Here is a 72,089-nt window from a genome sequence, read left to right as displayed (position 1 = left end):
TGAACATGGAAATATCTACACCGCCATCTGTAAGAACATGGAAATATCTATACCGCCATCTGTATGAACATGTAAATATCTTCACCGCCATCTGTATGAACATGGAAATATCTACACCGCTAAATGTATGAACATGGAAATGTTTACACCGCTATTGGTATGAACATGGAAATATCTACACCGCTATCTGTATGAACATGGAAATATCTACACCGCTATCTGTATGAACATGGAAATATCTACACCGCTATCTGTATGAACATGGAAATATCTACACAGCCATCTGTATCAACATGTAAATATCTACAACGCCATCTGTATGAACATGGAATTATCTACACCGCTAACTGTATTAACATTTAAATATCTACACCGCTATCTGTATGAACATGGAAATATCTACACCGCTATCTGTATGAACATGGAAATATCTACACCGCTATCTGTATGAACATGGAAATATCTACACCGCTATCTCTATGAACATGGAAATATCTACACCGCTATCTGTATGAACATGCAAATATCTACACAGCTATCTATATATCAATGGAAATATCCAGACTGGTATCTCTATAAACATGGAAATAACTACACTGCTATCTCCATAAACATGGAAATATCTACACCGCCATCTCTATGAACATGGAAATATCTACACCGCCATTTGTATGAACCTGGAAATATCTACACCGCCATCTCTATGAACATGGAATTATCTACACCGCCATTTGTATGAACATGGAAATACCTACACCGCCATCTGTATGAGCATGGAAATATCTTCACCGCCATTTGTATGAACACGGATATATGTACACTGGCATCTGGATGAACATGGAAATATCTACACCGTAATCTGCATGAACATGGAAATTTCTACACAGCTATCTGAATATACATGGAGATATCTACAGAAATTTCTCTATAAATATGGAAATAACTACAGCGCTATCTCTATAAACTTCGAAATATCTACACCGCCATGTGTATGAACATGGAAATATCTACACCACCATCTGTACGATCATGGACATATCTACACCGCCATCTGTATTAAGATGGAAATATCTACACTGCTATCTGTATAAACACGGAAATATCTGCCCAACTATCTGTATAAACATGGAAATATCCGCACCGCTATCTGAATAAACATGGAAATATCCGCACCGCTATCTGTATAAACATGGAAATATCTACAATGCTATCTGCATAAACATGGAAATATCCACACCGCTATCTGTGTAAACATGGAAATGTCTACACCGCTATCTGTGTAAACATGGAAATATCTACACCGCCATCTGTGTAAACATGAAAATATCTACACCGCCATCTCTATGAACATGGAAATATCTACACCGCTATTTGTACGAACATGGAAATATCTACACCGCCATCTCTATAAACGTGGAAATATCTACACCGCTATCTGTATGAACTTGGAAATATCTACACTGTTCTCTGTATAAAATTCAAATTATCTACATCATTATCTCTATAAACAAGGAAATATCTACACTGCTATCTGTATAAACATGGAAATAACTACACCGCTATCTGTATAAACATGGAAATATCTTCACCGCTATCTGTATAAACATGGAAATATCTACAACGCTGTCTCTATAAATTTGGAAATAACTACACCACTATCTCTGTAAACATTGAAATAGCTAGACCGCCATCTCTATAAACTTGGAAATATCTAAACCACCATCTGTATAAACATGGAAATATCTATATCGCTATCTGCAGAAACATGGAAATATCTACACCGCCATCTCTATGAACATGAAAATATCTACACCGCCATCTGTAAGAACATGGAAATATCTATACCGCCATCTGCATGAACATGGAAATATCTACACAGCTATCTGAATATACATGGAGATATCTACAGAGATTTCTCTATAAATATGGAAATAACTACAGCGCTATCTCTATAAACTTCGAAATATCTACACCGCCATCTGTATGAACATGTAAATATCTACACCGCCATCTGTATGAACATGGAAATATCTACATCGCTAACTGTATGAACATGGAAATATCTACACCGCTATCTGTATGAACATGGAAATATCTACACCGCTATCTGTATGAACATGGAAATATTTACACCGCTATCTGTATGAACATGGAAATATCTACACCGCTATCTGTATGAACATTTAAATATCTACACCGCTATCTGTATGAACATGTAAATATCTACACAGCTATCTGTATATCAATGGAAATATCCACACTGGTATCTCTATAAACATGGAAATAACTACACTGCTATCTGTATAATCATGGAAATATCTACACGGCCATCTCTATGAACATGGAAATATCTACACCGCCATCTGTATGAACATGTAAATACCTACACCGCCATCTGTATGAACATGGAAATATCTACACCGCCATCTCTATGAACATGGAAATATCTACACCGCTATCTGTATAAACTTGGAAATATCTACACCGCTATCTGTATGAACATGGAAATAACTACACCGCCATCTGTATGAACATGTAAATATCAACACCGCCATCTGTATGAACATGGAAATATCTAAACCGCTAACTGTATGAGCATGGAAATATCTACACCGCTATCTGTATGAACATGGAAATATCTACACCGCTATCTGTATGAACATGCAAATATCTACACAGCTATCTGTATATCAATGGAAATATCCAGACTGGTATCTCTATAAACATGGAAATAACTACACTGCTATCTGTAGAAACATGGAAATATCTACACCGCCATCTCTATGAATATGGAAATATCTACACTGCCATTTGTATGAACCTGGAAATATCTACACCGCCATCTCTATGAACATGGAAATATCTACACCGCCATTTGTATGAACATGGAAATACCTACACCGCCATCTGTATGAGCATGGAAATATCTTCACTGCCATTTGTATGAACATGGATATATGTACACCGGCATCTGGATGAACATGGAAATATCTACACCGTAATCTGCATGAACATGGAAATATCTACACAGCTATCTGAATATACATGGAGATATCTACACAGATTTCTCTATAAATATGGAAATAACTACATCACTATCTCTATAAACTTCGAAATATCTACACCGCCATCTGTATGAACATGGAAATATCTACACCACTATCTGTACGATCATGGACATATCTACACCGCCATCTGTATTAAGATGGAAATATCTACACCGCTATCTGTATAAACATGGAAATATCTGCCCAACTATCTGTATAAACATGGAAATATCCGCACCGCTATCTGAATAAACATGGAAATATCCGCACCGCTATCTATATAAACATGGAAATATCTACACCATTATCTGTATGAACATGGAAATATCTACACCGCTATGTGCATGAACATGCAAATATCTACACAGCTATCTGTATATCAATGGAAATATCTACACTGCTATCTCTATAAACATGGAAATATCTACACTGCCATCTGTATAAACATGGAATTATCTACACCGCCATTTGTATGAACATGGAAGTATCCACACCGCTAACTCTATGAATATGGAAATATCTACACCGCTATCTGAATAAACATGGAAATATCTACACCGCTATCTGTATGAACATGCAAATATCTACACAGCTATCTGTATATCAATGGAAATATCTACACTGCTATCTCTATAAACATGGTAATAACTACACTGCTAACTGTATAAACATGGAAATATCTACACCGTCATCTCTATGAACATGGAAATATCTACACCGACATTTGTATGAACACGGAAATATCCAGACCGCCATCTGTGTAAACATGGAAATGTCTACACCGCTATCTGTGTAAACATGGAAATACCTACACCGCCATCTGTGTAAACATGAAAATATCTACACCGCCATCCCTATAAACGTGGAAATATCTACACTTCCATCTGTATGAACATGGAAATATCTACACCGCCATCTCTATAAACGTGGAAATATCTACACCGCTATCTGTATGAACTTGGAAATATCTACACTGCTCTCTGTATAAAATTGAAATTATCTGCACCACTATCTCTATAAACATGGAAATATCTTCACCGCCACCTGTATGAACATGGAAATACCTACACAGCCATCTGCACGAACATGGAAATATCTCCACTGCCATCTGTATGAACATGTAAATATCTGCACCGCCATCTGTATGAACATGGAAATATCTACACCGCTAACTATATGAACATGGAAATATCTACACCGCTATCTGTATGAACATGGAAATATCTACACCGCTATCTGTATAAACATGGAAATATCTTCACCGCTATGTGTATAAACTTGGAAATATCTACAACGCTGTCTCTATAAACTTGGAAATAACTACACCACTATCTCTGTAAACATGGAAATATCTATACCGCCATCTCTATAAACATGGAAATATCTACACCACCATCTGTATAAACATGGAAATATCTATACCGCTATCTGCATAAACATGGAAATATCTACACCGCCATCTCTATGAACATGGAAATATCTACACCGCCATCTGTACGAACATGGAAATATCTACACCGCCATCTGTATGAACATGTAAATATCTACACCGCCATCTGTATGAACATGGAAATATCTACACCGCACACTGTATGAACATGGAAATATCTACACCGCTATCTGTATGAACATGGAAATATCTACACCGTTATCTCTATGAACATGGAAATATCTACACCGCTAACTGTATGAACATGGAAATATCTACACCGCTATCTGTAGGAACATGGAAATATCTACACCGTTATCTGTATGAACATGGAAATACCTACACTGCTATCTGTATGAACATGGAAATATCTACACAGCTATCTGTACGAACATGGAAATATCTACACCGCTATCTGTATGAACATGCAAATACCTACACAGCTATCTGTATATCAATGGAAATATCCACACTGCTATCTCTATAAACATGGAAATAACTACACTGCTATCTGTATAAACATGGAAATATCTACACTGCCACCTATATGAACATGGAAATATCTACACTGCCATCCGTACGAACATGGAAATATCTACACCGCCATCTGTATGAACATGTAAATATCTACACCGCCATCTGTATGAACATGGAAATATCTACACCGCTAACTGTATGAACATGGAAATATCTACACCGCTATGGGTATGAACATGGAAATAACTACACCGCTAACTGTATGAACATGGAAATATCTATACCGCTATCTGTATGAACATGGAAATATCTACACCGCTATCTGAATATCAGTGGAAATATCTACACTGCTATCTCTATGAACATGGAAATAACTACACTGCTATCTGTATAAACATGGAAAGATCTACACCGCCATCTCTATGAACATGGAAATATCTACACCGCCATTTGTATGAACATGGAAACATCTACACCGCCATCTCTATGAACATGGAAATATCTACACCGCCATTTGTATGAACATGGAAATATCTACACCGCCATCTGTATGAACATGGAAATATCTACACCACCATCTGTATGAACTTGGAAATATCTACACCGCCATCTGTATTAAGATGCAAATATCTACACCGCCATCTGTAAACATGGAAATATCTACACCACTATCTGTATAAACATGGAAATATGTACACCGCTATCTGTATAAACATGGAAATATCTACACGGCTATCTGTATAAACATGGAAATATCTGCACCGCTATCGGTATAAACATGGAAATATCTACACCGCTATTTGCATAAACATGGAAATATCCGCACCGCTTGCAGTGTAAACATGGAAATATCTTCACCGCTCTCTGTATAAACATGGAAATAACTACACCGCTATCTCTATGAACATGTAAATACTTACAACGCTACCTGGGTAAAGATGGAAATATCTACACTGCCATATCTATAAAGGTGGATATATCTACACCGCAGTCTGTATGAACATGGAAATATTCACACTGCTATTAGTATAAAAATGGAAATATCTACACTGCTATGTCAATAAGTATGGAAATATCTACACCGCTATCTGTATGAACAACGAAATATCTAGACCGCCATTTCTAAAAACATGTAAATATCTACACTCCTCTGTGAATAAACATGGAAATAACTACACCGCTATCTGTATAAACATGGAAATATCTACACCGCTATCTCTATAAACTTGGAAATAACTACACCGCTATCTCTATAAACTTGGTAATATCTACACCGCCATATCTATAAAAATGGAAATATCTACACCGCCATCTGTAGGAACATGAAAATATCTGCACCGCCATCTCTATAAACATGGAAATACCTATACCGCCATCTCTATAAAGATGGAATTATCTAAACCGCCATCTGTATGAACATGGAGATATCTACACCGCTATGTATATAAAGAAGGAAGCATCTACACCGCCATCTGTATAATCGTAGAAATATCTACACCGCCATCTCTATAAACATGGAAATATCTACACCGACATCTGTATAAACGTGGAAATATCTACACCACTATCTGTATAAAGATGGAAATATCTACACCGCTATCTGAATAAACATCGAAATATCTACACCGCCATAGCTATAAACATGGAAATATCTACACCGCCATCTGTACGAACATGGGAATATCTGCACCGCCATCTGTATGAACAAGGAAATATCTACAACGCCATCTGTATTAAGATGGAAATATCTACACCGCTATCTGTATAAACATGGAAATATTTACACCGCTATCTCTATAAACTTGGAAATATCTACATCGCTACCTGTATAAACATGTAAATATCTTCACCGCTATCTGTATAAAGATGGAAATATCTGCACCGCTGTCAGTATAAACATGGAAATATCTACACCGCTATCTGTATAAAGATGGAAATATCCACACCGCTATCTGTGTAAACATGGAAATATTTTCACCGCTATCTGTATAAACATGGAAATAACTACACCGCTATCTATATAAACATGTAAATATCTACAATGCTATATGACTAAACATGGAAATGTCTACACCACCATCTGTATGAACATGGAAATATCTACACCGCCATCTCTAGGAACATGGAAATATCTACACCACTATCTGTATTAAGATGGAAATATCTACACCACTATCTCTATAAACATGTAAATATCTACAACGATATCTATGTAAACATGGAAAGGCCTACACCGCTTTCTGTGTAAACATGGAAATATCTACACCGCTTTCTGTATAAACATGGAAATATCTACACCGACTTCTCTCTAAACATAGAAATATCTACAGCGCCATCTGTATAAACATGGAAATATCCAAACCGCCCTCTCAATAAACATATTAATATCTACACCACAATCTGAATGAATGTAGAAATATCTACACCGCCATCTCTATAAAGGTAGAATTATCTACACTGCTATCTGTATGAACATGGAAATATCTACACAGCTATCTGCATATACATGGAAATATCTACACAGCTTTATCTATAAACATGGAAATAATTACACCGCTATCTCTATAAACTTGGAAATATCTACAGCGCCATCTGTATGAACAAGGAAATATCTACACCGCTATCTGTATAAACATGGAAATATCTACACCGCTATCTGTATAAACATGGAGAAATCCACACCGCTATCTGTGTAAACATGCAAATATCTACACCGCTGTCTGTATAAACATGGAAATATCTACACCGCCATCTCTATAAACATGGAAATATCTGCACCACCATCTGTATAAACATGGAAATATCTACACCTCCATCTCTATCAACATGGAAATGTCTACAATGCCCTCTGTATGAACACGGAAATATGTACACTGCCATCTCTATAAATGTGGAAATATCTACACCGCTATCTGTATGGACATGGAAATATCTACACTTCTATCGGTATAAAATTGGAAACATCTACACCGCTATCTCTATAAAATTGGAAATATCTACACCGCTATCTCTGTAAACATGGAAATATCTGCAACGCTATCTGTATAAACAAGAAAATATCTAGACCGCCATCTCTATAATCATGTAAATATCTACAGCGCTATCTGTATAAACATGGAAATATCTACACCGCTATCTGTATAAACATGGAAATATCTACACCGCTATCTCTATAAACTTGGAAATAACTACAACACTATCTGTGTAAACATGGAAATATCTAGACCGCCATCTCTAAAAACATAGAAATATGTACACCGTCATCTGTATAAACATGGAAATATCTATACTGCTATCTGTATAAACATGGAAATATCTACACCGCTATCTCTATAAACATGGAAATATCTACACCGCTATCTCTATAAGCTTGGAAATATCTACACCGCTATCTCTATAAACTTGGAAATCTCTACACCGCTATCTGTATAAACATGGAAATATCTACACCGCCGTCTCTATGAACATGGAAATATCTACACCGCCATTTGTATGAACATGGAAATATCTAAACCGCCATCTCTAAGAACATGGAATTATCTACACCTCCATGTGTATGAACATGGAAATATCTACACCGCCATCTGTATGAACATGGAAATATCTTCACCGCCATCTGTATGAACATGGATATATCTACACGGCATCTGGATGAACATGGAAATATCTACACAGCTATCTGCATATACACGGAAATATCAACACAGCTTTCTCTATAAACATGGAAATAACTACACCACTATCTCTATAAACTTCAAAATATTTACACCACCATCTGTATGAACATGGAATTATCTACACCGCCATCTGTAGGACCATGGAAATATCTACACCACCATCTGTTTTAAGATGGAAATATCTACACCGCTATGTGTATCAACATGGAAATATCCACACTGCTATCTGTGTAAACATGGAAATACCTTCAGCGCTATCTGTATAAACATGGAAATAACTACACCGCTATCTGTATAAACATGTAAATATCTACAACGATATCTGTGTAAACATGGAAAGGTGTACACCGCTGTCTGTGTAAACATGGAAATATCTACACCGCTTTCTGTATAAACATGGAAATATCTACACCGCCTAATCTATAAACATAGAAATGTCTACACCGCCATCTGTATCAACATGGAAATATCCACACGGCCATCTCTATAAACATATTAATATCTACACCGCGATCTGAATGAACGTAGAAATATCAACACCGCCATCTCTATAAAGGTGGAATTATCTACACTGCTATCTGTATGAACATGGAAATATCTACACAGCTATCTGCATATACATGGAAATATCTACAGAGCTTTATCCATAAACATGGAAATAAGTACACCGCTATCTCTATAAACTTGGAAATATCTACAGCGCCATCTGTACGAACATGGAAATATCTACACCGCCATCTGTATGAACATGGAAATATCTACACCGCCATCTGTATAAACATGGAGATATCCACACCGCTATCTGTGTAAACATGGAAATATCTACACCGCTATCTGTATAAACATGGAAATATCTACACCGCTATCTGTATAAACTTGGAAATATCTACACCGCTGTCTCTATAAACTTGGAAATAACTGCAACACTATCTCTGTAAACATGGAAATATCTAGATTGCCATCTCTATAAACATAGAAATATCTACACCGCCATCAGTATAAACATGGAAATATCTATACCGCTATCTGTATAAACATGGAAATATCTACACCGCTATCTCAATAAACATGGAAATATCTACACCGCTATCTCTATAAGCTAGGAAATATCTACTCCGCTATCTCTATAAATTTGGAAATCTCTACACCGCTATGTGTATCAACATGAAAATATCTACACCGCTAAATGTGTAAACATGGAAATATCTAAACCGCCCTCTGTATAAATATGAAAATATCTACACCGCCACCTCTATAAAAATGGAAATATCTACACCGACATCTGTATGAGCATGGAAATATCTACAATGCCAACCGTATGAAAATGGAAATATCTACCCCGCCATCTCTATGAACATGGAAATATCTACACCGCCATGTGTATGAACATGGAAATATCTACACCGCCATCTGAAGGAACATGGAAATATCGTTACCGCCATCTGTATGAACATGGAAATATCTTCACCGCCATCTGGATGAACATGGAAATATCTACACTGCCATCAGTATAAACATGGAAATATCTACACCGCTATCTGTATAATCATGGAAATGTCCACACCGCTATCTATGTAAACATGGAAATATCTTCACCACTATCTGTGTAAACATGGAAATAACTACACTACTATCTCTATAAACATGTAAATATCTACAACGCTATCAGTGTAAACACGGAAAAGTCTACACCACTATCTGTGGAAACATGGAAATATCTACTCCGCTTTCTGTATAAACATGGAAATATCTACACCGCCATCTCTATAAACATGGAAATATCTAAACCGCCATCTGTACGAACATGGAAATATCTACACCGCCATCTGTATGAACATGTAAATATCTACAACGCCATCTGTATGAACATGGAAATATCTACACCGCAAACTGTATGAACATGGAAATATCTACACCGCTATCTGTATGAACATGGAAATATCTACACCGTTATCTCTATGAACATGGAAATATCTACACCGCTAACTGTATGAACATGGAAATATCTACACCGCTATCTGTAGGAACATGGAAATATCTACACCGTTATCTGTATGAACATGGAAATACCTACACTGCTATCTGTATGAACATGGAAATATCTACCCAGCTATCTGTACGAACATGGAAATATCTACACCGCTATCTGTATGAACATGCAAATACCTACACAGCTATCTGTATATCAATGGAAATATCCACACTGCTATCTCTATAAACATGGAAATAACTACACTGCTATCTGTATAAACATGGAAATATCTACACTGCCACCTATATGAACATGGAAATATCTACACTGCCATCCGTACGAACATGGAAATATCTACACCGCCATCTGTATGAACATGTAAATATCTACACCGCTATCTGTATGAACATGGAAATATCTACACCGCTATCTGTATAAACATGGAAATATCTACACCGCTATGGGTATGAACATGGAAATAACTACACCGCTAACTGTATGAACATGGAAATATCTATACCGCTATCTGTATTAACATGGAAATATCTACACCGCTATCTGAATATCAATGGAAATATCTACACTGCTATCTCTATGAACATGGAAATAACTACACTGCTATCTGTATAAACATGGAAAGATCTACACCGCCATCTCTATGAACATGGAAATATCTACACCGCCATTTGTATGAACATGGAAACATCTACACCGCCATCTCTATGAACATGGAAATATCTACACCGCCATTTGTATGAACATGGAAATATCTACACCGCCATCTGTATGAACATGGAAATATCTACACCACCATCTGTATGAACTTGGAAATATCTACACCGCCATCTGTATTAAGATGCAAATATCTACACCGCCATCTGTAAACATGGAAATATCTACACCACTATCTGTATAAACATGGAAATATGTACACCGCTATCTGTATAAACATGGAAATATCTACACGGCTATCTGTATAAACATGGAAATATCTGCACCGCTATCGGTATAAACATGGAAATATCTGCACCGCTATTTGCATAAACATGGAAATATCCGCACCGCTAGCTGTGTAAACATGGAAATATCTTCACCGCTCTCTGTATAAACATGGAAATAACTACACCGCTATCTCTATGAACATGTAAATACTTACAACGCTACCTGCGTAAAGATGGAAATATCTACACCGCCATATCTATAAAGGTGGATATATCTACACCGCAGTCTGTATGAACTTGGAAATATTCACACTGCTATTAGTATAAAAATGGAAATATCTACACTGCTATGTCAATAAGTATGGAAATATCTACACCGCTATCTGTATGAACAACGAAATATCTAGACCGCCATTTCTAAAAACATGTAAATATCTACACTCCACTGTGAATAAACATGGAAATAACTACACCGCTATCTGTATAAACATGGAAATATCTACACCGCTATCTCTATAAACTTGGAAATAACTACACCACTATCTCTATAAACTTGGAAATATCTACACCGCCATATCTATAAAAATGGAAATATCTACACCGCCATCTGTAGGAACATGAAAATATCTGCACCGCCATCTCTATAAACATGGAAATACCTATACCGCCATCTCTATAAAGATGGAAATATCTAAACCGCCATCTGTATGAACATGGAGATATCTACACCGCTATGTATATAAAGAAGGAAGCATCTACACCGCCATCTGTATAAACGTAGAAATATCTACACCGCCATCTCTATAAACATGGAAATATCTACACCGACATCTGTATAAACGTGGAAATATCTACACCACTATCTGTATAAAGATGGAAATATCTACACCGCTATCTGAATAAACATCGAAATATCTACACCGCCATAGCTATATACATGGAAATATCTACACCGCCATCTGTACAAACATGGGAATATCTGCACCGCCATCTGTATGAACAAGGAAATATCTACAATGCCATCTGTATTAAGATGGAAATATCTACACCGCTATCTGTATAAACATGGAAATATTTACACCGCTATCTCTATAAACTTGGAAATATCTACATCACTACCTGTATAAACATGTAAATATCTTCACCGCTATCTGTATAAACATGGAAATATCTGCACCGCTGTCAGTATAAACATGGAAATATCTACACCGCTATCTGTATAAAGATGGAAATATCCACACCGCTATCTGTGTAAACATGGAAATATTTTCACCGCTATCTGTATAAACATGGAAATAACTACACCGCTATCTATATAAACATGTAAATATCTACAATGCTATATGACTAAACATGGAAATGTCTACACCACCATCTGTATGAACATGGAAATATCTACACCGCCATCTCTAGGAACATGGAAATATCTACACCACTATCTGTATTAAGATGGAAATATCTACACCACTATCTCTATAAACATGTAAATATCTACAACGATATCTATGTAAACATGGAAAGGCCTACACTGCTTTCTGTGTAAACATGGAAATATCTACACCGCTTTCTGTATAAACATGGAAATATCTACACCGACTTCTCTCTAAACATAGAAATATCTACAGCGCCATCTGTATAAACATGGAAATATCCAAACCGCCCTCTCAATAAACATATTAATATCTACACCACAATCTGAATGAATGTAGAAATATCTACACCGCCATCTCTATAAAGGTAGAAATATCTACACTGCTATCTGTATGAACATGGAAATATCTACACAGCTATCTGCATATACATGGAAATATCTACACAGCTTTATCTATAAACATGGAAATAATTACACCGCTATCTCTATAAACTTGGAAATATCTACAGCGCCATCTGTATGAACAAGGAAATATCTACACCGCTATCTGTATAAACATGGAAATATCTACACCGCTATCTGTATAAACATGGAGAAATCCACACCGCTATCTGTGTAAACATGCAAATATCTACACCGCTGTCTGTATAAACATGGAAATATCTACACCGCCATCTCAATAAACATGGAAATATCTGCACCACCATCTGTATAAACATGGAAATATCTACACCTCCATCTCTATCAACATGGAAATGTCTACAATGCCCTCTGTATGAACACGGAAATATGTACACTGCCATCTCTATAAATGTGGAAATATCTACACCGCTATCTGTATGGACATGGAAATATCTACACTTCTATCGGTATAAAATTGGAAACATCTACACTGCTATCTCTATAAAATTGGAAATATCTACACCGCTATCTCTGTAAACATGGAAATATCTGCAACGCTATCTGTATAAACAAGAAAATATCTAGACCGCCATCTCTATAATCATGTAAATATCTACAGCGCTATCTGTATAAACATGGAAATATCTACACCGCTATCTGTATAAACATGGAAATATCTACACCGCTATCTCTATAAACTTGGAAATAACTACAACACTATCTCTGTAAACATGGAAATATCTAGACCGCCATCTCTAAAAACATAGAAATATGTACACCGTCATCTGTATAAACATGGAAATATCTATACTGCTATCTGTATAAACATGGAAATATCTACACCGCTATCTCTATAAACATGGAAATATCTACACCGCTATCTCTATAAGCTTGGAAATATCTACACCGCTATCTCTATAAACTTGGAAATCTCTACACCGCTATCTGTATAAACATGGAAATATCTACACCGCCGTCTCTATGAACATGGAAATATCTACACCGCCATTTGTATGAACATGGAAATATCTAAACCGCCATCTCTAAGAACATGGAATTATCTACACCTCCATGTGTATGAACATGGAAATATCTACACTGCCATCTGTATGAACATGGAAATATCTTCACCGCCATCTGTATGAACATGGATATATCTACACGACATCTGGATGAACATGGAAATATCTACACAGCTATCTGCATATACACGGAAATATCTACACAGCTTTCTCTATAAACATGGAAATAACTACACCACTATCTCTATAAACTTCAAAATATTTACACCACCATCTGTATGAACATGGAATTATCTACACTGCCATCTGTAGGACCATGGAAATATCTACACCACCATCTGTATTAAGATGGAAATATCTACACCGCTATGTGTATCAACATGGAAATATCCACACTGCTATCTGTGTAAACATGGAAATACCTTCAGCGCTATCTGTATAAACATGGAAATAACTACACCGCTATCTGTATAAACATGTAAATATCTACAACGATATCTGTGTAAACATGGAAAGGTGTACACCGCTGTCTGTGTAAACATGGAAATATCTACACCGCTTTCTGTATAAACATGGAAATATCTACACCGCCTAATCTATAAACATAGAAATGTCTACACCGCCATCTGTATCAACATGGAAATATCCACACGGCCATCTCTATAAACATATTAATATCTACACCACGATCTGAATGAACGTAGAAATATCAACACCGCCATCTCTATAAAGGTGGAATTATCTACACTGCTATCTGCATGAACATGGAAATATCTACACAGCTATCTGCATATACATGGAAATATCTACAGAGCTTTATCCATAAACATGGAAATAAGTACACCGCTATCTCTATAAACTTGGAAATATCTACAGCGCCATCTGTACGAACATGGAAATATCTACACCGCCATCTGTATGAACATGGAAATATCTACACCGCCATCTGTATAAACATGGAGATATCCACACCGCTATCTGTGTAAACATGGAAATATCTACACCGCTATCTGTATAAACATGGAAATATCTACACCGCTATCTGTATAAACTTGGAAATATCTACACCGCTGTCTCTATAAACTTGGAAATAACTGCAACAGTATCTCTGTAAACATGGAAATATCTAGATTGCCATCTCTATAAACATAGAAATATCTACACCGCCATCAGTATAAACATGGAAATATCTATACCGCTATCTGTATAAACATGGAAATATCTACACCGCTATCTCAATAAACATGGAAATATCTACACCGCTATCTCTATAAGCTAGGAAATATCTACTCCGCTATCTCTATAAATTTGGAAATCTCTACACCGCTATGTGTATCAACATGAAAATATCTACACCGCTAAATGTGTAAACATGGAAATATCTAAACTGCCCTCTGTATAAACATGAAAATATCTAAACCGCCACCTCTATAAAAATGGAAATATCTACACCGACATCTGTATTAGCATGGAAATATCTACAATGCCAACCGTATGAAAATGGAAATATCTACCCCGCCATCTCTATGAACATGGAAATATCTACACCGCCATGTGTATGAACATGGAAATATCTACACCGCCATCTGAAGGAACATGGAAATATCGTTACCGCCATCTGTATGAACATGGAAATATCTACACCGCCATCTGTACGAACATGGAAATATCTACACCGCCATCTGTATGAACATGTAAATATCTACACCGCCATCTGTAGGAACATGGAAATATCTACACCGCTATCTGTATGAACATGGAAATATCTACACCGCTATCTGTATGAACATGGAAATATCTACACCGGCATTTGTATGAACATGGAAATATCTAAAATGCCATCTGTAGGAACATGGAAATATCTACACTGCCAACTGTAGGAACATGGAAATATCTACAACGCCATCTGTATTAAGGTGGAAATATCTACACCGCTATCTGTATAAACATGGAAATATCTACACCGCTATCTGTATAAACAAGGAAATATCTACACCGCTATCTGTATAAACATGGAAATATCCACACCACTATCTGAATAAACATGGAAATATCTCCACCACTATCTGTATAAACATGGAAATATCTACACCGCTATCTGTATAATCATGGAAATGTCCACACTGCTATTTGTGTAAACATGGAAATATCTTCACCGCTATCTGTATAAACTTGGTAATAACTACACCACTATCTCTTTAAACATGTAAATATCTACAATGCTATCTGTGTAAACATGGAAAGGTCTACACCGCTATCTGTGTAAACAAGGAAATATCTACACTGCTTTCTGTATAAACATGGAAATATCTACACCGCCATCTCTATAAACATGGAAATATCTACAACGCCATCTGTATGAACATGGAAATATCTACCCCGCCATCCATATGAACATGGAAATATCTTCACCGCCATCTCAATGAACATGGAAATATCAACACCGCCATCTGTATGAGCATGGAAATATCTACACCACCATCTGTATGAACATGGAAATATCTACAATGCTAGCTGTATGAACATGGAAATATCTACACCGCTAACTGTATGAACATGGAAATATATACACCGCTATCTTTATGAACATGGAAATATCTACATCGCCATCTGTATGAACATGGAAATATCTGCACCGATATCTGTATAAACATGGAAATATCTGCACCGCTATCTGTATGAACATGGAAATATCTACATCGCTATCTGTATGAACATGGAAATATCTACATAGCTATCTGTATATACATGGAAAACTCTACACCGCTATCTCTATAAACATGGAAATAACTACACTGCTATCACTATAAAACTGGAAATATATACACCGCCATCTCTATGAACATGGAAATAGCTGCACCACCATCTGTATGAACATGGAAATATCTACACCGCCATCTGTATTAAGATGCAAATATCCGCACCGCTATCTGTAGAAACATAGAAATATCTACACCGATATCTGTATAAACATTGAAATATATACACCGCTATCTATATAAACATGGAGATATCCACACCGCTATCTGTGTAAACACGGAAATATCTACACCGCTATCTGTATATCAATGGAAATATCTACACTGCTATCTCTATAAACATGGAAATAACTACACTGCTATCTGTATAAACACGGAAATATCTACACCGCCATCTCTATGAACATGGAAATAACTACACTGCTATCTGTATAAACATGGAAATATCTACACCGCCATCTCTATGAACATGGAAATATCTACTCCGCCATTTGTATGAACATGGAAATATCTACACCGCCATCTCTAAGAACATGGAAATATCTACAACGCCATTTGCATGAACATGGAAATATCTACACCGCCATCTGTATAAACATGGAAATATCTTCACCGCCATCTGTATGAACAGGGATATACCTACACCGGCATCTGGATGAACATGGAAATATCTACTCCGCTATCTGCATGAACATGGAAATACCTACACAGCCATCCGCATATACTTGGAAATATCTACACAGCTTTCTCCTTAAACATGGAAAAAACTAAACCGCTATCTCTATAAACTTCAAAATATGTACACTGCCATCTGTATGAACATGGAAATATCTTCACCGCCATCTGTAGGAACATGGAAATATCTACACCGTAATCTCGATAAACGTGGAAATATCTACACCGCTATCTGTATGAACATGGAAATAACTACACTGCAATCTGTATAAAATTGGAATAATCTACACCGCTATCTCTATGAACATGGTAATATCTAGACCTCTGTCTGTATAAACGAGGGAATATCTAGACCGCTATCATTTGTATGAACATGGAAATATCTATACCGCTATCTGCATAAACATGGAAATATCTACACCGCCATCTGTACGAACATGGAAATATCTGCACCGCCATCTGTATGAACATGGAAATATCTACACCGCTACCTGTATGAACTTGGAAATATCTACACCTCTGTCTCTTGGAACATGGAAATATCTACACCGCTATCTGTATGAACATGGAAATATCTACACCGCCATCTGTACGAACATGGAAATATCTACACCGCCATCTGTATGAACATGGAAATATCTAAACCGCTAACTGTATGAACATGGAAATATCTACACCGCTATCTGTATGAACATGGAAATATCTACACCGCTATCTGTATGAACATGGAAATATCTACACCGCTATCTGTATGAACATGGAAATATCTACACCGCCATCTGTATGAGCATGGAAATATCTATACCGCTATCTTTATGAACATGGAAATATCTACACAGCTATCTGTATATCAATGGAAATATCTACACTACTATCTCTATAAACATGGAAATAACTACACTGCTATCTCTATATATATGGAAATATCAACACCGCCATCTCTATGAACATAGAAATATCTACACCGCCATTTGTATGAACATGGAAATATCTACACCGCCATCTCTATGAACATGGAAATATCTACACCGCCATTTGTATGAACATGGAAATATCTTCACCGCCATCTGTATGAACATGGATATATGTACATCAGCATCTGGATGAACATGGAAATATCTACACCTCTATCTGCATGAACATGGAAATATCTACACAGCTATCTTAATATACATTGAAATATCTACAGAGATTTCTCTATAAATATGGAAATAACTACAGCGCTATCTCTATAAACTTCGAAATATCTACACCGCCATCTGTATGAACATGGAAATATCTACACCGCCATCTGTATGAACATGTAAATATCTACACCGCCATCTGTATGAACATGGAAATATCTACACCGCTAACTGTATGAACATGGAAATATCTACACCGCTATCTGTATGAACATGGAAATATCTACACCGCTATCTGTATGAACATGGAAATATCTACACCGCTATCTGTATGAACATGGAAATATCTGCACCGCTATCTGTATGAACATTTAAATATCTACACCGCTATCTGTATGAACATGTAAATATCTACACAGCTATCTGTATATCAATGGAAATATCTACACTGGTATCTCTATAAACATGGAAATAACTACACTGCTATCTGTATAATCATGGAAATATCTACACAGCCATCTCTATGAACATGGAAATATCTACACCGCCATCTGTATGAACATGTAAATATCTACACCGCCATCTGTATGAACATGGAAATATCTACACCGCTAACTGTATGAACATGGAAATATCTACACCGCTAACTGTATGAACATGGAAATATCTACACCGCTATCTGTATGAACATGAAATAACTACACCGCCATCTGTATGAACATGTAAATATCTACACCGCCATCTGTATGAACATGGAAATATCTAAACCGCTAACTGTATGAACATGGAAATATCTACACCGCTATCTGTATGAACATGGAAATATCTACACCGCTATCTGTATGAACATGGAAATATCTACACCGCTATCTGTATGAACATGGAAATATCTACACCGCCATCTGTATGAACATGGAAATATCTATACCGCTATCTTTATGAACATGGAAATATCTACACAGCTATCTGTATATCAATGGAAATATCTACACTACTATCTCTATAAACATGGAAATAACTACACTGCTATCTCTATATATATGGAAATATCAACACCACCATCTCTATGAACATAGAAATATCTACACCGCCATTTGTATGAACATGGAAATATCTACACCGCCATCTCTATGAACATGGAAATATCTACACCGCCATTTGTATGAACATGGAAATATCTACACCGCCATCTGTATGAACATGGAAATATCTTCACCGCCATCTATATGAACATGGATATATGTACACCGGCATCTGGATGAACATGGAAATATCTACACCGCTATCTGCATGAACATGGATCTATCTACACAGCTATCTGAATATACATTGAAATATCTAAACAGATTTCTCTATAAATATGGAAATAACTACAGCGCTATCTCTATAAACTTCCATATATCTACACCGCCATCTGTATGAACATGGAAATATCTACACCGCCATCTGTACAAACATGGACATATCTACACCGCCATCTGTATTAAGATGGAAATATCTACACCGCTATCTGTATAAACATGGAAATATCTGCCCAACTATCTGTATAAACATGGAAATATCCGCACCGCTATCTGAATAAACATGGAAATATGCGCACCGCTATCTGTATAAACATGGAAATATCTACACTGCTATCTGCATAAACATGGAAATATCCACACCGCTATCTGTGTAAACATGGAAATGTCTACACCGCTATCTGTGAAAACATGGAAATATCTACATCGCCATCTGTGTAAACATGAAAATATCTACACCGCCATCCCTATAAACATGGAAATATCTACACCGTCCTATGTATGAACATGGAAATATCTGCACCGCCATCTCTATAAACGTGGAAATATCTACACCTCTATCTGTATGAACTTGGAAATATCTACACTGCTCTCTGTATAAAATTGAAATTATCTACACCACTATATAAACATGGAAATATCTACACTGCTATCTGTATAAACATGGAAATATCTACACCGCTATCTGTATAAACATTTAAATATCTTCACCGCTATCTGTATAAACATGGAAATATCTACAACGCTGTCTCTATAAACTTGGAAATAACTACACCACTATCTCTGTAAACATGGAAATATCTAGACCGCCATCTCTATAAACATGGAAATATCTACACCACCATCTGTATAAACATGGAAATATCTATACCGCTATCTGCATAATCATGGAAATATCTACACCGCCATCTCTATGAACATGGAAATATCTACACTGCCATCTGTACGAACATGGAAATATCCATACCGCCATCTTTATGAACATGTAAATATCTACACCGCCATATGTATGACCATGGAAATATCTACACCGCTAACTGTATGAACATGGAAACATCTACACAACCATCTGTATAAACATGGAAATATCTACACCGTTATCTGTATGAACATGGAAATATCTACACCGCTATCTGTATGAACATGGAAATATGTACACCGCTATCTGTACAAACATGGAAATATCTACACCGCTATCTGTATGACCATGCAAATATCTACACAGCTATCTGTATATCAATGGAAATATCTACACTTCTATCTCTATAAAGATGGAAATAACTACACTGCTATCTCTATAAACATGGAAATATCTACACTGCCACCTGTATGAACATGGAAATACCTACACTGCCATCCGTACGAACATGGAAATATCTACACCACTATCTGTATGAACATGGAAATATCTACACCGCTATCTGTATGAACATATAAATATCTTCACAGCTATCTGTATATCAATGGAAATATCCACACTGGTATCTCTATAAACATGGAAATAACTACACTGCTATCTGTATAAACATGGAAATATCTACACGGCCATCTCTATGAACATGGAAATATCTACACCGCCATTTGTATGAACCTGGAATTATCTACACTGCCATCTCTATGAACATGGAAATATCTACACCGCCATTGGTTAGAACAAGGAAATACCTACACCACCATCTGTATGAACATGGAAATATCTTCACCGCCATCTTTAAGAACATGGATATATGTACACCGGCATCTGGATGAACATGGAAATATCTACACCGCTATCTGCATGAACATGGAAATATCTACACAGATATCTGCATATACATGGAAATATCTACACAGATTTCTCTATAAATATGGAAATAACTACAGCGCTATCTCTATAAACTTCGAAATATCTACACCGCCATCTGTATGAACATGGAAATATCTACACCTCCATCTGTTTAAAGATGGAAATATCTACACCGATATCTGTATAAACATGGAAATATCTGCACGACTATCTGTATAAACATGGAAATAACCGCACCGCTATCTGTATAAACATGGAAATTTCTACACCGCTATCTGCATAAACATGGAAATATCTACACCGCTGTCTGTGTAAACATAGAAATGTCTACACCGCTATCTGTGTAAAGATGGTAATATCTACACTGCCATCTGTGTAAGCATGAAAATATCTACACCGCCATCTCTATAAACATGGAAATATCTACACCGCCATCTGTATGAACATGGAAATAACTACACCGCCATCTCTATAAACGTGGAAATATCTACACTGCTATCTGTGTGAACTTGGAAATATCTACACTGCTATCTGTATAAAATTGGAATTATCTTCCACACTATGTCTATAAACATGGAAATATCTACCCCGCTATCTGTATAAACATGGAAATATCTACACCGCTATCTGTATAAACATGGAAATAACTTCACCGCTCTCTGTATAAACATGGAAATATCTACAATGCTGTCTCTATAAGCTTTGAAATAACTACACCACTATCTCTATAAACATGGAAATATCCAGACCGCCATCTGTATAAACATGGAAATATCTACACCACCATCTGTATAAACATGGAAATATCTATACCGCTATCTGAAAAAACATGGAAATATCTACACCGCCATCTCTATGAACATGGAAATATCTACACCACCATCGGTAAGAACTTGGAAGTATTTACACCGCCATCTGTATGAACATGTAAATATCTAAACCGCCATCTGTATGAACATGGAAATATCTACACCGCTAACTGTATGAACATGGAAATACCTACACCGCTTTCTGTATGAACATGGAAATATATACACCGCTATCTGTATGAACATGGGAATATCTACACCTCTCTCTGTATGAACATGGAAATATCTACACCGCTATCTGTACGAACATGGAAATATCTACACCGCTATCTGTATGAACATGCAAATATCTACACAGCTATCTGTATATCAATGGAAATATCTACACAGCTATCTCTATAAACATGGAAATAACCACACTGCTATCTGTATAAACATGGAAATATCTACACCGCCACCTGTATGAACATCGAAATATCTACACTGCCATCCGTAGGAACATGGAAATATCTACACCGCCATCTGAATGAACATGTAAATATCTACACCGCCATCTGTATAAACATGGAAATATCTACACCGCTATCGGTAAGAACATGGAAATATCTACATCGCTATCTGTATGAAAATGGAAATATCTACACCGCTATCTGTACGAACATGGAAATATCTACACCGCTATCTGTATGACCATGCAAATATCTACACAGCTGTCTGTGTACCAATGGAAATATCTGCACCGCTATCTGTATGAACATGGAAATATCTACACCGCTATCTGTATGAAGATGGAAATATCTACACCGCTATCTGAATGAACATGGAAATATGTACACCGCTATCTGTATGAACATGCAAATATCTACACAGCTATCTGTATATCAATGGAAAAATCTACACTGCTATCTCTATAAACATGGAAATAACTACACTGCTATCTGTATAAATATGGAAATATCTACACCGCCATCTCTATGAACACGGAAATATCTACACCGCCATTTGTATGAACATGGAAATATCTACACCGCCATCTCTATGAACATGGAAATATCTACACCGCCATTTGTATGAACATGGAAATAACTACACCGCCATCTGTATGAACATGGAAATATCTTCACCGCCATCTGTATGAACATGGATATATGTACACCAACATCTGGATGAACATGGAAATATCTACACCGCTATCTGCATGAACATGGAGATATCTACACAGCTATCTGAATATACATGGAAATATCTACAGAGATTTCTCTATAAATATGGAAATAACTACTGCGCTATCTCTATAAACTTCGAAATATCTACACCGCCATCTGTATGAACATGGAAATATCTACACCGCCATCTGTATGAACATGTAAATATCTACACCGCCATCTGTATGAACATGGAAATACCTACACCGCTAACTGTATGAACATGGAAATATCTACACCGCCATCCGTATGAAAATGGAAATATCTACACCGCTATCTGCATGAACATGGAAATATCTACACCGCTATCTGTGTAAACATGCATACATCTTCACCGCTATCTGTATAAACATGGAAATATCTACACCTCTATCTGTATGAACATGGAAATATCTACACCGCTATCTGTATGAACATGGAAATATCTACACAGCTATCTGTATAAAGACGGAAATATCTACACTGCTATCTCTATAAACATGGAAATAACTACACTGCTATCTGTAGAAACATGGAAATATCTACACGGCCATCTCTATGAACATGGAAATATCTACACCGCCATCTTTATGAACATGTAAATATCTACACCGCCATCTGTATGAACATGGAAATATCTACACCGCTAACTGTATGAACATGGAAATATCTACACCGCTAACTATATGAACATGGAAATATCTACACCGCTATCTGTATGAACATGAAATAACTACACCGCCATCTGTATGAACATGTAAATATCTACACCGCCATCTGTATGAACATGGAAATATCTAAACCGCTAACTGTATGAACATGGAAATATCTACACCGCTATCTGTATGAACATGGAAATATCTACACCGCCATCTGTATGAACATGGAAATATCTTCACCGCCATCTATATGAACATGGATATATGTACACCGGCATCTGGATGAACATGGAAATATCTACACCGCTATCTGCATGAACATGGATCTATCTACACAGCTATCTGAATATACATTGAAATATCTAAACAGATTTCTCTATAAATATGGAAATAACTACAGCGCTATCTCTATAAACTTCCATATATCTACACCGCCATCTGTATGAACATGGAAATATCTACACCGCCATCTGTACAAACATGGACATATCTACACCGCCATCTGTATTAAGATGGAAATATCTACACCGCTATCTGTATAAACATGGAAATATCTGCCCAACTATCTGTATAAACATGGAAATATCCGCACCGCTATCTGAATAAACATGGAAATATGCGCACCGCTATCTGTATAAACATGGAAATATCTACACTGCTATCTGCATAAACATGGAAATATCCACACCGCTATCTGTGTAAACATGGAAATGTCTACACCGCTATCTGTGAAAACATGGAAATATCTACATCGCCATCTGTGTAAACATGAAAATATCTACACCGCCATCCCTATAAACATGGAAATATCTACACCGTCCTATGTATGAACATGGAAATATCTGCACCGCCATCTCTATAAACGTGGAAATATCTACACCTCTATCTGTATGAACTTGGAAATATCTACACTGCTCTCTGTATAAAATTGAAATTATCTACACCACTATATAAACATGGAAATATCTACACTGCTATCTGTATAAACATGGAAATATCTACACCGCTATCTGTATAAACATTTAAATATCTTCACCGCTATCTGTATAAACATGGAAATATCTACAACGCTGTCTCTATAAACTTGGAAATAACTACACCACTATCTCTGTAAACATGGAAATATCTAGACCGCCATCTCTATAAACATGGAAATATCTACACCACCATCTGTATAAACATGGAAATATCTATACCGCTATCTGCATAATCATGGAAATATCTACACCGCCATCTCTATGAACATGGAAATATCTACACTGCCATCTGTACGAACATGGAAATATCCATACCGCCATCTTTATGAACATGTAAATATCTACACCGCCATATGTATGACCATGGAAATATCTACACCGCTAACTGTATGAACATGGAAACATCTACACAACCATCTGTATAAACATGGAAATATCTACACCGTTATCTGTATGAACATGGAAATATCTACACCGCTATCTGTATGAACATGGAAATATGTACACCGCTATCTGTACAAACATGGAAATATCTACACCGCTATCTGTATGACCATGCAAATATCTACACAGCTATCTGTATATCAATGGAAATATCTACACTTCTATCTCTATAAAGATGGAAATAACTACACTGCTATCTCTATAAACATGGAAATATCTACACTGCCACCTGTATGAACATGGAAATACCTACACTGCCATCCGTACGAACATGGAAATATCTACACCACTATCTGTATGAACATGGAAATATCTACACCGCTATCTGTATGAACATATAAATATCTTCACAGCTATCTGTATATCAATGGAAATATCCACACTGGTATCTCTATAAACATGGAAATAACTACACTGCTATCTGTATAAACATGGAAATATCTACACGGCCATCTCTATGAACATGGAAATATCTACACCGCCATTTGTATGAACCTGGAATTATCTACACTGCCATCTCTATGAACATGGAAATATCTACACCGCCATTGGTTAGAACAAGGAAATACCTACACCACCATCTGTATGAACATGGAAATATCTTCACCGCCATCTTTAAGAACATGGATATATGTACACCGGCATCTGGATGAACATGGAAATATCTACACCGCTATCTGCATGAACATGGAAATATCTACACAGATATCTGCATATACATGGAAATATCTACACAGATTTCTCTATAAATATGGAAATAACTACAGCGCTATCTCTATAAACTTCGAAATATCTACACCGCCATCTGTATGAACATGGAAATATCTACACCTCCATCTGTTTAAAGATGGAAATATCTACACCGATATCTGTATAAACATGGAAATATCTGCACGACTATCTGTATAAACATGGAAATAACCGCACCGCTATCTGTATAAACATGGAAATTTCTACACCGCTATCTGCATAAACATGGAAATATCTACACCGCTGTCTGTGTAAACATAGAAATGTCTACACCGCTATCTGTGTAAAGATGGTAATATCTACACTGCCATCTGTGTAAGCATGAAAATATCTACACCGCCATCTCTATAAACATGGAAATATCTACACCGCCATCTGTATGAACATGGAAATAACTACACCGCCATCTCTATAAACGTGGAAATATCTACACTGCTATCTGTGTGAACTTGGAAATATCTACACTGCTATCTGTATAAAATTGGAATTATCTTCCACACTATGTCTATAAACATGGAAATATCTACCCCGCTATCTGTATAAACATGGAAATATCTACACCGCTATCTGTATAAACATGGAAATAACTTCACCGCTCTCTGTATAAACATGGAAATATCTACAATGCTGTCTCTATAAGCTTTGAAATAACTACACCACTATCTCTATAAACATGGAAATATCCAGACCGCCATCTGTATAAACATGGAAATATCTACACCACCATCTGTATAAACATGGAAATATCTATACCGCTATCTGAAAAAACATGGAAATATCTACACCGCCATCTCTATGAACATGGAAATATCTACACCACCATCTGTAAGAACTTGGAAGTATTTACACCGCCATCTGTATGAACATGTAAATATCTAAACCGCCATCTGTATGAACATGGAAATATCTACACCGCTAACTGTATGAACATGGAAATACCTACACCGCTTTCTGTATGAACATGGAAATATATACACCGCTATCTGTATGAACATGGGAATATCTACACCTCTCTCTGTATGAACATGGAAATATCTACACCGCTATCTGTACGAACATGGAAATATCTACACCGCTATCTGTATGAACATGCAAATATCTACACAGCTATCTGTATATCAATGGAAATATCTACACAGCTATCTCTATAAACATGGAAATAACCACACTGCTATCTGTATAAACATGGAAATATCTACACCGCCACCTGTATGAACATCGAAATATCTACACTGCCATCCGTAGGAACATGGAAATATCTACACCGCCATCTGAATGAACATGTAAATATCTACACCGCCATCTGTATAAACATGGAAATATCTACACCGCTATCGGTAAGAACATGGAAATATCTACATCGCTATCTGTATGAAAATGGAAATATCTACACCGCTATCTGTACGAACATGGAAATATCTACACCGCTATCTGTATGACCATGCAAATATCTACACAGCTGTCTGTGTACCAATGGAAATATCTGCACCGCTATCTGTATGAACATGGAAATATCTACACCGCTATCTGTATGAAGATGGAAATATCTACACCGCTATCTGAATGAACATGGAAATATGTACACCGCTATCTGTATGAACATGCAAATATCTACACAGCTATCTGTATATCAATGGAAAAATCTACACTGCTATCTCTATAAACATGGAAATAACTACACTGCTATCTGTATAAATATGGAAATATCTACACCGCCATCTCTATGAACACGGAAATATCTACACCGCCATTTGTATGAACATGGAAATATCTACACCGCCATCTCTATGAACATGGAAATATCTACACCGCCATTTGTATGAACATGGAAATAACTACACCGCCATCTGTATGAACATGGAAATATCTTCACCGCCATCTGTATGAACATGGATATATGTACACCAACATCTGGATGAACATGGAAATATCTACACCGCTATCTGCATGAACATGGAGATATCTACACAGCTATCTGAATATACATGGAAATATCTACAGAGATTTCTCTATAAATATGGAAATAACTACTGCGCTATCTCTATAAACTTCGAAATATCTACACCGCCATCTGTATGAACATGGAAATATCTACACCGCCATCTGTATGAACATGTAAATATCTACACCGCCATCTGTATGAACATGGAAATACCTACACCGCTAACTGTATGAACATGGAAATATCTACACCGCCATCCGTATGAAAATGGAAATATCTACACCGCTATCTGCATGAACATGGAAATATCTACACCGCTATCTGTGTAAACATGCATACATCTTCACCGCTATCTGTATAAACATGGAAATATCTACACCTCTATCTGTATGAACATGGAAATATCTACACCGCTATCTGTATGAACATGGAAATATCTACACAGCTATCTGTATAAAGACGGAAATATCTACACTGCTATCTCTATAAACATGGAAATAACTACACTGCTATCTGTAGAAACATGGAAATATCTACACGGCCATCTCTATGAACATGGAAATATCTACACCGCCATCTTTATGAACATGTAAATATCTACACCGCCATCTGTATGAACATGGAAATATCTACACCGCTAACTGTATGAACATGGAAATATCTACACCGCTAACTATATGAACATGGAAATATCTACACCGCTATCTGTATGAACATGAAATAACTACACCGCCATCTGTATGAACATGTAAATATCTACACCGCCATCTGTATGAACATGGAAATATCTAAACCGCTAACTGTATGAACATGGAAATATCTACACCGCTATCTGTATGAACATGGAAATATCTACACCACTATCTGTATGAACATGGAAATATCTACACCGCTATCTGTATGAACATGGAAATATCTACACCGCCATCTGTATGAACATGGAAATATCTATACCACTATCTCTATGAACATGGAAATATCTACACAGCTATCTGTATATCAATGGAAATATCTACACTACTATCTCTATAAACATGGAAATAACTACACTGCTATCTCTATAAATATGGAAATATCAACACCGCCATCTCTATGAACATGGAAATATCTACACCGCCATTTGTATGAACATGGAAATATCTACACCGCCATCTCTATGAACATGGAAATATCTACACCGCCATTTGTATGAACATGGAAATATCTACACCGCCATCTGTATGAACATGGAAATATGTTCACCGCCATGTATATGAAAATGGATATATGTACACCGGCATCTGGATGAACATGGAAATATCTACACCGCTATCTGCATGAACATGGATCTATCTACACAGCTATCTGAATATACATGGAAATATCTACACAGATTTCTCTATAAATATGGAAATATCTACAGCGCTATCTCTATAAACTTCCATATATCTACACCGCCATCTGTATGAACATGGAAATATCTACACCGCCATCTGTACAAACATGGACATATCTACACCGCCATCTGTATTAAGATGGAAATATCTACACCGCTATCTGTATAAACATGGAAATATCTGCCCAACTATCTGTATAAACATGGAAATATCCGCACCGCTATCTGAATAAACATGGAAATATCCGCACCGCTATCTGTATAAACATGGAAATATCTACACTGCTATCTGCATAAACATGGAAATATCCACACCGCTATCTGTGTAAACATGGAAATGTCTACACCGCTATCTGTGAAAACATGGAAATATCTACATCGCCATCTGTGTAAACATGAAAATATCTACACCACTATCCCTATAAACATGGAAATATCTACACCGTCCTCTGTATGAACATGGAAATATCTGCACCGCCATCTCTATAAACGTGGAAATATCTACACCTCTATCTGTATGAACTTGGAAATATCTACACTGCTCTCTGTATAAAATTGAAATTATCTACACCACTATATAAACATGGAAATATCTACACTGCTATCTGTATAAACATGGAAATATCTACACCGCTATCTGTATAAACATGGAAATATCTTCACCGCTATCTGTATAAACATGGAAATATCTACAACGCTGTCTCTATAAACTTGGAAATAACTACACCACTATCTCTGTAAACATGGAAATATCTAGACCGCCATCTCTATAAACATGGAAATATCTACACCACCATCTGTATAAACATGGAAATATCTATACCGCTATCTGCACAAACATGGAAATATCTACACCGCCATCTCTATGAACATGGAAATATCTACACCGCCATCTGTACGAACATGGAAATATCTATACCGCCATCTGTATGAACATGTAAATATCTACACCGCCATCTGTATGAACATGGAAATATCTACACCGCTAACGGTATGAACATGGAAATATCTACACCGCTATCTGTATGAACATGGAAATATCTACACCGTTATCTGTATGAACATGGAAATATCTACACCGCTATCTCTAGGAACATTGAAGTATCTACACCGCTATCTGTACGAACATGGAAATATCTACACAGCTATCTCTATAAACATGGAAATAACTTCACTGCTATCTGTATAAACATGGAAATATCTACACCGCCACCTGTATGAACATGGAAATATCTACACTGCCATCCGTACAAACATGGAAATGTCTTCACCGCCATCTTTATGAACATATAAATATCTTCACCGCCATCTGTATGAACATGTTAATATCTACACCGCTAAATGTATGAACATGGAAATGTCTACACCGCTATTGGTATGAACATGCAAATATCTACACCGCTATCTGTATGAACATGGAAATATCTACACAGCTATCTGTATGAACATGGAAATATCTACACCGCTATCTGTATGAACATGGAAATATCTACACCGCCATCTGTATGAACATGTAAATATCTACACCGCCATCAGTATGAACATGGGAATATCTACACCGCTAACTGTATGAACATGGAAATATCTACACTGCTATCTGCATAAACATGGAAATAACCACACCGCTATCTGTGTAAACATGGAAATATCTACACCGCCATCTGTGTAAACATGAAAATATCTACACCGCCATCTCTATGAACATGGAAATATCTACACCGCCATTTGTATGAACATGGAAATATCTACACTGCCATCTCTATAAACGTGGAAATATCTACACCGCTATCTGTATGAACTTCGAAATATCTACACTGCTCTCTGTATAAAATTCAAATTATCTACATCATTATCTCTATAAACAAGGAAATATCTACACTGCTATTTGTATAAACATGGAAATATCTACACCGCTATCTGTATAAACATGGAAATATCTTCACCGCTATCTGTATAAACATGGAAATATCTACAACGCTGTCTCTATAAACTTGGAAATAACTACACAACTATCTCTGTAAACATGGAAATAGCTAGACCGCCATCTCTATAAACATGGAAATACCTACACCACCATCTGTATAAACATGGAAATATCTATACAGCTATCTGCAGAAACATGGAAATATCTACACCGCCATCTCTATGAACATGGAAATATCTACACCGCCATCTGTATGAACATGGAAATATCTGCACCGCTATCTGTATGAACATGGAAATATCTACACCGCTATCTGTATGAACATGGAAATATCTACACCGCTATCTGTATGAACATGGAAATATCTACACCACTATCTGTATGAATATGGAAATATCTACACCGCTATCTGTATGAACATTCAAATATCTACACAGCTATCTATATATAAATGGAAATATCCAGACTGGTATCTCTATAAACATGGAAATAACTACACTGCTATCTCTATAAACATGGAAATATCTACACCGCCATCTCTATGAACATGGAAATATCTACACCGCCATTTGTATGAACCTGGAAATATCTACACTGCCATCTGTATGAGCATGGAAATATCTTCACCTCCATTTGTATGAACACGGATATATGTACACCGGTATCTGGATGAACATGGAAATATCTACACCGTAATCTGCATGAACATGGAAATATCTACACAGCTATCTGAATATACATGGAGATATCTACACAAATTTCTCTATAAATATGGAAATAACTACATCACTATCTCTATAAACTTCGAAATATCTACACCGCCATCTGTATGAACACGGAAATATCTACACCACCATCTGTACGATCATGGACATATCTCAACCGCCATCTGTATTAAGATGGAAATATCTTCACCGCTATCTGTATAAACATGGAAATATCTGACCAACTATCTGTATAAACATGGAAATATCCGCACCGCTATCTGAATAAACATGGAAATATCCGCACCGCTATCTGTATAAACATGGAAATATCTACACTGCTATCTGCATAAACATGGAAATATCTACATCGCTATCTGGGTAAACATGGACATGTCTACACCGCTATCTGTGTAAACATGGAAATATCTACACCGCTATCTGTGTAAACATGAAAATATCTACACCGCCATCTCTATGAACATGGAAATATCTACACCGCCATTTGTATGAACATGGAAATATCTACACCGCCATCTCTATAAACGTGGAAATAACTACACCGATATCTGTATGAACTTGGAAATATCTACACTGCTCTCTGTATAAAATTCAAATTATCTACATCATTATCTCTATAAACAAGGAAATATCTACACAGCTATCTGTATAAACATGGAAATATCTACACCGCTATCTGTATAAACATGGAAATATCTTCACCGCTATCTGTATAAACATGGAAATATCTACAACGCTGTCTCTATAAACTTGGAAATAACTACACCACTATCTCTGTAAACATGGAAATAGCTAGACCGCCATCTCCATAAACTTTGAAATATCTACACCACCATCTGTATAAACATGGAAATACCTATACCGCTATCTGCAGAAACATGGAAATATCTACACCATCTCTATGAACATGGAAATATCTACACCGCCATCTGTAAGAACATGGAAATATCTATACCGCCATCTGTATGAACATGTAAATATCTTCACCGCCATCTGTATGAACATGGAAATATCTACACCGCTAAATGTATGAACATGGAAATGTCTACACCGCTATTGGTATGAACATGGAAATATCTACACCGCTATCTGTATGAACATGGAAATATCTACACCGCTATCTGTATGAACATGGAAATATCTACACCGCTATCTGTATGAACATGGAAATATCTACGCCGCTATCTGTATGAACATGGAAATATCTACACCGCTATCTGTATGAACATGGAAATATCTACACAGCCATCTTTATCAACATGTAAATATCTACACTGCCATCTGTATGAACATGGAAATATCAACCCCGCTAACTGTATGAACATTTAAATATCTACACCGCTATCTGTATGAACATGGAAATATCTACACCGCTATCTGTATGAACATGGAAATATCTACACCGCTATCTGTATGAACATGGAAATATCTACACCGCTATCTGTATGAACATGGAAATATCTACACCGCTATCTGTATGAACATCCAAATATCTACACAGCTATCTATATATCAATGGAAATACCAGACTGGTATCTCTATAAACATGGAAATAACTACACTGCTATCTCTATAAACATGGAAATACCTACACCGCCATCTCTATGAACATGGAAATATCTACACCACCATCTGTATGAACATGGAAATATCTACAACGCTAACTGTATGAACATGGAAATATCTACACCGCTATCTGTATGAACATGGAAATATCTACACCGCTATCTGTATGAACATGGAAATATCTACACCGCTATCTGTATGAACATTTAAATATCTACACCGCTATCTGTATGAACATGTAAATATCAACACAGCTATCTGTATATCAATGGAAATATCCACACTGGTATCTCTATGAACATGGAAATAACTACACTGCTATCTGTATAATCATGGAAATATCTACACGGCCATCTCTATGAACATGGAAATATCTACACCGCCATCGGTATGAACATGTAAATATCTACACCGCCATCTGTATGAACATGGAAATATCTACACCGCTAACTGTATGAACATGGAAATATCTACACCGCTATCTCTATGAACATGGAAATATCTACACCGCTATCTGTATGAACATGGAAATATCTACACCGTTATCTGTATGAACATGGAAATATCTACACCGCTATCTGTATGAACATGGAAATATCTACACCGCTATCTGTACGAACATGGAAATATCTACACAGCTATCTGTATATCAATGGAAATATCTACACTGCTATCTCTATAAACATGGAAATAACTACACTGCTATCTGTATAAATATGGAAATATCTACACCGCCATCTCTATGAACATGGAAATATCTACACCGCCATCTGTATGAACAATGAAATATCTACACCGCTATCTGTATGAACATGGAAATATCTTCGCCGTCTGTATGAACATGGAAATACCTTCACAGCTAAATATATGAACATGGAAATGTCTACACCGCTATTGGTATGAACATGGAAATATCTACACCGCTATCTGTATGAACATGGAAATATCTACACCGCTATCTGTATAAACTTGGAAATATCTACACCGCTATCTGTATGAACATGGAAATAACTACACCGCCATCTGTATGAACATGTAAATACCTACACCGCCATCTGTATGAACATGGAAATATCTAAACCGCTAACTGTATGAACATGGAAATATCTACACCGCTATCTGTATGAACATGGAAATATCTACACCGCTATCTGTACGAACATGCAAATATCTACACAGCTATCTGTATATCAATGGAAATATCTACTCTGCTATCTCTATTAACATGAAAATAACTACACTGCTATCTGTATAAATATGGAAATATCTACACCGCCATCTCTAAGAACACGGAAATATCTACACCGCCATCTGTATGAACATGGAAATATCTACACCGCAAACTGTATGAACATGGAAATATCTACACCGCTATCTGTATGAACATGGAAATATCTTCGCCATCTGTATGAACATGGAAATATCTTCACCGCTAAATATATGAACATGGAAATCTCTACACCGCTATTGGTATGAACATGGAAATATCTACTCCGCTATCTGTATGAACATGGAAATATCTACACCGCTATCTGTATAAACTTGGAAATATCTACACCGCTATCTGTATGAACATGGAAATAACTACACCGCCATCTGTATGAACATGGAAATAACTACACCGCCATCTGTATGAACATGTAAATATCTACACCGCCATCTGTATGAACATGGAAATATCTAAACCGCTAACTGTATGAACATGGAAATATCTACACAGCTGTCTGTATGAACATGGAAATATCTACACCGCTGTCTGTATGAACATGTAAATATCTACACAGCTATCTGTATATCAATGGAAATATCCACACTGGTATCTCTATAAACATAGAAATAACTACACTGCTATCTGTATAAACATGGAAATATCTACACCGCCATCTCTATGAACATGGAAATATCTACACTGCCATTTGTATGAACCTGGAAATATCTACACCGCCATCTCTATGAACATGGAAATATCTACACCGCCGTTTGTATGAACATGGAAATACCTACACCGCCATCTGTATGAGCATGGAAATATCTTCACCGCCATTTGTATGAACATGGATATATGTAAACCGGCATCTGGATGAACATGGAAATATCTACACCGTAATCTGCATGAACATGGAAATATCTGCACAGCTATCTGAATATACATGGAGATATCTACATAGATTTCTCTATAAATATGGAAATAACTACATCACTATCTCTATAAACTTCGAAATATCTACACCGCCATCTGTATGAACATGGAAATATCTACACCACCATCTGTACGATCATGGACTTATCTACACCGCCATCTGTATTAAGATGGAAATATCTACACCGCTATCTGTATAAACATGGAAATATCTGCCCAACTATCCGTATAAACAAGGAAATATCCGCACCGCTATCTGAATAAACATGGAAATATCCGCACCGCTATCTGTATAAACATGGAAATATCTACACTGCTATCTGCATAAACATGGAAATATCCACACCGCTATCTGTGTAAACATGGAAATGTCTACAACGCTATCTGTGTAAACATGGAAATATCTACACCGCCATCTCTGTAAACATGAAAATATCTACACCGCCATCTCTATGAACATGGAAATATCTACACCACCATTTGTATGAACATGGAAATATCTAAACCGCCATCTCTATAAACGTGGAAATATCTACACCGCTATCTGTATGAACTTGGAAATATCTACACTGATCTCTGTATAAAATTCAAATTATCTACATCATCTGTATAAACAAGGAAATATCTACACTGCTATCTGAATAAACATGGAAATGTCTACACCGCTATCTGTATAAACATGGAAATATCTTCACCGCTATCTGTATAAACATGGAAATATCTACAACGCTGTCTCTATAAACTTGGAAATAACTACACAACTATCTCTGTAAACATGGAAATAGCTAGACCGCCATGTCTATAAACTTGGAAATATCTACACCACCATCTGTATAAACATGGAAATATCTATACCGCTATATGCAGAAACATGGAAATATCTACACCGCCATCTCTATGAACATGGAAATATCTACACCGCCATCTGTAAGAACATGGAAATATCTATACCGCCATCTGTATGAACATGTAAATATCTTCACCGCCATCTGTATGAACATGGAAATATCTACACCGCTAAATGTATGAACATGGAAATGTCTACACCGCTATTGGTATGAACATAGAAATATCTACACCGCTATCTGTATGAACATGGAAAAATCTACACCGCTATCTGTATGAACATGGAAATATATACACCGCTATCTGTATGAACATGGAAATATCTACACAGCCATCTGTATCAACATGTAAATATCTACACCGCCATCTGTATGAACATGGAAATATCTACACCGCTATCTGTATGAACATGGAAATATCTACACCGCTATCTGTATGAATATGGAAATATCTACACCGCTATCTGTATGAACATGCAAATATCTACACAGCTATCTATATATCAATGGAAATATCCAGACTGGTATCTCTATAAACATGGAAATAACTACACTGATATCTCTATAAACATGGAAATATCTACACCGCCATCTCTATGAACATGGAAATATCTACACCGCCATTTGTATGAACCTGGAAATATCTACATCGCCATCTCTATGAACATGGAAATATCTACACCGCCATTTGTAGGAACATGGAAATACTTACACCGCCATCTGTATGAGCATGGAAATATATTCACCGCCATTTGTATAAACACGTATACATGTACACCGGTATCTGGATGAACATGGAAATATCTACACCGTAATCTGCATGAACATGGAAATATCTACACAGCTATCTGAATATACATGGAGATATCTACAGAGATTTCTCTATAAACATGGAAATAACTACAGTGCTATCTCTATAAACTTCGAAATATCTACACCGCCATCTGTATGAACATGGAAATATCTACACCGCTATCTGTATGAACATGGAAATATCTACACCGCTATCTGTATGAACATGGAAATATCTACACCACTATCTGTATGAATATGGAAATATCTACACCGCTATCTGTATGAACATTCAAATATCTACACAGCTATCTATATATAAATGGAAATATCCAGACTGGTATCTCTATAAACATGGAAATAACTACACTGCTATCTCTATAAACATGGAAATATCTACACCGCCATCTCTATGAACATGGAAATATCTACACCGCCATTTGTATGAACCTGGAAATATCTACACTGCCATCTGTATGAGCATGGAAATATCTTCACCGCCATTTGTATGAACACGGATATATGTACACCGGTATCTGGATGAACATGGAAATATCTACACCTCTATCTGCATGAACATGGAAATATCTACACAGCTATCTTAATATACATTGAAATATCTACAGAGATTTCTCTATAAATATGGAAATAACTACAGCGCTATCTCTATAAACTTCGAAATATCTACACCGCCATCTGTATGAACATGGAAATATCTACACCGCCATCTGTATGAACATGTAAATATCTACACCGCCATCTGTATGAACATGGAAATATCTACACCGCTAACTGTATGAACATGGAAATATCTACACCGCTATCTGTATGAACATGGAAATATCTACACCGCTATCTGTATGAACATGGAAATATCTACACCGCTATCTGTATGAACATGGAAATATCTACACAGCTATCTATATATCAATGGAAATATCCAGACTGGTATCTCTATAAACATGGAAATAACTACACTGATATCTCTATAAACATGGAAATATCTACACCGCCATCTCTATGAACATGGAAATATCTACACCGCCATCTGTATGAACCTGGAAATATCTACACCGCCATCTCTATGAACATGGAAATATCTACACCGCCATTTGTAGGAACATGGAAATACTTACACCGCCATCTGTATGAGCATGGAAATATATTCACCGCCATTTGTATAAACACGTATACATGTACACCGGTATCTGGATGAACATGGAAATATCTACACAGCTATCTGAATATACATGGAGATATCTACAGAGATTTCTCTATAAACATGGAAATAACTACAGTGCTATCTCTATAAACTTCGAAATATCTACACCGCCATCTGTATGAACATGGAAATATCTACACCGCTATCTGTATGAACATGGAAATATCTACACCGCTATCTGTATGAACATGGAAATATCTACACCACTATCTGTATGAATATGGAAATATCTACACCGCTATCTGTATGAACATTCAAATATCTACACAGCTATCTATATATAAATGGAAATATCCAGACTGGTATCTCTATAAACATGGAAATAACTACACTGCTATCTCTATAAACATGGAAATATCTACACCGCCATCTCTATGAACATGGAAATATCTACACCGCCATTTGTATGAACCTGGAAATATCTACACTGCCATCTGTATGAGCATGGAAATATCTTCACCGCCATTTGTATGAACACGGATATATGTACACCGGTATCTGGATGAACATGGAAATATCTACACCTCTATCTGCATGAACATGGAAATATCTACACAGCTATCTTAATATACATTGAAATATCTACAGAGATTTCTCTATAAATATGGAAATAACTACAGCGCTATCTCTATAAACTTCGAAATATCTACACCGCCATCTGTATGAACATGGAAATATCTACACCGCCATCTGTATGAACATGTAAATATCTACACCGCCATCTGTATGAACATGGAAATATCTACACCGCTAACTGTATGAACATGGAAATATCTACACCGCTATCTGTATGAACATGGAAATATCTACACCGCTATCTGTATGAACATGGAAATATCTACACCGCTATCTGTATGAACATGGAAATATCTGCACCGCTATCTGTATGAACATTTAAATATCTACACCGCTATCTGTATGAACATGTAAATATCTACACAGCTATCTGTATATCAATGGAAATATCTACACTGGTATCTCTATAAACATGGAAATAACTACACTGCTATCTGTATAATCATGGAAATATCTACACAGCCATCTCTATGAACATGGAAATATCTACACCGCCATCTGTATGAACATGTAAATATCTACACCGCCATCTGTATGAACATGGAAATATCTAAACCGCTAACTGTATGAACATGGAAATATCTACACAGCTATCTGTATGAACATGGAAATATCTACACCGCTGTCTGTATGAACATGTAAATATCTACACAGCTATCTGTATATCAATGGAAATATCCACACTGGTATCTCTATAAACATGGAAATAACTACAATGCTATCTGTATAAACATGGAAATATCTACACCGCCATCTCTATGAACATGGAAATATCTACACTGCCATTTGTATGAACCTGGAAATATCTACACCGCCATCTCTATGAACATGGAAATATCTACACCGCCGTTTGTATGAACATGGAAATACCTACACCGCCATCTGTATGAGCATGGAAATATCTTCACCGCCATTTGTATGAACATGGATATATGTAAACCGGCATCTGGATGAACATGGAAATATCTACACCGTAATCTGCATGAACATGGAAATATCTGCACAGCTATCTGAATATACATGGAGATATCTACATAGATTTCTCTATAAATATGGAAATAACTACATCACTATCTCTATAAACTTCGAAATATCTACACCGCCATCTGTATGAACATGGAAATATCTACACCACCATCTGTACGATCATGGACTTATCTACACCGCCATCTGTATTAAGATGGAAATATCTACACCGCTATCTGTATAAACATGGAAATATCTGCCCAACTATCCGTATAAACAAGGAAATATCCGCACCGCTATCTGAATAAACATGGAAATATCCGCACCGCTATCTGTATAAACATGGAAATATCTACACTGCTATCTGCATAAACATGGAAATATCCACACCGCTATCTGTGTAAACATGGAAATGTCTACAACGCTATCTGTGTAAACATGGAAATATCTACACCGCCATCTGTGTAAACATGAAAATATCTACACCGCCATCTCTATGAACATGGAAATATCTACACCACCATTTGTATGAACATGGAAATATCTAAACCGCCATCTCTATAAACGTGGAAATATCTACACCGCTATCTGAATGAACTTGGAAATATCTACACTGATCTCTGTATAAAATTCAAATTTTCTACATCATCTGTATAAACAAGGAAATATCTACACTGCTATCTGAATAAACATGGAAATGTCTACACCGCTATCTGTATAAACATGGAAATATCTTCACCGCTATCTGTATAAACATGGAAATATCTACAACGCTGTCTCTATAAACTTGGAAATAACTACACAACTATCTCTGTAAACATGGAAATAGCTAGACCGCCATGTCTATAAACTTGGAAATATCTACACCACCATCTGTATAAACATGGAAATATCTATACCGCTATATGCAGAAACATGGAAATATCTACACCGCCATCTCTATGAACATGGAAATATCTACACCGCCATCTGTAAGAACATGGAAATATCTATACCGCCATCTGTATGAACATGTAAATATCTTCACCGCCATCTGTATGAACATGGAAATATCTACACCGCTAAATGTATGAACATGGAAATGTCTACACCGCTATTGGTATGAACATAGAAATATCTACACCGCTATCTGTATGAACATGGAAAAATCTACACCGCTATCTGTATGAACATGGAAATATATACACCGCTATCTGTATGAACATGGAAATATCTACACAGCCATCTGTATCAACATGTAAATATCTACACCGCCATCTGTATGAACATGGAAATATCTACACCGCTAACTGTATGAACATTTAAATAGCTACACCGCTATCTGTATGAACATGGAAATATCTACACCGCTATCTGTATGAACATGGAAATATCTACACCGCTATCTGTATGAACATGGAAATATCTACACCGCTATCTGTATGAACATGGAAATATCTACACCGCTATCTGTATGAATATGGAAATATCTACACCGCTATCTGTATGAACATGCAAATATCTACACAGCTATCTATATATCAATGGAAATATCCAGACTGGTATCTCTATAAACATGGAAATAACTACACTGATATCTCTATAAACATGGAAATATCTACACCGCCATCTCTATGAACATGGAAATATCTACACCGCCATTTGTATGAACCTGGAAATATCTACATCGCCATCTCTATGAACATGGAAATATCTACACCGCCATTTGTAGGAACATGGAAATACTTACACCGCCATCTGTATGAGCATGGAAATATATTCACCGCCATTTGTATAAACACGTATACATGTACACCGGTATCTGGATGAACATGGAAATATCTACACCGTAATCTGCATGAACATGGAAATATCTACACAGCTATCTGAATATACATGGAGATATCTACAGAGATTTCTCTATAAACATGGAAATAACTACAGTGCTATCTCTATAAACTTCGAAATATCTACACCGCCATCTGTATGAACATGGAAATATCTACACCGCTATCTGTATGAACATGGAAATATCTACACCGCTATCTGTATGAACATGGAAATATCTACACCACTATCTGTATGAATATGGAAATATCTACACCGCTATCTGTATGAACATTCAAATATCTACACAGCTATCTATATATAAATGGAAATATCCAGACTGGTATCTCTATAAACATGGAAATAACTACACTGCTATCTCTATAAACATGGAAATATCTACACCGCCATCTCTATGAACATGGAAATAACTACACCGCCATTTGTATGAACCTGGAAATATCTACACTGCCATCTGTATGAGCATGGAAATATCTTCACCGCCATTTGTATGAACACGGATATATGTACACCGGTATCTGGATGAACATGGAAATATCTACACCTCTATCTGCATGAACATGGAAATATCTACACAGCTATCTTAATATACATTGAAATATCTACAGAGATTTCTCTATAAATATGGAAATAACTACAGCGCTATCTCTATAAACTTCGAAATATCTACACCGCCATCTGTATGAACATGGAAATATCTACACCGCCATCTGTATGAACATGTAAATATCTACACCGCCATCTGTATGAACATGGAAATATCTACACCGCTAACTGTATGAACATGGAAATATCTACACCGCTATCTGTATGAACATGGAAATATCTACACCGCTATCTGTATGAACATGGAAATATCTACACCGCTATCTGTATGAACATGGAAATATCTACACCACTATCTGTATGAATATGGAAATATCTACACCGCTATCTGTATGAACATTCAAATATCTACACAGCTATCTATATATAAATGGAAATATCCAGACTGGTATCTCTATAAACATGGAAATAACTACACTGCTATCTCTATAAACATGGAAATATCTACACCGCCATCTCTATGAACATGGAAATATCTACACCGCCATTTGTATGAACCTGGAAATATCTACACTGCCATCTGTATGAGCATGGAAATATCTTCACCGCCATTTGTATGAACACGGATATATGTACACCGGTATCTGGATGAACATGGAAATATCTACACCTCTATCTGCATGAACATGGAAATATCTACACAGCTATCTTAATATACATTGAAATATCTACAGAGATTTCTCTATAAATATGGAAATAACTACAGCGCTATCTCTATAAACTTCGAAATATCTACACCGCCATCTGTATGAACATGGAAATATCTACACCGCCATCTGTATGAACATGTAAATATCTACACCGCCATCTGTATGAACATGGAAATATCTACACCGCTAACTGTATGAACATGGAAATATCTACACCGCTATCTGTATGAACATGGAAATATCTACACCGCTATCTGTATGAACATGGAAATATCTACACCGCTATCTGTATGAACATGGAAATATCTGCACCGCTATCTGTATGAACATTTAAATATCTACACCGCTATCTGTATGAACATGTAAATATCTACACAGCTATCTGTATATCAATGGAAATATCTACACTGGTATCTCTATAAACATGGAAATAACTACACTGCTATCTGTATAATCATGGAAATATCTACACAGCCATCTCTATGAACATGGAAATATCTACACCGCCATCTGTATGAACATGTAAATATCTACACCGCCATCTGTATGAACATGGAAATATCTACACCGCTAACTGTATGAACATGGAAATATCTACACCGCTAACTGTATGAACATGGAAATATCTACACCGCCATCTGTATGAACCTGGAAATATCTACACCGCCATCTCTATGAACATGGAAATATCTACACCGCCATTTGTAGGAACATGGAAATACTTACACCGCCATCTGTATGAGCATGGAAATATATTCACCGCCATTTGTATAAACACGTATACATGTACACCGGTATCTGGATGAACATGGAAATATCTACACAGCTATCTGAATATACATGGAGATATCTACAGAGATTTCTCTATAAACATGGAAATAACTACAGTGCTATCTCTATAAACTTCGAAATATCTACACCGCCATCTGTATGAACATGGAAATATCTACACCGCTATCTGTATGAACATGGAAATATCTACACCGCTATCTGTATGAACATGGAAATATCTACACCACTATCTGTATGAATATGGAAATATCTACACCGCTATCTGTATGAACATTCAAATATCTACACAGCTATCTATATATAAATGGAAATATCCAGACTGGTATCTCTATAAACATGGAAATAACTACACTGCTATCTCTATAAACATGGAAATATCTACACCGCCATCTCTATGAACATGGAAATATCTACACCGCCATTTGTATGAACCTGGAAATATCTACACTGCCATCTGTATGAGCATGGAAATATCTTCACCGCCATTTGTATGAACACGGATATATGTACACCGGTATCTGGATGAACATGGAAATATCTACACCTCTATCTGCATGAACATGGAAATATCTACACAGCTATCTTAATATACATTGAAATATCTACAGAGATTTCTCTATAAATATGGAAATAACTACAGCGCTATCTCTATAAACTTCGAAATATCTACACCGCCATCTGTATGAACATGGAAATATCTACACCGCCATCTGTATGAACATGTAAATATCTACACCGCCATCTGTATGAACATGGAAATATCTACACCGCTAACTGTATGAACATGGAAATATCTACACCGCTATCTGTATGAACATGGAAATATCTACACCGCTATCTGTATGAACATGGAAATATCTACACCGCTATCTGTATGAACATGGAAATATCTGCACCGCTATCTGTATGAACATTTAAATATCTACACCGCTATCTGTATGAACATGTAAATATCTACACAGCTATCTGTATATCAATGGAAATATCTACACTGGTATCTCTATAAACATGGAAATAACTACACTGCTATCTGTATAATCATGGAAATATCTACACAGCCATCTCTATGAACATGGAAATATCTACACCGCCATCTGTATGAACATGTAAATATCTACACCGCCATCTGTATGAACATGGAAATATCTAAACCGCTAACTGTATGAACATGGAAATATCTACACAGCTATCTGTATGAACATGGAAATATCTACACCGCTGTCTGTATGAACATGTAAATATCTACACAGCTATCTGTATATCAATGGAAATATCCACACTGGTATCTCTATAAACATGGAAATAACTACAATGCTATCTGTATAAACATGGAAATATCTACACCGCCATCTCTATGAACATGGAAATATCTACACTGCCATTTGTATGAACCTGGAAATATCTACACCGCCATCTCTATGAACATGGAAATATCTACACCGCCGTTTGTATGAACATGGAAATACCTACACCGCCATCTGTATGAGCATGGAAATATCTTCACCGCCATTTGTATGAACATGGATATATGTAAACCGGCATCTGGATGAACATGGAAATATCTACACCGTAATCTGCATGAACATGGAAATATCTGCACAGCTATCTGAATATACATGGAGATATCTACATAGATTTCTCTATAAATATGGAAATAACTACATCACTATCTCTATAAACTTCGAAATATCTACACCGCCATCTGTATGAACATGGAAATATCTACACCACCATCTGTACGATCATGGACTTATCTACACCGCCATCTGTATTAAGATGGAAATATCTACACCGCTATCTGTATAAACATGGAAATATCTGCCCAACTATCCGTATAAACAAGGAAATATCCGCACCGCTATCTGAATAAACATGGAAATATCCGCACCGCTATCTGTATAAACATGGAAATATCTACACTGCTATCTGCATAAACATGGAAATATCCACACCGCTATCTGTGTAAACATGGAAATGTCTACAACGCTATCTGTGTAAACATGGAAATATCTACACCGCCATCTGTGTAAACATGAAAATATCTACACCGCCATCTCTATGAACATGGAAATATCTACACCACCATTTGTATGAACATGGAAATATCTAAACCGCCATCTCTATAAACGTGGAAATATCTACACCGCTATCTGAATGAACTTGGAAATATCTACACTGATCTCTGTATAAAATTCAAATTTTCTACATCATCTGTATAAACAAGGAAATATCTACACTGCTATCTGAATAAACATGGAAATGTCTACACCGCTATCTGTATAAACATGGAAATATCTTCACCGCTATCTGTATAAACATGGAAATATCTACAACGCTGTCTCTATAAACTTGGAAATAACTACACAACTATCTCTGTAAACATGGAAATAGCTAGACCGCCATGTCTATAAACTTGGAAATATCTACACCACCATCTGTATAAACATGGAAATATCTATACCGCTATATGCAGAAACATGGAAATATCTACACCGCCATCTCTATGAACATGGAAATATCTACACCGCCATCTGTAAGAACATGGAAATATCTATACCGCCATCTGTATGAACATGTAAATATCTTCACCGCCATCTGTATGAACATGGAAATATCTACACCGCTAAATGTATGAACATGGAAATGTCTACACCGCTATTGGTATGAACATAGAAATATCTACACCGCTATCTGTATGAACATGGAAAAATCTACACCGCTATCTGTATGAACATGGAAATATATACACCGCTATCTGTATGAACATGGAAATATCTACACAGCCATCTGTATCAACATGTAAATATCTACACCGCCATCTGTATGAACATGGAAATATCTACACCGCTAACTGTATGAACATTTAAATAGCTACACCGCTATCTGTATGAACATGGAAATATCTACACCGCTATCTGTATGAACATGGAAATATCTACACCGCTATCTGTATGAACATGGAAATATCTACACCGCTATCTGTATGAACATGGAAATATCTACACCGCTATCTGTATGAATATGGAAATATCTACACCGCTATCTGTATGAACATGCAAATATCTACACAGCTATCTATATATCAATGGAAATATCCAGACTGGTATCTCTATAAACATGGAAATAACTACACTGATATCTCTATAAACATGGAAATATCTACACCGCCATCTCTATGAACATGGAAATATCTACACCGCCATTTGTATGAACCTGGAAATATCTACATCGCCATCTCTATGAACATGGAAATATCTACACCGCCATTTGTAGGAACATGGAAATACTTACACCGCCATCTGTATGAGCATGGAAATATATTCACCGCCATTTGTATAAACACGTATACATGTACACCGGTATCTGGATGAACATGGAAATATCTACACCGTAATCTGCATGAACATGGAAATATCTACACAGCTATCTGAATATACATGGAGATATCTACAGAGATTTCTCTATAAACATGGAAATAACTACAGTGCTATCTCTATAAACTTCGAAATATCTACACCGCCATCTGTATGAACATGGAAATATCTACACCGCTATCTGTATGAACATGGAAATATCTACACCGCTATCTGTATGAACATGGAAATATCTACACCACTATCTGTATGAATATGGAAATATCTACACCGCTATCTGTATGAACATTCAAATATCTACACAGCTATCTATATATAAATGGAAATATCCAGACTGGTATCTCTATAAACATGGAAATAACTACACTGCTATCTCTATAAACATGGAAATATCTACACCGCCATCTCTATGAACATGGAAATATCTACACCGCCATTTGTATGAACCTGGAAATATCTACACTGCCATCTGTATGAGCATGGAAATATCTTCACCGCCATTTGTATGAACACGGATATATGTACACCGGTATCTGGATGAACATGGAAATATCTACACCTCTATCTGCATGAACATGGAAATATCTACACAGCTATCTTAATATACATTGAAATATCTACAGAGATTTCTCTATAAATATGGAAATAACTACAGCGCTATCTCTATAAACTTCGAAATATCTACACCGCCATCTGTATGAACATGGAAATATCTACACCGCCATCTGTATGAACATGTAAATATCTACACCGCCATCTGTATGAACATGGAAATATCTACACCGCTAACTGTATGAACATGGAAATATCTACACCGCTATCTGTATGAACATGGAAATATCTACACCGCTATCTGTATGAACATGGAAATATCTACACCGCTATCTGTATGAACATGGAAATATCTGCACCGCTATCTGTATGAACATTTAAATATCTACACCGCTATCTGTATGAACATGTAAATATCTACACAGCTATCTGTATATCAATGGAAATATCTACACTGGTATCTCTATAAACATGGAAATAACTACACTGCTATCTGTATAATCATGGAAATATCTACACAGCCATCTCTATGAACATGGAAATATCTACACCGCCATCTGTATGAACATGTAAATATCTACACCGCCATCTGTATGAACATGGAAATATCTACACCGCTAACTGTATGAACATGGAAATATCTACACCGCTAACTGTATGAACATGGAAATATCTACACCGCCATCTGTATGAACATGTATATATCTACACCGCCATCTCTATGAACATGGAAATATCTACACCGCCATTTGTAGGAACATGGAAATACTTACACCGCCATCTGTATGAGCATGGAAATATATTCACCGCCATTTGTATAAACACGTATACATGTACACCGGTATCTGGATGAACATGGAAATATCTACACAGCTATCTGAATATACATGGAGATATCTACAGAGATTTCTCTATAAACATGGAAATAACTACAGTGCTATCTCTATAAACTTCGAAATATCTACACCGCCATCTGTATGAACATGGAAATATCTACACCGCTATCTGTATGAACATGGAAATATCTACACCGCTATCTGTATGAACATGGAAATATCTACACCACTATCTGTATGAATATGGAAATATCTACACCGCTATCTGTATGAACATTCAAATATCTACACAGCTATCTATATATAAATGGAAATATCCAGACTGGTATCTCTATAAACATGGAAATAACTACACTGCTATCTCTATAAACATGGAAATATCTACACCGCCATCTCTATGAACATGGAAATATCTACACCGCCATTTGTATGAACCTGGAAATATCTACACTGCCATCTGTATGAGCATGGAAATATCTTCACCGCCATTTGTATGAACACGGATATATGTACACCGGTATCTGGATGAACATGGAAATATCTACACCTCTATCTGCATGAACATGGAAATATCTACACAGCTATCTTAATATACATTGAAATATCTACAGAGATTTCTCTATAAATATGGAAATAACTACAGCGCTATCTCTATAAACTTCGAAATATCTACACCGCCATCTGTATGAACATGGAAATATCTACACCGCCATCTGTATGAACATGTAAATATCTACACCGCCATCTGTATGAACATGGAAATATCTACACCGCTAACTGTATGAACATGGAAATATCTACACCGCTATCTGTATGAACATGGAAATATCTACACCGCTATCTGTATGAACATGGAAATATCTACACCGCTATCTGTATGAACATGGAAATATCTGCACCGCTATCTGTATGAACATTTAAATATCTACACCGCTATCTGTATGAACATGTAAATATCTACACAGCTATCTGTATATCAATGGAAATATCTACACTGGTATCTCTATAAACATGGAAATAACTACACTGCTATCTGTATAATCATGGAAATATCTACACAGCCATCTCTATGAACATGGAAATATCTACACCGCCATCTGTATGAACATGTAAATATCTACACCGCCATCTGTATGAACATGGAAATATCTAAACCGCTAACTGTATGAACATGGAAATATCTACACAGCTATCTGTATGAACATGGAAATATCTACACCGCTGTCTGTATGAACATGTAAATATCTACACAGCTATCTGTATATCAATGGAAATATCCACACTGGTATCTCTATAAACATGGAAATAACTACACTGCTATCTGTATAAACATGGAAATATCTACACCGCCATCTCTATGAACATGGAAATATCTACACTGCCATTTGTATGAACCTGGAAATATCTACACCGCCATCTCTATGAACATGGAAATATCTACACCGCCGTTTGTATGAACATGGAAATACCTACACCGCCATCTGTATGAGCATGGAAATATCTTCACCGCCATTTGTATGAACATGGATATATGTAAACCGGCATCTGGATGAACATGGAAATATCTACACCGTAATCTGCATGAACATGGAAATATCTGCACAGCTATCTGAATATACATGGAGATATCTACATAGATTTCTCTATAAATATGGAAATAACTACATCACTATCTCTATAAACTTCGAAATATCTACACCGCCATCTGTATGAACATGGAAATATCTACACCACCATCTGTACGATCATGGACTTATCTACACCGCCATCTGTATTAAGATGGAAATATCTACACCGCTATCTGTATAAACATGGAAATATCTGCCCAACTATCCGTATAAACAAGGAAATATCCGCACCGCTATCTGAATAAACATGGAAATATCCGCACCGCTATCTGTATAAACATGGAAATATCTACACTGCTATCTGCATAAACATGGAAATATCCACACCGCTATCTGTGTAAACATGGAAATGTCTACAACGCTATCTGTGTAAACATGGAAATATCTACACCGCCATCTGTGTAAACATGAAAATATCTACACCGCCATCTCTATGAACATGGAAATATCTACACCACCATTTGTATGAACATGGAAATATCTAAACCGCCATCTCTATAAACGTGGAAATATCTACACCGCTATCTGAATGAACTTGGAAATATCTACACTGATCTCTGTATAAAATTCAAATTTTCTACATCATCTGTATAAACAAGGAAATATCTACACTGCTATCTGAATAAACATGGAAATGTCTACACCGCTATCTGTATAAACATGGAAATATCTTCACCGCTATCTGTATAAACATGGAAATATCTACAACGCTGTCTCTATAAACTTGGAAATAACTACACAACTATCTCTGTAAACATGGAAATAGCTAGACCGCCATGTCTATAAACTTGGAAATATCTACACCACCATCTGTATAAACATGGAAATATCTATACCGCTATATGCAGAAACATGGAAATATCTACACCGCCATCTCTATGAACATGGAAATATCTACACCGCCATCTGTAAGAACATGGAAATATCTATACCGCCATCTGTATGAACATGTAAATATCTTCACCGCCATCTGTATGAACATGGAAATATCTACACCGCTAAATGTATGAACATGGAAATGTCTACACCGCTATTGGTATGAACATAGAAATATCTACACCGCTATCTGTATGAACATGGAAAAATCTACACCGCTATCTGTATGAACATGGAAATATATACACCGCTATCTGTATGAACATGGAAATATCTACACAGCCATCTGTATCAACATGTAAATATCTACACCGCCATCTGTATGAACATGGAAATATCTACACCGCTAACTGTATGAACATTTAAATAGCTACACCGCTATCTGTATGAACATGGAAATATCTACACCGCTATCTGTATGAACATGGAAATATCTACACCGCTATCTGTATGAACATGGAAATATCTACACCGCTATCTGTATGAACATGGAAATATCTACACCGCTATCTGTATGAATATGGAAATATCTACACCGCTATCTGTATGAACATGCAAATATCTACACAGCTATCTATATATCAATGGAAATATCCAGACTGGTATCTCTATAAACATGGAAATAACTACACTGATATCTCTATAAACATGGAAATATCTACACCGCCATCTCTATGAACATGGAAATATCTACACCGCCATTTGTATGAACCTGGAAATATCTACATCGCCATCTCTATGAACATGGAAATATCTACACCGCCATTTGTAGGAACATGGAAATACTTACACCGCCATCTGTATGAGCATGGAAATATATTCACCGCCATTTGTATAAACACGTATACATGTACACCGGTATCTGGATGAACATGGAAATATCTACACCGTAATCTGCATGAACATGGAAATATCTACACAGCTATCTGAATATACATGGAGATATCTACAGAGATTTCTCTATAAACATGGAAATAACTACAGTGCTATCTCTATAAACTTCGAAATATCTACACCGCCATCTGTATGAACATGGAAATATCTACACCGCTATCTGTATGAACATGGAAATATCTACACCGCTATCTGTATGAACATGGAAATATCTACACCACTATCTGTATGAATATGGAAATATCTACACCGCTATCTGTATGAACATTCAAATATCTACACAGCTATCTATATATAAATGGAAATATCCAGACTGGTATCTCTATAAACATGGAAATAACTACACTGCTATCTCTATAAACATGGAAATATCTACACCGCCATCTCTATGAACATGGAAATATCTACACCGCCATTTGTATGAACCTGGAAATATCTACACTGCCATCTGTATGAGCATGGAAATATCTTCACCGCCATTTGTATGAACACGGATATATGTACACCGGTATCTGGATGAACATGGAAATATCTACACCTCTATCTGCATGAACATGGAAATATCTACACAGCTATCTTAATATACATTGAAATATCTACAGAGATTTCTCTATAAATATGGAAATAACTACAGCGCTATCTCTATAAACTTCGAAATATCTACACCGCCATCTGTATGAACATGGAAATATCTACACCGCCATCTGTATGAACATGTAAATATCTACACCGCCATCTGTATGAACATGGAAATATCTACACCGCTAACTGTATGAACATGGAAATATCTACACCGCTATCTGTATGAACATGGAAATATCTACACCGCTATCTGTATGAACATGGAAATATCTACACCGCTATCTGTATGAACATGGAAATATCTGCACCGCTATCTGTATGAACATTTAAATATCTACACCGCTATCTGTATGAACATGTAAATATCTACACAGCTATCTGTATATCAATGGAAATATCTACACTGGTATCTCTATAAACATGGAAATAACTACACTGCTATCTGTATAATCATGGAAATATCTACACAGCCATCTCTATGAACATGGAAATATCTACACCGCCATCTGTATGAACATGTAAATATCTACACCGCCATCTGTATGAACATGGAAATATCTACACCGCTAACTGTATGAACATGGAAATATCTACACCGCTAACTGTATGAACATGGAAATATCTACACCGCTATCTGTATGAACATGAAATAACTACACCGCCATCTGTATGAACATGTAAATATCTACACCGCCATCTGTATGAACATGGAAATATCTAAACCGCTAACTGTATGAACATGGAAATATCTACACCGCTATCTGTATGAACATGGAAATATCTACACCGCTATCTGTATGAACATGGAAATATCTACACCGCTATCTGTATGAACATGGAAATATCTACACCGCCATCTGTATGAACATGGAAATATCTATACCGCTATCTTTATGAACATGGAAATATCTACACAGCTATCTGTATATCAATGGAAATATCTACACTACTATCTCTATAAACATGGAAATAACTACACTGCTATCTCTATATATATGGAAATATCAACACCGCCATCTCTATGAACATAGAAATATCTACACCGCCATTTGTATGAACATGGAAATATCTACACCGCCATCTCTATGAACATGGAAATATCTACACCGCCATTTGTATGAACATGGAAATATCTACACCGCCATCTGTATGAACATGGAAATATCTTCACCGCCATCTATATGAACATGGATATATGTACACCGGCATCTGGATGAACATGGAAATATCTACACCGCTATCTGCATGAACATGGATCTATCTACACAGCTATCTGAATATACATTGAAATATCTAAACAGATTTCTCTATAAATATGGAAATAACTACAGCGCTATCTCTATAAACTTCCATATATCTACACCGCCATCTGTATGAACATGGAAATATCTACACCGCCATCTGTACAAACATGGACATATCTACACCGCCATCTGTATTAAGATGGAAATATCTACACCGCTATCTGTATAAACATGGAAATATCTGCCCAACTATCTGTATAAACATGGAAATATCCGCACCGCTATCTGAATAAACATGGAAATATGCGCACCGCTATCTGTATAAACATGGAAATATCTACACTGCTATCTGCATAAACATGGAAATATCCACACCGCTATCTGTGTAAACATGGAAATGTCTACACCGCTATCTGTGAAAACATGGAAATATCTACATCGCCATCTGTGTAAACATGAAAATATCTACACCGCCATCCCTATAAACATGGAAATATCTACACCGTCCTATGTATGAACATGGAAATATCTGCACCGCCATCTCTATAAACGTGGAAATATCTACACCTCTATCTGTATGAACTTGGAAATATCTACACTGCTCTCTGTATAAAATTGAAATTATCTACACCACTATATAAACATGGAAATATCTACACTGCTATCTGTATAAACATGGAAATACCTACACCGCTATCTGTATAAACATTTAAATATCTTCACCGCTATCTGTATAAACATGGAAATATCTACAACGCTGTCTCTATAAACTTGGAAATAACTACACCACTATCTCTGTAAACATGGAAATATCTAGACCGCCATCTCTATAAACATGGAAATATCTACACCACCATCTGTATAAACATGGAAATATCTATACCGCTATCTGCATAATCATGGAAATATCTACACCGCCATCTCTATGAACATGGAAATATCTACACTGCCATCTGTACGAACATGGAAATATCCATACCGCCGTCTTTATGAACATGTAAATATCTACACCGCCATATGTATGACCATGGAAATATCTACACCGCTAACTGTATGAACATGGAAACATCTACACAACCATCTGTATAAACATGGAAATATCTACACCGTTATCTGTATGAACATGGAAATATCTACACCGCTATCTGTATGAACATGGAAATATGTACACCGCTATCTGTACAAACATGGAAATATCTACACCGCTATCTGTATGACCATGCAAATATCTACACAGCTATCTGTATATCAATGGAAATATCTACACTTCTATCTCTATAAAGATGGAAATAACTACACTGCTATCTCTATAAACATGGAAATATCTACACTGCCACCTGTATGAACATGGAAATACCTACACTGCCATCCGTACGAACATGGAAATATCTACACCACTATCTGTATGAACATGGAAATATCTACACCGCTATCTGTATGAACATATAAATATCTTCACAGCTATCTGTATATCAATGGAAATATCCACACTGGTATCTCTATAAACATGGAAATAACTACACTGCTATCTGTATAAACATGGAAATATCTACACGGCCATCTCTATGAACATGGAAATATCTACACCGCCATTTGTATGAACCTGGAATTATCTACACTGCCATCTCTATGAACATGGAAATATCTACACCGCCATTGGTTAGAACAAGGAAATACCTACACCACCATCTGTATGAACATGGAAATATCTTCACCGCCATCTTTAAGAACATGGATATATGTACACCGGCATCTGGATGAACATGGAAATATCTACACCGCTATCTGCATGAACATGGAAATATCTACACAGATATCTGCATATACATGGAAATATCTACACAGATTTCTCTATAAATATGGAAATAACTACAGCGCTATCTCTATAAACTTCGAAATATCTACACCGCCATCTGTATGAACATGGAAATATCTACACCTCCATCTGTTTAAAGATGGAAATATCTACACCGATATCTGTATAAACATGGAAATATCTGCACGACTATCTGTATAAACATGGAAATAACCGCACCGCTATCTGTATAAACATGGAAATTTCTACACCGCTATCTGCATAAACATGGAAATATCTACACCGCTGTCTGTGTAAACATAGAAATGTCTACACCGCTATCTGTGTAAAGATGGTAATATCTACACTGCCATCTGTGTAAGCATGAAAATATCTACACCGCCATCTCTATAAACATGGAAATATCTACACCGCCATCTGTATGAACATGGAAATAACTACACCGCCATCTCTATAAACGTGGAAATATCTACACTGCTATCTGTGTGAACTTGGAAATATCTACACTGCTATCTGTATAAAATTGGAATTATCTTCCACACTATGTCTATAAACATGGAAATATCTACCCCGCTATCTGTATAAACATGGAAATATCTACACCGCTATCTGTATAAACATGGAAATAACTTCACCGCTCTCTGTATAAACATGGAAATATCTACAATGCTGTCTCTATAAGCTTTGAAATAACTACACCACTATCTCTATAAACATGGAAATATCCAGACCGCCATCTGTATAAACATGGAAATATCTACACCACCATCTGTATAAACATGGAAATATCTATACCGCTATCTGAAAAAACATGGAAATATCTACACCGCCATCTCTATGAACATGGAAATATCTACACCACCATCTGTAAGAACTTGGAAGTATTTACACCGCCATCTGTATGAACATGTAAATATCTAAACCGCCATCTGTATGAACATGGAAATATCTACACCGCTAACTGTATGAACATGGAAATACCTACACCGCTTTCTGTATGAACATGGAAATATATACACCGCTATCTGTATGAACATGGGAATATCTACACCTCTCTCTGTATGAACATGGAAATATCTACACCGCTATCTGTACGAACATGGAAATATCTACACCGCTATCTGTATGAACATGCAAATATCTACACAGCTATCTGTATATCAATGGAAATATCTACACAGCTATCTCTATAAACATGGAAATAACCACACTGCTATCTGTATAAACATGGAAATATCTACACCGCCACCTGTATGAACATCGAAATATCTACACTGCCATCCGTAGGAACATGGAAATATCTACACCGCCATCTGAATGAACATGTAAATATCTACACCGCCATCTGTATAAACATGGAAATATCTACACCGCTATCGGTAAGAACATGGAAATATCTACATCGCTATCTGTATGAAAATGGAAATATCTACACCGCTATCTGTACGAACATGGAAATATCTACACCGCTATCTGTATGACCATGCAAATATCTACACAGCTGTCTGTGTACCAATGGAAATATCTGCACCGCTATCTGTATGAACATGGAAATATCTACACCGCTATCTGTATGAAGATGGAAATATCTACACCGCTATCTGAATGAACATGGAAATATGTACACCGCTATCTGTATGAACATGCAAATATCTACACAGCTATCTGTATATCAATGGAAAAATCTACACTGCTATCTCTATAAACATGGAAATAACTACACTGCTATCTGTATAAATATGGAAATATCTACACCGCCATCTCTATGAACACGGAAATATCTACACCGCCATTTGTATGAACATGGAAATATCTACACCGCCATCTCTATGAACATGGAAATATCTACACCGCCATTTGTATGAACATGGAAATAACTACACCGCCATCTGTATGAACATGGAAATATCTTCACCGCCATCTGTATGAACATGGATATATGTACACCAACATCTGGATGAACATGGAAATATCTACACCGCTATCTGCATGAACATGGAGATATCTACACAGCTATCTGAATATACATGGAAATATCTACAGAGATTTCTCTATAAATATGGAAATAACTACTGCGCTATCTCTATAAACTTCGAAATATCTACACCGCCATCTGTATGAACATGGAAATATCTACACCGCCATCTGTATGAACATGTAAATATCTACACCGCCATCTGTATGAACATGGAAATACCTACACCGCTAACTGTATGAACATGGAAATATCTACACCGCCATCCGTATGAAAATGGAAATATCTACACCGCTATCTGCATGAACATGGAAATATCTACACCGCTATCTGTGTAAACATGCATACATCTTCACCGCTATCTGTATAAACATGGAAATATCTACACCTCTATCTGTATGAACATGGAAATATCTACACCGCTATCTGTATGAACATGGAAATATCTACACAGCTATCTGTATAAAGACGGAAATATCTACACTGCTATCTCTATAAACATGGAAATAACTACACTGCTATCTGTAGAAACATGGAAATATCTACACGGCCATCTCTATGAACATGGAAATATCTACACCGCCATCTTTATGAACATGTAAATATCTACACCGCCATCTGTATGAACATGGAAATATCTACACCGCTAACTGTATGAACATGGAAATATCTACACCGCTAACTATATGAACATGGAAATATCTACACCGCTATCTGTATGAACATGAAATAACTACACCGCCATCTGTATGAACATGTAAATATCTACACCGCCATCTGTATGAACATGGAAATATCTAAACCGCTAACTGTATGAACATGGAAATATCTACACCGCTATCTGTATGAACATGGAAATATCTACACCGCCATCTGTATGAACATGGAAATATCTTCACCGCCATCTATATGAACATGGATATATGTACACCGGCATCTGGATGAACATGGAAATATCTACACCGCTATCTGCATGAACATGGATCTATCTACACAGCTATCTGAATATACATTGAAATATCTAAACAGATTTCTCTATAAATATGGAAATAACTACAGCGCTATCTCTATAAACTTCCATATATCTACACCGCCATCTGTATGAACATGGAAATATCTACACCGCCATCTGTACAAACATGGACATATCTACACCGCCATCTGTATTAAGATGGAAATATCTACACCGCTATCTGTATAAACATGGAAATATCTGCCCAACTATCTGTATAAACATGGAAATATCCGCACCGCTATCTGAATAAACATGGAAATATGCGCACCGCTATCTGTATAAACATGGAAATATCTACACTGCTATCTGCATAAACATGGAAATATCCACACCGCTATCTGTGTAAACATGGAAATGTCTACACCGCTATCTGTGAAAACATGGAAATATCTACATCGCCATCTGTGTAAACATGAAAATATCTACACCGCCATCCCTATAAACATGGAAATATCTACACCGTCCTATGTATGAACATGGAAATATCTGCACCGCCATCTCTATAAACGTGGAAATATCTACACCTCTATCTGTATGAACTTGGAAATATCTACACTGCTCTCTGTATAAAATTGAAATTATCTACACCACTATATAAACATGGAAATATCTACACTGCTATCTGTATAAACATGGAAATATCTACACCGCTATCTGTATAAACATTTAAATATCTTCACCGCTATCTGTATAAACATGGAAATATCTACAACGCTGTCTCTATAAACTTGGAAATAACTACACCACTATCTCTGTAAACATGGAAATATCTAGACCGCCATCTCTATAAACATGGAAATATCTACACCACCATCTGTATAAACATGGAAATATCTATACCGCTATCTGCATAATCATGGAAATATCTACACCGCCATCTCTATGAACATGGAAATATCTACACTGCCATCTGTACGAACATGGAAATATCCATACCGCCATCTTTATGAACATGTAAATATCTACACCGCCATATGTATGACCATGGAAATATCTACACCGCTAACTGTATGAACATGGAAACATCTACACAACCATCTGTATAAACATGGAAATATCTACACCGTTATCTGTATGAACATGGAAATATCTACACCGCTATCTGTATGAACATGGAAATATGTACACCGCTATCTGTACAAACATGGAAATATCTACACCGCTATCTGTATGACCATGCAAATATCTACACAGCTATCTGTATATCAATGGAAATATCTACACTTCTATCTCTATAAAGATGGAAATAACTACACTGCTATCTCTATAAACATGGAAATATCTACACTGCCACCTGTATGAACATGGAAATACCTACACTGCCATCCGTACGAACATGGAAATATCTACACCACTATCTGTATGAACATGGAAATATCTACACCGCTATCTGTATGAACATATAAATATCTTCACAGCTATCTGTATATCAATGGAAATATCCACACTGGTATCTCTATAAACATGGAAATAACTACACTGCTATCTGTATAAACATGGAAATATCTACACGGCCATCTCTATGAACATGGAAATATCTACACCGCCATTAGTATGAACCTGGAATTATCTACACTGCCATCTCTATGAACATGGAAATATCTACACCGCCATTGGTTAGAACAAGGAAATACCTACACCACCATCTGTATGAACATGGAAATATCTTCACCGCCATCTTTAAGAACATGGATATATGTACACCGGCATCTGGATGAACATGGAAATATCTACACCGCTATCTGCATGAACATGGAAATATCTACACAGATATCTGCATATACATGGAAATATCTACACAGATTTCTCTATAAATATGGAAATAACTACAGCGCTATCTCTATAAACTTCGAAATATCTACACCGCCATCTGTATGAACATGGAAATATCTACACCTCCATCTGTTTAAAGATGGAAATATCTACACCGATATCTGTATAAACATGGAAATATCTGCACGACTATCTGTATAAACATGGAAATAACCGCACCGCTATCTGTATAAACATGGAAATTTCTACACCGCTATCTGCATAAACATGGAAATATCTACACCGCTGTCTGTGTAAACATAGAAATGTCTACACCGCTATCTGTGTAAAGATGGTAATATCTACACTGCCATCTGTGTAAGCATGAAAATATCTACACCGCCATCTCTATAAACATGGAAATATCTACACCGCCATCTGTATGAACATGGAAATAACTACACCGCCATCTCTATAAACGTGGAAATATCTACACTGCTATCTGTGTGAACTTGGAAATATCTACACTGCTATCTGTATAAAATTGGAATTATCTTCCACACTATGTCTATAAACATGGAAATATCTACCCCGCTATCTGTATAAACATGGAAATATCTACACCGCTATCTGTATAAACATGGAAATAACTTCACCGCTCTCTGTATAAACATGGAAATATCTACAATGCTGTCTCTATAAGCTTTGAAATAACTACACCACTATCTCTATAAACATGGAAATATCCAGACCGCCATCTGTATAAACATGGAAATATCTACACCACCATCTGTATAAACATGGAAATATCTATACCGCTATCTGAAAAAACATGGAAATATCTACACCGCCATCTCTATGAACATGGAAATATCTACACCACCATCGGTAAGAACTTGGAAGTATTTACACCGCCATCTGTATGAACATGTAAATATCTAAACCGCCATCTGTATGAACATGGAAATATCTACACCGCTAACTGTATGAACATGGAAATACCTACACCGCTTTCTGTATGAACATGGAAATATATACACCGCTATCTGTATGAACATGGGAATATCTACACCTCTCTCTGTATGAACATGGAAATATCTACACCGCTATCTGTACGAACATGGAAATATCTACACCGCTATCTGTATGAACATGCAAATATCTACACAGCTATCTGTATATCAATGGAAATATCTACACAGCTATCTCTATAAACATGGAAATAACCACACTGCTATCTGTATAAACATGGAAATATCTACACCGCCACCTGTATGAACATCGAAATATCTACACTGCCATCCGTAGGAACATGGAAATATCTACACCGCCATCTGAATGAACATGTAAATATCTACACCGCCATCTGTATAAACATGGAAATATCTACACCGCTATCGGTAAGAACATGGAAATATCTACATCGCTATCTGTATGAAAATGGAAATATCTACACCGCTATCTGTACGAACATGGAAATATCTACACCGCTATCTGTATGACCATGCAAATATCTACACAGCTGTCTGTGTACCAATGGAAATATCTGCACCGCTATCTGTATGAACATGGAAATATCTACACCGCTATCTGTATGAAGATGGAAATATCTACACCGCTATCTGAATGAACATGGAAATATGTACACCGCTATCTGTATGAACATGCAAATATCTACACAGCTATCTGTATATCAATGGAAAAATCTACACTGCTATCTCTATAAACATGGAAATAACTACACTGCTATCTGTATAAATATGGAAATATCTACACCGCCATCTCTATGAACACGGAAATATCTACACCGCCATTTGTATGAACATGGAAATATCTACACCGCCATCTCTATGAACATGGAAATATCTACACCGCCATTTGTATGAACATGGAAATAACTACACCGCCATCTGTATGAACATGGAAATATCTTCACCGCCATCTGTATGAACATGGATATATGTACACCAACATCTGGATGAACATGGAAATATCTACACCGCTATCTGCATGAACATGGAGATATCTACACAGCTATCTGAATATACATGGAAATATCTACAGAGATTTCTCTATAAATATGGAAATAACTACTGCGCTATCTCTATAAACTTCGAAATATCTACACCGCCATCTGTATGAACATGGAAATATCTACACCGCCATCTGTATGAACATGTAAATATCTACACCGCCATCTGTATGAACATGGAAATACCTACACCGCTAACTGTATGAACATGGAAATATCTACACCGCCATCCGTATGAAAATGGAAATATCTACACCGCTATCTGCATGAACATGGAAATATCTACACCGCTATCTGTGTAAACATGCATACATCTTCACCGCTATCTGTATAAACATGGAAATATCTACACCTCTATCTGTATGAACATGGAAATATCTACACCGCTATCTGTATGAACATGGAAATATCTACACAGCTATCTGTATAAAGACGGAAATATCTACACTGCTATCTCTATAAACATGGAAATAACTACACTGCTATCTGTAGAAACATGGAAATATCTACACGGCCATCTCTATGAACATGGAAATATCTACACCGCCATCTTTATGAACATGTAAATATCTACACCGCCATCTGTATGAACATGGAAATATCTACACCGCTAACTGTATGAACATGGAAATATCTACACCGCTAACTATATGAACATGGAAATATCTACACCGCTATCTGTATGAACATGAAATAACTACACCGCCATCTGTATGAACATGTAAATATCTACACCGCCATCTGTATGAACATGGAAATATCTAAACCGCTAACTGTATGAACATGGAAATATCTACACCGCTATCTGTATGAACATGGAAATATCTACACCACTATCTGTATGAACATGGAAATATCTACACCGCTATCTGTATGAATATGGAAATATCTACACCGCCATCTGTATGAACATGGAAATATCTATACCACTATCTCTATGAACATGGAAATATCTACACAGCTATCTGTATATCAATGGAAATATCTACACTACTATCTCTATAAACATGGAAATAACTACACTGCTATCTCTATAAATATGGAAATATCAACACCGCCATCTCTATGAACATGGAAATATCTACACCGCCATTTGTATGAACATGGAAATATCTACACCGCCATCTCTATGAACATGGAAATATCTACACCGCCATTTGTATGAACATGGAAATATCTACACCGCCATCTGTATGAACATGGAAATATGTTCACCGCCATGTATATGAAAATGGATATATGTACACCGGCATCTGGATGAACATGGAAATATCTACACCGCTATCTGCATGAACATGGATCTATCTACACAGCTATCTGAATATACATGGAAATATCTACACAGATTTCTCTATAAATATGGAAATAACTACAGCGCTATCTCTATAAACTTCCATATATCTACACCGCCATCTGTATGAACATGGAAATATCTACACCGCCATCTGTACAAACATGGACATATCTACACCGCCATCTGTATTAAGATGGAAATATCTACACCGCTATCTGTATAAACATGGAAATATCTGCCCAACTATCTGTATAAACATGGAAATATCCGCACCGCTATCTGAATAAACATGGAAATATCCGCACCGCTATCTGTATAAACATGGAAATATCTACACTGCTATCTGCATAAACATGGAAATATCCACACCGCTATCTGTGTAAACATGGAAATGTCTACACCGCTATCTGTGAAAACATGGAAATATCTACATCGCCATCTGTGTAAACATGAAAATATCTACACCACCATCCCTATAAACATGGAAATATCTACACCGTCCTCTGTATGAACATGGAAATATCTGCACCGCCATCTCTATAAACGTGGAAATATCTACACCTCTATCTGTATGAACTTGGAAATATCTACACTGCTCTCTGTATAAAATTGAAATTATCTACACCACTATATAAACATGGAAATATCTACACTGCTATCTGTATAAACATGGAAATATCTACACCGCTATCTGTATAAACATGGAAATATCTTCACCGCTATCTGTATAAACATGGAAATATCTACAACGCTGTCTCTATAAACTTGGAAATAACTACACCACTATCTCTGTAAACATGGAAATATCTAGACCGCCATCTCTATAAACATGGAAATATCTACACCACCATCTGTATAAACATGGAAATATCTATACCGCTATCTGCACAAACATGGAAATATCTACACCGCCATCTCTATGAACATGGAAATATCTACACCGCCATCTGTACGAACATGGAAATATCTATACCGCCATCTGTATGAACATGTAAATATCTACACCGCCATCTGTATGAACATGGAAATATCTACACCGCTAACGGTATGAACATGGAAATATCTACACCGCTATCTGTATGAACATGGAAATATCTACACCGTTATCTGTATGAACATGGAAATATCTACACCGCTATCTCTAGGAACATTGAAGTATCTACACCGCTATCTGTACGAACATGGAAATATCTACACAGCTATCTCTATAAACATGGAAATAACTTCACTGCTATCTGTATAAACATGGAAATATCTACACCGCCACCTGTATGAACATGGAAATATCTACACTGCCATCCGTACAAACATGGAAATGTCTTCACCGCCATCTTTATGAACATATAAATATCTTCACCGCCATCTGTATGAACATGTTAATATCTACACCGCTAAATGTATGAACATGGAAATGTCTACACCGCTATTGGTATGAACATGCAAATATCTACACCGCTATCTGTATGAACATGGAAATATCTACACAGCTATCTGTATGAACATGGAAATATCTACACCGCTGTCTGTATGAACATGGAAATATCTACACCGCCATCTGTATGAACATGTAAATATCTACACCGCCATCAGTATGAACATGGGAATATCTACACCGCTAACTGTATGAACATGGAAATATCTACACTGCTATCTGCATAAACATGGAAATAACCACACCGCTATCTGTGTAAACATGGAAATATCTACACCGCCATCTGTGTAAACATGAAAATATCTACACCGCCATCTCTATGAACATGGAAATATCTACACCGCCATTTGTATGAACATGGAAATATCTACACTGCCATCTCTATAAACGTGGAAATATCTACACCGCTATCTGTATGAACTTCGAAATATCTACACTGCTCTCTGTATAAAATTCAAATTATCTACATCATTATCTCTATAGACAAGGAAATATCTACACTGCTATTTGTATAAACATGGAAATATCTACACCGCTATCTGTATAAACATGGAAATATCTTCACCGCTATCTGTATAAACATGGAAATATCTACAACGCTGTCTCTATAAACTTGGAAATAACTACACCACTATCTCTGTAAACATGGAAATAGCTAGACCGCCATCTCTATAAACATGGAAATACCTACACCACCATCTGTATAAACATGGAAATATCTATACAGCTATCTGCAGAAACATGGAAATATCTACACCGCCATCTCTATGAACATGGAAATATCTACACCGCCATCTGTAGGAACATGGAAATATCTGCACCGCTATCTGTATGAACATGGAAATATCTACACCGCTATCTGTATGAACATGGAAATATCTACACCGCTATCTGTATGAACATGGAAATATCTACACCACTATCTGTATGAATATGGAAATATCTACACCGCTATCTGTATGAACATTCAAATATCTACACAGCTATCTATATATAAATGGAAATATCCAGACTGGTATCTCTATAAACATGGAAATAACTACACTGCTATCTCTATAAACATGGAAATATCTACACCGCCATCTCTATGAACATGGAAATATCTACACCGCCATTTGTATGAACCTGGAAATATCTACACTGCCATCTGTATGAGCATGGAAATATCTTCACCGCCATTTGTATGAACACGGATATATGTACACCGGTATCTGGATGAACATGGAAATATCTACACCGTAATCTGCATGAACATGGAAATATCTACACAGCTATCTGAATATACATGGAGATATCTACACAAATTTCTCTATAAATATGGAAATAACTACATCACTATCTCTATAAACTTCGAAATATCTACACCGCCATCTGTATGAACACGGAAATATCTACACCACCATCTGTACGATCATGGACATATCTCAACCGCCATCTGTATTAAGATGGAAATATCTTCACCGCTATCTGTATAAACATGGAAATATCTGACCAACTATCTGTATAAACATGGAAATATCCGCACCGCTATCTGAATAAACATGGAAATATCCGCACCGCTATCTGTATAAACATGGAAATATCTACACTGCTATCTGCATAAACATGGAAATATCTACATCGCTATCTGGGTAAACATGGACATGTCTACACCGCTATCTGTGTAAACATGGAAATATCTACACCGCTATCTGTGTAAACATGAAAATATCTACACCGCCATCTCTATGAACATGGAAATATCTACACCGCCATTTGTATGAACATGGAAATATCTACACCGCCATCTCTATAAACGTGGAAATAACTACACCGATATCTGTATGAACTTGGAAATATCTACACTGCTCTCTGTATAAAATTCAAATTATCTACATCATTATCTCTATAAACAAGGAAATATCTACACAGCTATCTGTATAAACATGGAAATATCTACAACGCTATCTGTATAAACATGGAAATATCTTCACCGCTATCTGTATAAACATGGAAATATCTACAACGCTGTCTCTATAAACTTGGAAATAACTACACCACTATCTCTGTAAACATGGAAATAGCTAGACAGCCATCTCCATAAACTTTGAAATATCTACACCACCATCTGTATAAACATGGAAATACCTATACCGCTATCTGCAGAAACATGGAAATATCTACACCATCTCTATGAACATGGAAATATCTACACCGCCATCTGTAAGAACATGGAAATATCTATACCGCCATCTGTATGAACATGTAAATATCTTCACCGCCATCTGTATGAACATGGAAATATCTACACCGCTAAATGTATGAACATGGAAATGTCTACACCGCTATTGGTATGAACATGGAAATATCTACACCGCTATCTGTATGAACATGGAAATATCTACACCGCTATCTGTATGAACATGGAAATATCTACACCGCTATCTGTATGAACATGGAAATATCTACACCGCTATCTGTATGAACATGGAAATATCTACACCGCTATCTGTATGAACATGGAAATATCTACACAGCCATCTTTATCAACATGTAAATATCTACACTGCCATCTGTATGAACATGGAAATATCAACCCCGCTAACTGTATGAACATTTAAATATCTACACCGCTATCTGTATGAACATGGAAATATCTACACCGCTATCTGTATGAACATGGAAATATCTACACCGCTATCTGAATGAACATGGCAATATCTACACCGCTATCTGTATGAACATGGAAATATCTACACCGCTATCTGTATGAACATCCAAATATCTACACAGCTATCTATATATCAATGGAAATACCAGACTGGTATCTCTATAAACATGGAAATAACTACACTGCTATCTCTATAAACATGGAAATACCTACACCGCCATCTCTATGAACATGGAAATATCTACACCACCATCTGTATGAACATGGAAATATCTACAACGCTAACTGTATGAACATGGAAATATCTACACCGCTATCTGTATGAACATGGAAATATCTACACCGCTATCTGTATGAACATGGAAATATCTACACCGCTATCTGTATGAACATTTAAATATCTACACCGCTATCTGTATGAACATGTAAATATCAACACAGCTATCTGTATATCAATGGAAATATCCACACTGGTATCTCTATGAACATGGAAATAACTACACTGCTATCTGTATAATCATGGAAATATCTACACGGCCATCTCTATGAACATGGAAATATCTACACCGCCATCGGTATGAACATGTAAATATCTACACCGCCATCTGTATGAACATGGAAATATCTACACCGCTAACTGTATGAACATGGAAATATCTACACCGCTATCTCTATGAACATGGAAATATCTACACCGCTATCTGTATGAACATGGAAATATCTACACCGTTATCTGTATGAACATGGAAATATCTACACCGCTATCTGTATGAACATGGAAATATCTACACCGCTATCTGTACGAACATGGAAATATCTACACAGCTATCTGTATATCAATGGAAATATCTACACTGCTATCTCTATAAACATGGAAATAACTACACTGCTATCTGTATAAATATGGAAATATCTACACCGCCATCTCTATGAACATGGAAATATCTACACCGCCATCTGTATGAACAATGAAATATCTACACCGCTATCTGTATGAACATGGAAATATCTTCGCCGTCTGTATGAACATGGAAATACCTTCACAGCTAAATATATGAACATGGAAATGTCTACACCGCTATTGGTATGAACATGGAAATATCTACACCGCTATCTGTATGAACATGGAAATATCTACACCGCTATCTGTATAAACTTGGAAATATCTACACCGCTATCTGTATGAACATGGAAATAACTACACCGCCATCTGTATGAACATGTAAATATCTACACCGCCATCTGTATGAACATGGAAATATCTAAACCGCTAACTGTATGAACATGGAAATATCTACACCGCTATCTGTATGAACATGGAAATATCTACACCGCTATCTGTACGAACATGCAAATATCTACACAGCTATCTGTATATCAATGGAAATATCTACTCTGCTATCTCTATTAACATGAAAATAACTACACTGCTATCTGTATAAATATGGAAATATCTACACCGCCGTCTCTAAGAACACGGAAATATCTACACCGCCATCTGTATGAACATGGAAATATCTACACCGCAAACTGTATGAACATGGAAATATCTACACCGCTATCTGTATGAACATGGAAATATCTTCGCCATCTGTATGAACATGGAAATATCTTCACCGCTAAATATATGAACATGGAAATCTCTACACCGCTATTGGTATGAACATGGAAATATCTACACCGCTATCTGTATGAACATGGAAATATCTACACCGCTATCTGTATAAACTTGGAAATATCTACACCGCTATCTGTATGAACATGGAAATAACTACACCGCCATCTGTATGAACATGGAAATAACTACACCGCCATCTGTATGAACATGTAAATATCTACACCGCCATCTGTATGAACATGGAAATATCTAAACCGCTAACTGTATGAACATGGAAATATCTACACAGCTATCTGTATGAACATGGAAATATCTACACCGCTGTCTGTATGAACATGTAAATATCTACACAGCTATCTGTATATCAATGGAAATATCCACACTGGTATCTCTATAAACATGGAAATAACTACACTGCTATCTGTATAAACATGGAAATATCTACACCGCCATCTCTATGAACATGGAAATATCTACACTGCCATTTGTATGAACCTGGAAATATCTACACCGCCATCTCTATGAACATGGAAATATCTACACCGCCGTTTGTATGAACATGGAAATACCTACACCGCCATCTGTATGAGCATGGAAATATCTTCACCGCCATTTGTATGAACATGGATATATGTAAACCGGCATCTGGATGAACATGGAAATATCTACACCGTAATCTGCATGAACATGGAAATATCTGCACAGCTATCTGAATATACATGGAGATATCTACATAGATTTCTCTATAAATATGGAAATAACTACATCACTATCTCTATAAACTTCGAAATATCTACACCGCCATCTGTATGAACATGGAAATATCTACACCACCATCTGTACGATCATGGACTTATCTACACCGCCATCTGTATTAAGATGGAAATATCTACACCGCTATCTGTATAAACATGGAAATATCTGCCCAAATATCCGTATAAACAAGGAAATATCCGCACCGCTATCTGAATAAACATGGAAATATCCGCACCGCTATCTGTATAAACATGGAAATATCTACACTGCTATCTGCATAAACATGGAAATATCCACACCGCTATCTGTGTAAACATGGAAATGTCTACAACGCTATCTGTGTAAACATGGAAATATCTACACCGCCATCTGTGTAAACATGAAAATATCTACACCGCCATCTCTATGAACATGGAAATATCTACACCACCATTTGTATGAACATGGAAATATCTAAACCGCCATCTCTATAAACGTGGAAATATCTACACCGCTATCTGTATGAACTTGGAAATATCTACACTGATCTCTGTATAAAATTCAAATTATCTACATCATCTGTATAAACAAGGAAATATCTACACTGCTATCTGAATAAACATGGAAATGTCTACACCGCTATCTGTATAAACATGGAAATATCTTCACCGCTATCTGTATAAACATGGAAATATCTACAACGCTGTCTCTATAAACTTGGAAATAACTACACAACTATCTCTGTAAACATGGAAATAGCTAGACCGCCATGTCTATAAACTTGGAAATATCTACACCACCATCTGTATAAACATGGAAATATCTATACCGCTATATGCAGAAACATGGAAATATCTACACCGCCATCTCTATGAACATGGAAATATCTACACCGCCATCTGTAAGAACATGGAAATATCTATACCGCCATCTGTATGAACATGTAAATATCTTCACCGCCATCTGTATGAACATGGAAATATCTACACCGCTAAATGTATGAACATGGAAATGTCTACACCGCTATTG

The sequence above is a fragment of the Gorilla gorilla genome, chromosome 4 (genome assembly GCF_029281585.2).
Source record: "Gorilla gorilla gorilla isolate KB3781 chromosome 4, NHGRI_mGorGor1-v2.1_pri, whole genome shotgun sequence".
NCBI classification, from domain to species: domain Eukaryota; kingdom Metazoa; phylum Chordata; class Mammalia; order Primates; family Hominidae; genus Gorilla; species Gorilla gorilla.
The sequence above is the reverse complement of the archived record's forward strand: the minus strand, read 5'-3'. Positions refer to the sequence as shown.